The sequence below is a fragment of the Sabethes cyaneus genome, chromosome 1, assembly GCF_943734655.1.
Source record: "Sabethes cyaneus chromosome 1, idSabCyanKW18_F2, whole genome shotgun sequence".
In the NCBI taxonomy this organism is placed as follows: Eukaryota; Metazoa; Arthropoda; class Insecta; order Diptera; family Culicidae; genus Sabethes; species Sabethes cyaneus.
In genome coordinates this window covers 161835403-161891582 of record NC_071353.1, presented here as the reverse complement: position 1 = coordinate 161891582, position 56180 = coordinate 161835403, and the positions used below count along the sequence as shown (strand labels likewise).

General features: G+C 38.1%; 12 protein-coding genes and 1 pseudogene across 12 annotated transcripts; 7 read left to right on the top strand and 6 right to left on the bottom strand.

Moving 5' to 3' along the window:
• Positions 1-11682: 11682 nt before the first annotated feature.
• LOC128739823 (histone H1-like) lies at positions 11683-12368 on the top strand. Its single transcript, XM_053835326.1, has one exon. It carries the CDS (start codon positions 11683-11685, stop codon positions 12331-12333), a length of 651 nt encoding a protein of 216 aa, XP_053691301.1. The 3' UTR covers positions 12334-12368.
• A 1622-nt stretch (positions 12369-13990) lies between these two features.
• Positions 13991-14307, bottom strand: LOC128739876 (histone H4). Its single transcript, XM_053835382.1, has one exon. It carries the CDS (start codon positions 14302-14304, stop codon positions 13993-13995), a length of 312 nt encoding a protein of 103 aa, XP_053691357.1. The 5' UTR covers positions 14305-14307; the 3' UTR covers positions 13991-13992.
• A 224-nt stretch (positions 14308-14531) lies between these two features.
• Positions 14532-14942, top strand: LOC128739834 (histone H3). Its single transcript, XM_053835338.1, has one exon. The coding sequence runs from the start codon at positions 14532-14534 to the stop codon at positions 14940-14942; it is 411 nt and encodes a 136-aa protein (XP_053691313.1).
• A 3004-nt stretch (positions 14943-17946) lies between these two features.
• LOC128732774 (histone H2A-like) lies at positions 17947-19001 on the bottom strand. The gene is made up of 2 exons (XM_053826141.1): positions 18990-19001; positions 17947-18337 (listed from the first exon to the last, which is right to left on the bottom strand). Exon 2 carries the CDS (start codon positions 18335-18337, stop codon positions 17963-17965), a length of 375 nt encoding a protein of 124 aa, XP_053682116.1. The 5' UTR covers positions 18990-19001; the 3' UTR covers positions 17947-17962.
• LOC128732775 (histone H2B) lies at positions 18593-18991 on the top strand. Its single transcript, XM_053826142.1, has one exon. It carries the CDS (start codon positions 18596-18598, stop codon positions 18968-18970), a length of 375 nt encoding a protein of 124 aa, XP_053682117.1. The 5' UTR covers positions 18593-18595; the 3' UTR covers positions 18971-18991.
• Positions 19002-24432: 5431 nt separating the features above from the next.
• Positions 24433-25118, top strand: LOC128736037 (histone H1-like). Its single transcript, XM_053830524.1, has one exon. It carries the CDS (start codon positions 24433-24435, stop codon positions 25084-25086), a length of 654 nt encoding a protein of 217 aa, XP_053686499.1. The 3' UTR covers positions 25087-25118.
• Positions 25119-27553: 2435 nt separating this feature from the next.
• On the bottom strand, positions 27554-28026 carry LOC128736054 (histone H4-like; annotated as a pseudogene).
• A 1660-nt stretch (positions 28027-29686) lies between these two features.
• On the bottom strand, positions 29687-30093 carry LOC128736075 (histone H2A-like). Its single transcript, XM_053830561.1, has one exon. The coding sequence runs from the start codon at positions 30082-30084 to the stop codon at positions 29710-29712; it is 375 nt and encodes a 124-aa protein (XP_053686536.1). The 5' UTR covers positions 30085-30093; the 3' UTR covers positions 29687-29709.
• A 253-nt stretch (positions 30094-30346) lies between these two features.
• LOC128736064 (histone H2B) lies at positions 30347-30783 on the top strand. Its single transcript, XM_053830550.1, has one exon. The coding sequence runs from the start codon at positions 30347-30349 to the stop codon at positions 30719-30721; it is 375 nt and encodes a 124-aa protein (XP_053686525.1). The 3' UTR covers positions 30722-30783.
• Positions 30784-45814: 15031 nt separating this feature from the next.
• On the top strand, positions 45815-46465 carry LOC128736047 (histone H1-like). The gene has a single exon (XM_053830533.1). The coding sequence runs from the start codon at positions 45815-45817 to the stop codon at positions 46463-46465; it is 651 nt and encodes a 216-aa protein (XP_053686508.1).
• A 1421-nt stretch (positions 46466-47886) lies between these two features.
• Positions 47887-48201, bottom strand: LOC128736085 (histone H4). The gene has a single exon (XM_053830571.1). The coding sequence runs from the start codon at positions 48196-48198 to the stop codon at positions 47887-47889; it is 312 nt and encodes a 103-aa protein (XP_053686546.1). The 5' UTR covers positions 48199-48201.
• A 3518-nt stretch (positions 48202-51719) lies between these two features.
• On the bottom strand, positions 51720-52106 carry LOC128732977 (histone H2A-like). Its single transcript, XM_053826484.1, has one exon. The coding sequence runs from the start codon at positions 52092-52094 to the stop codon at positions 51720-51722; it is 375 nt and encodes a 124-aa protein (XP_053682459.1). The 5' UTR covers positions 52095-52106.
• Positions 52107-52354: 248 nt separating this feature from the next.
• LOC128735760 (histone H2B) lies at positions 52355-52732 on the top strand. Its single transcript, XM_053830251.1, has one exon. It carries the CDS (start codon positions 52358-52360, stop codon positions 52730-52732), a length of 375 nt encoding a protein of 124 aa, XP_053686226.1. The 5' UTR covers positions 52355-52357.
• Positions 52733-56180: the final 3448 nt, after the last annotated feature.

The following is a 56180-nucleotide window of genomic DNA, read 5'->3' as shown; positions in this document are numbered from 1 at the left end:
TAATATATGTATGACCTCATTCCAAGGTCAAGACTAAAATCTTGAGATTAGTCTATTACATAGGAACGGGGCCTTCCCTCGAAAACCCGCGCCGAGAAACGCGGCTAACATACGCTGACGGACGAACAGCGTCACGTGCAGTACCTTGCAAGTCGTAAGGGCCGGCACAGTGTCGTCGTCCTGAAAGTAAATAGTAGTTAGATTAAAACTTCTCGCTCGGTGGTAATCTGCAATTGATGCAGGAAGCGGCACAATATGTGTCGATAACACAACCAACACGCGTAGCTATCCTTGAGAAGTGGATTTTGCGGTCTCCTTTTGTCCAGCGCCTCTATGGTTCAAAGGTACAAGTACCAGCGAACCACATGCCCTGGAGGGTGTTGTGGGTTCGAATCCGGTTATAATCTCAGATTACAGCTTGGTTCGACTCATGCACCTTCCAGCATTGGACAAAAGGTAGGAGTCAAAATGACTACTTGTCAAGCATAGCTACCAATACCCCCCCCCCCTTCCTTTCCGCTCCTCCCCCTCCTTCACCAAAAAAAAAAAATTTTCATTTCTTTCCCCTACCGTCCCTTCATCAATTGTAGAACCATCGTTTCAAAAAAATATTAATAATAAGGTGATCCAATAAAGATAATTGAAGCTTCGTTGTACATTTCGTATAACCTGTGCAGCATATACGTTAAAAACCCGGTTTAATCCACCTGATGATGGTTATACCTTTGTTATACCATCTCACTTGTTATTTGATATAGAAATCGTCACGTCTTCGGAACATAATTCAACTGTTAATTGATGCTGTGCAATTAGATTCATATAACCTCGATTGACAGTTAATCAATGTGAAGAATTACAAAATCTTTAAAATCGCGTTTGTTGTTAAAAAGTTAATTTATAAAAAAGTTTGGCAAAATGACGATTTTTGGGCCCACTTTATCTCGAGAAAGTTTACAAAATTTTAGCAAAATCGGAGCACTTTTAAATTTTGAGATCCTTTTTTCATGAAATCACTGAATAAGTATAAGTAAGTTGTGATTTATTTGAGTAAGTACAAGTATATAAAGTAACTAAAAAGCATCAATAACACTTCCACAATGTACACAAATCGCAGCCGGTATCGATTATGTTGCATCATACGCCCATTGGGGAACATCTCAGATGTTTTGAGCTGTATTGGGACTATCTGGGAATGCTCCGGATTAAGTTACCGTCGGGGGAATGACTACTTTTCTTTACGACCTGAACCGAAACACATGATGCGTGACCTCAAATCACACTAGATCAATGGAAGCTAAGTTAGGTAGCTTGAGCCACGATGGTCATATCTGGATATGTTCCTGGGAATCTTCACGCAAGTGGCCCATTTGACGGGAAACTAGCAGTCATTAGCTTTTCGTCGGAGAGGCCAATTTCGGAAGCAGATTTTGGGCCCAAAAGCGGGGTTCTGGTTATAGAAATGTATTTACTGCATTCTTCTTGCCAATCTGAACATAGCGAATATATTTTCATGATCAAAATTTTTGTTTCAAAGAAAAAAACTGCTTTCGAAATTTGCAGAATTGATGATGACTAATTTCACCTTAAAACAAACCAAAACTCATCGTGAGACACCATAAGTCACACTAGGATTTGAAAACTAGATTAATAGAAGCTAAAGTTACTATCTAAGGTTAGATTGCTCATGTTTGGTCATGTTCGGAAGACTCCGGTAATCTCCAAGAAAATACAATAACACAATATGATAGTATTTTTTTGAAACGATGGTTCTACAATTGATGAAGGGACGGTAGGGGAAAGAAATGAAAATTTTGGTGAAGGAGGGGGAAGAGCGGAAAGGAAGGGGGGGAGGGTATTGGTAGCTATGCTTGACAAGTAGTCATTTTGACTCCTACCTTTTGTCCAATACTGGAAGGACAAAAGGTAGGAGTCAAAATGACTACTTGTCAAGCATAGCTACCAATACCCCCCCCCCTTCCTTTCCGCTCTTCCCCCTCCTTCACCAAAATTTTCATTTCTTTCCCCTACCGTCCCTTCATCAATTGTAGAACCATCGTTTCAAAAAAATATTAAATATATGTATGACCTCATTCCAAGGTCAAGACTAAAATCTTGAGATTAGTCTACAATATGATAGGGTAATGCCGTTATCGTCGGGCCACTGTTATGGTCGGGCCACCACGATTTTTTCAGTTTTAGTAACTCGTGATACGTATATACAAGTATAGTAACACTTCTTACTGTGACAGCTAACTTTTCACAATATTGTGAGTTTCAATCGTGTATTCAAAACACGCGTACTGAATTCACTGATTGAAGCAATACAAAAAAAGTTTTGCAGGTGCAGTTAACTTTTCTTCAAGAAATGATTCATGAAATGCAATTATCGGGATAAATATTGAAAATTTATTAAGTGTGTTGTGCTCTATTCGAAGGATATTGAAAAATCCCGTCCAGTTAGGACGTAAGAGGGTAAGGGGGTAAATGCCACAAAAGCTCTTATTGTAAAGGTCGGGCCACTTGTGTAGTCATGGTTGGGCCACCATAATTTTAAGCACAGAAGCGCAATTTTCGCTAGAGAACGTCAGTCGCGGGAAATGTGATAAAATAAAGCAAAATTAGTATAATAAAAACCTAGATTGTTGTTGATTTTTCATTGCGGTAGTACACTTCGGGAAACGCGATTGTAGTAATTTTGATTTTACAAGATCACCAAAAATTTCGCAAAGATGTTATTAAAAATAGGATATTTATACCTATAAGGGCCGTTGCTCACGAAATTCATTCTTTTGATGTCTCTACATAGAATTTCAATACGTATTTCGTAGATTAAGAGCGGTGGCCCAACCTGTACAACGTGGCCCGAGTCTGACAACATTTTTTGTCTTCACGTAAATGTCTATAACTTTATTATTTTTTAAGCAATCAGTTCAAGATTTTCCAGAAATATTGCTTATTCTTAGACCTTTCCAACGATATATTTAGATTTTAAAAATTTTTTTTGAAACGGAAGTTATGGGCGAATGTCAAAAAGGCGGCCCAATCACGACGACATTCCACTATACTTTTTCATAAGAAAATCACGCCTGGAATCGGCCAATGTGGTCCCAGGTTAATTTGGCTTACATGTACCTATTTTTGGAGGTTTAGTGTGATTTGAAGTGTCGTAAATATTATGATTTTTTGTTAATATTTGAAACTAATCACTTGCCTGCCGGTTCACGAGAATCCCCGGAACTGGTCCGGATTCAACCAACGCGGCCTCAGGTGGTTGGTCTGATTGCCTTTGATCTAATGTTCAAATGGTAGTGTGATTTGGGGTATCACTGATGAGTTGTTGTTCATGTTTGATATTGGCCATTTCCTCCAGCGCAACCTAATTCGGAACATCGGCGGATAATCCTAACCCAAGCAACAATGTGAGTTTTATTGTACTCTTATGGTGGTCTTCAAGACTAATTTTGGTCTTAAATGCCATCGTAAGAGTGTAATAAAACCCAAATTGTTGCTTGGGAATATAGCCTCCTACAATGGTTGCCAATGGAAATATGTTGCAAAAAAGTCAATACCGGATGCGATTTATGTTCATTGTGGAAGTGTTATTGATGACTTATTTATTTTATATAAGAACTCGCCGTTTGAAAATTCTAAAGTCTTAACACAAAAAATTTGTATAACGATTTTTTTAACTGGCTCAAAAATGGCAATACAAATCAATTGGCTTTTACCGTTTTGATGGCTTATTTCTTAGAAACGGCGTGTGAAACACCATGACCATTCTATTTGATTCATATCAATATATTTTTCTTGAATAAATTTTATCAATTATTTAAAAATATCATTTGACCGACCGGTAGAGCCCATTTCCATGAAATTTCGCAGATACATTTGCAGTGTAAGGACTTTCCATTTCATGCTAAAATATTTGAAACTAGATAAATTATCTTGGCTAAAATCGCTATAAATTAATATAAGTTTCAATGTGTTGCACACGATTGCTCAGAACTTTCAAATTAAACGTCCAATCAAAAAACAATTCATTAGTGATGAGGCTATATTACTTTTCAAATGAGACTAATAGCGCAAAAATTGGTTTGGCCATCTCTGCGAAACAGGCGATTATTATTACGTTGTCAAAATACGTTTTTGATGCATAACTACTTGGTTATACCTATAAAAAAGAATTTCTGTCTGTCTGTTTTTTTTACGTGAGGAGAAACGCTCAATGCCAGGAACACTAATGATATATTGCTACATCACGTGGCACAGTGTGGGACTCTAACCCACTAAAAACCTCACGGGCGTCTAACCTTAACCCCCCCGAACCACCGCACATAAGAAGGGCCCCATATAAAGTAGCGGCCAAAATTGCCGAATGTAAAATTTCACATTTTAGCACATGTTTAAACGCGGTTTTGTAGTAAATTATCTATATTTTTATGATTCGTGAATTAAATTTTGATAGAAAAAAAATATCATGTAGAAATAAGCCGTCAAAGTTGCCCATTTCAAAAGTTTGAAAAATAAGTCATTTTAAAAAAGTCAAAAAATTAAATAGTTATCGCGGAAGTAAATATTATTATTATATATCATTTTAAAACTGATATCTTGGCCTATTAAAAACTGAAATGAAAACAAATTTAAACTCAGTGAGGAGCGCCATAGGTTACTTATAATAAAAATTAAATTCTCATAAACTTTAATCAAAAAAACAACTCTTGTCGCCTCTTGTCGCCGCAGTTTCTTAAAGTGCGTCTGAAAGATTGAAGTATGTTTTATCAAAACATGAATTAAAAGTTTGCTATAATTTGACGTTTTCCGAAAAAAAATTATTTTAAAATTGTCATATTTTTAGCAAGTCTTTAAAATTTGAAGTACTCTTTCAACAAATTTGATTACCTTTGTTACTAAATTTATTTAGTACCTGAAGAGAGTTTCAATGAGAGAATGGGAGAATCCCCGAGAGAAAAAAAAAATTTTTGTCAGACACATATTTATATCGAAAACATTTGATCATTTTTCCCCAAATCACCCTAAATATGAGTTCTTATAAGTTTAAATCATTTCTTTTGTAACAAATATAATCTAGAATCAATTTGAAATTAAAAAATAATTTTGGCCAAAAACCGCAATTTTCCGACTATTGTGCACCGTTAAGTATTACTTCGGGGGGAGGCTGTGTCTGTACACCCCGATCCGGAGATGACCGTCATAACGTCCACTCCTTCACAGGCACCCTCGCAGCGGTCTGCCATCCTTGTTGCTACTACATTCTTCTTCACCGTCCACTTTCCTTGCACGTGTCGAGACGTGTACCGATCCAGAGATGTCTGTCTGTCTGTCTCTCTGTCTGTCTGTCTGTCTCTCTGTCTGTCTGTCTCTCTGTCTGTCTGTCTGTCTCTCTGTCTGTCTGTCTGTCTCTCTGTCTGTCTCTCTGTCTGTCTGTCTGTCTGTCTGTCTGTCTGTCTGTCTGTCTCTCTGTCTGTCTGTCTGTCTCTCTGTCTGTCTGTCTGTCTGTCTCTCTGTCTGTCTGTCTGTCTGTCTGTCTGTCTGTCTGTCTGTCTGTCTGTCTGTCTGTCTGTCTGTCTGTCTGTCTGTCTGTCTGTCTGTCTGTCTGTCGGTCTGTCTGTCTGTCTGTCTGTCTGTCTGTCTGTCTGTCTGTCTGTCTGTCTGTCTGTCTGTCTGTCTGTCTGTCTGTCTGTCTGTCTGTCTGTCTGTCTGTCTGTCTGTCTGTCCCCACTTTAGGAGGGGAGGCTCCTGTATCAATAAAATACAAATTTCCTCATAACTCAAGAACTAATAAGCAAATGGAATCAAATTTGGCATGTGGGTGTTTTTGGAGACAAAAATATTTTTTACGATGAATTGTGACCCCTCCCCACTTTAGGAGGGGGGATCCCATACAAATGAAATACAAATTTCCTCATAACTCTAGAGCTAATCAAGCAAATGGAACCAAATTTAGCATGTGGGTGTTTTTGTAGGCAAGAATATTTTCTATGGTGAATTAGGACCCCTTCCCACTTTAGGAGGGGGGCTCCTATACAAATGAAATACAAATTTCCTCATAACTCAAGAACTAATCAAGCAAATGGAACAAAATTTGGCATGTGAAAGTTTTCGAGGGCAACAATATTTTCTATGGTGAATTAGGACCCCTCCTCACTTTAAGAGGGGGGGGGGGGCTCCTATACAAATGAAAAACAAATTTCCTCATAACTCGAGGACTAATCAAGCAAATGGAACCAAATTTGACATATAAGTGGTTTTGGAGGCAAATATGGACTCTCACAAATAAAACAGAATTTTTTGCGAAACTCAAAAACTAATCGAATTCGAGAAATTCGAGACTATTCCATGAAACATTAGTCAATAACAAGACCACAAAAGCTATCTATAGTAACACTAGATCATATACCGGACGAGACGGCCGCGAGTGTTGCCGGCGACCCGCCGTCGGAAGGGCCGCCCACTAGGGGGAGGCAACTCCCCGCAGAAATCACTACTGTCTAGGTTTATTCGTTTTCCTAGGTCTACCTGGGTTTCCTGGAACGAGCGACAGCGAGTAAGCAGAGGATCGCGAAATGGTACTTTCCACAGAATAGTTTTATACTGCACGTTGTTGTATATTAGCCTTTTGACTGCATAGGTGTTGTAAATTGGCATCCAAAATTGTATTCAAATTCTTCGTGTCGGTAATTAGCTGTAAATTAGCATTGTCAGCACTATAAGAAGGTTATCAGTAAAGTAGCTGTATATTTTGCCAAAGTAGCATTTAAGTAGCATTTAAGGCGACTTAAATGCTTATTGACCTACATTTGAATAGCACTGGTGATGCTTATTGGTTACCTGGGATGCTTTCATAGTTACGTAACTGCCAAAATGAATCATCTAAAGTTGAACTCCTCGGATACTTGCAAAACTCGAGATTGTGACAAAGATCTTCCGAGATTTATGATTTATGTACAACACAGGTTAATTTGTGGCAATACGAAGTTTGTCGGGTCAGCTAGTTTTTAATAAAACTTCCTGGAAGTTTTTATGATAACAAGAGCTTTTATTTGGAACTAAGATCATATTGAAATCGGTTGTGTGGTTCCGGAGAAAATCGTGTCGTGAGTAATTTTTACATTTTTGCTTATACAGGGATACCTCGATATAAGACAATTTAATTTCAAAAAGTTGTCTTATATCGAAATTGTCTTATGATTTTTTCAGAAAAAATTGCGGTCGCCAATTTTGCTTTGTGTTGTGTGTTTACGTTTTTTGAGCTATTTAATATTGTTGGAATTATGTATTAGTTTTTACAATTTTTATGGTTATTTTTAAATAATGGACATCTTCATGGCGTCAATTTTGGAATGGAAAATTAGCTCTGGTATCCAGCTATGTCAAAGTAATTTGTTCGATATAAGATAAAAATTGTCTCATATCGAGGTATCCCTGTAACTTTTAAACGAAACATCGGATCGCGAAACACAGTCATTGCTCAGTTCGTCGAGCTCTATCAATTGTTATATGTAATTCGGCCCTCTGGATCAACTTCGTGTTTTTCTACCAATTTCTAAACCTTTGTAAAAGGTAAAACGTGTTTTATTTGTCTTGTTGCAAATAAGGATATACATACATGCGGAACCTTCCTAATCTAGTTTTTGTTTCCGAACCAACAGAGATAAAGCTATACATTCAAGTCGCTTTTTACGCGCGCGTAAATTTTTTTTATATCACTCTTAGCGGAAATAATCAAAATAGCAGATCACCAAAAAAATAGATCTTTTAATTTCCAGAAACTCTTCCAAAATCACCACAAATCATGGTTTCCTACCCTAAAACTCACGATCGCGTTTTTGGACGTATTAACGAAAAGCATTGACGTAAAGTTTTTTTTAGCTTAGTAAAAGTTTCAGAAATTTAGTTGATTTCAAAATTGATTTTTAATGACAGCGAAACTATGACTTACTTCGCTCTTTTAAGAGAGTGACAAAAAGAGGGATAAAGACATGGATGACGATAAAAGAGTGATAAAGTGAAAGAGAGACAAAAAGAAATAACAATAAAGAAAATAACAGAAAAAGCAAAAGAATCATAAAAACCCGATTTAATCCACCTAGTGGTGAAAGGAACCTTTGTTATACGGTCTTACTTGGTATTTGAGATAGAAATCGACACGTTTTCGGAACATCATTCATCTATTGGTTAACGTTGCGTAATGCGTTGGTTTACATAAAATTTTTGAAAATTGAATAAGTTTACAAATTTTGAACAAAATAGGAACACTTTTAAATTTTGATAGATCCTTTTTTCATGTAATTGCTGAGTAAGGATAAGTAAGTTGTTATTAATTTGAGTAAGTGCAAATACAAGTAAGTTGTAAGAGGAAATCTTATTCTTTAACATATACATTGCCTAGTAAAGGTCTAGTTTATAGGTTTTTGAACTATGCATAATTTCCTGTAATGCCATTCTATTTGATTCACGTCAATAGAGTTTTCTTGAATAATTTTAATCAATTTTTATTAACCTTCGGTTACTCACGCTGTTGTATTTTGTACAACACGTGTAGGTTTTTCAACGCCATATTGTTATAAAGTTACAAATCGTTGTTTAACTAACGAATATTCTTCAATAAACTTATTCTGAGCAAAATGTCATAATTATTCAATGCATTAATAATTTAAATTGTTTGAAAAATAGATCAGCATAAACCGCCATCACAGAAACGAAACAATCAGCATGCGAGGTGTACCGCAATTGACCCCAAGTGGAATTTTCTCTCGTTTTTTCATATGGAAAAATGGTGTCTGTATGCAGCAAAACTAGCCAATGTAAAATGTTTAAAATGTATCCGTCTGCTGGTAGTCGAGTAATTCGTAGTCAAAATTAAGGTATTTTTTTTATAATCAAAGTTCTACAGTTCCTAAACAAGCAAACATAGAGGTATACTATATTCAGCAAAGTTGTGTATTTTTATCATTTGTACAATTTTGTAATAGATGAAAAAGTCATACAACAATTACAAAAAGAGTAAAAATATAAAAACTGAGTTTACAAATTCATATACAATAAATAAGATTTTTCTATCTTAGCTGTAGAGATGGAAGGTTACTGTCTCTAGCAAAATTTCTTGTAATAATATGCTCTATAACTTTGCAGAGCACATCAATGTGTTATATTGACACTGAAGAAAAATAATTTTTTTTATTTCACTTTTAGGGGGATTAGTCAAAATTTAGATTCCACCAGACGATAGAGCTTTTAATTTCAAGAAACTATTCTAAAGGTTCGATAAACCTAAAACCAAGTTTTCCCAGTCAAACCTCTAGTGCGCACGTTTTCTTTGGTTTGGGGTTATAGTGCGCGCGAGTAACTGTGTTGCAAAAGTTGGCGCGAGTGTTTGAGGGTTAATATCTTTTGACCGGTACAACCAATTCTTATGAAATTTTGCATATATATTCGTAGTGTCAAAACCTCTCGTTTGATATTAAAATAATTGAAATTAGGTAAATTATCTTGGTTAAAATCATTATAAATTATTGTTAATTTTGGTGTGGTGTATACGGTTGCTCATAACTTTCAAATTAAACGTCCAATCAAAAAACCATTCAATAGTGATCTATTAGCATATATTATCTTTCAAATAAGACTAATAGCGCATAAATCGGTTTGGCCATCTCTAAGAAACAGGCGATAATTATTACCTTGTCAAAACAGGTTTTTTAAGCATAACTTTTAAACTACTTGGTTGTTTTCAATTAAAAATTTCTAAATAATTTAGCTTTAATAAGGGCTTTCATTTGATACTAAGATCGTTGAAATCGGTCATGTAGTTCTAGAGAAACAAGTGTCACGTATTTTTCACATTTTTGTTTATAACTTTTAAACGAAACGTCGTGTCACGAAGCAACTCAATAGTGATCTACTAGACAATAATACCTTTCAAACAAAAGTAATAGCGAACGATTCGGTTCAGCCATCTCTGAGAAACAGGCGATAGAAAAAATCATTACATTACATACACACACACACACACACACACACACACACACACACACACACACACACACACACACACACACACACACACACACAGACATTGCTCAAATCGTCGAACCCTATCGATTGGTATATGTGACTTGGCCCTCCGGGCCTCGGATCAATTTCGTGTTTTTCGACCAATTTTTAAACCTTTGTTATAGTATAACAAAGGTAAAAAGGAAAAGGAAACAAAATAATAAAATGACAAAAAAAGAAAAAAGAAAGAATTGTAAAAAGAAGCCAAAATTTAGCAACAAAAAAGCAAACAGTTAAACAAAGAAAGAGAAATAAAGACAGTAAAAGAGAAATGAAAAAGGTAACAAAAGAAAGAAAAAGAGACAAAGAAAGCAAGAGAGAAAAAGCAAAAAAGAGTAATAATGAAAAAGCAAGAAATAAAGAAAGAAAAACGGAAAATTAAGGAACCAGAGAGAGCGAGATGAGAGTTAAGCAGAAAGGCTTTAGTAATTTCGATTGCTTCAGATGACGTACTGTTTGATATCAAAATAGGTTATCACAAAAAATAGTATTCATTCGTGTCTTGATCCCACTGTGTAACACTAGTCATGGTGCATACTACTAAATGATGTGTTCGTTGCAGTTTGTTAGAAATTTTGCGGGTCTTTTGCAAACAATTGTTAGGTATTATTTTCGATTTATGTAGGTACGACTGTTTTCCAACTTTGATAGTTGGATTAACTTTTTTCTATTGAAAGCAGACTGGGGAGTGTGCAGTAGCCTTTTTAACCCAATGCTCTTCTGGCATACAAAATATGCAATTGTTCTGAGGTACAAACATATGTCCATTTCTGTTGTTTATCATTAGCATACTCCAACAGGCAATAGAAAATCAATTTCATTCGTAAAGTGAATTAAAAATAATACCAAGATTTTACAAATGCAGTTTTTAAGTAGACAACTGTACAACTCAATCCTGTACTGTGATATGATGTTGCTTCCAGTGAGTACGCAGTGATATTTTATTTGAAAGTTATTATGTAAATCTCATGTTAAACATAATTTGTAGGCAAAACATACTAGATATGGTTTTAGGAACTTTGCTCAATTTTCCAACGGTTTCAGATAAATTTTATTATAAAATTCATTTGCCCATATTAACTCTTGAAGCAGCCCAAAGGCACCGTTGTGGAACAGATATTAGCTCAGTTTGTTTGCACTTACAGCTGTAGCGTAATAATGCAGTCGTCATATTTTTAACTAAAAGCAAAGAAAATATATTTGTCTTTGATTTAGCAAATTTATATTTTGCACATTTAACGTCAAAATATAAAAAAATTAGATATTTTCAAACAAGATTGGTGTCGTAACTTCGATGCAACAAACTACAGAGTAAATTTACCTGATAACTTCCACGAAATGTTTGGGTTCTTAATCAGTTTTCGATAGTTTATTTATACTGGATGCTTTAAGCATTAAAGTTTTATCAAATTTAAGCAAAATTCTTAATAATAAAAGGATTTTAAAAAGTTGTGTCAGAAAAGTATGTTCTGCACACTGAACGTTGTTTTACTGCCTCCGTCAATGCTTTCCCAAGCACGGACGATGAAATCCCGTACCAAATGTGAAATGGTGATCGCATCTATTCTACATCGTTATTTTACCGTTTCGAAAACCATTAAGTGAAGTATAATGGCTGATACTGTAGCTCCTGTTGCTGCTCCGGCTGCGGCCTCTCCGGCTAAGGCACCAAAGAAGGCCAAAGCCTCCAAGGGAGACGCCAAGAAACCGAAGAAGCCATCGACTCACCCTCCAGTGAACGACATGGTTTTGGCCGCTATCAAGACCCTGAAGGAACGTAACGGATCCTCGCTGCAGGCCATCAAGAAGTACATTGCTGCCAACTACAAGTGCGACGTTGCTAAGTTGGCTCCGTTCCTCAAGAAGGCCCTGAAATCCGGCGTCGAAAAGGGAAAGCTTGTCCAGACCAAGGGAACTGGCGCTTCCGGTTCGTTCAAGATTAAGGCCGACGCTAAGAAACCAGCAGGCGAGAAAAAGGCCAAGAAGCCAAAGAAGGAGACCAAGGCTAAGAAGCCAGCGGGCGAGAAAAAGGTTGCCAAGAAACCAAAGGCCGCCGCTGCCAAGAAAACTGGCGAAAAGAAGGCTAAGGCGGCTCCTGCAAAAGCTGCCAAGAAGGCTGCTGGAGTGAAGAAGGCCGCTGCCCCCAAGCAGAAAGCCACCAAACCATCGAAGACCGCCGCTAAGAAGCCGAAGACCCCGAAGCCAAAGAAAGCAGCTCCGGCTAAGAAAGCAGCTCCGAAAAAAGCTGCTGCCAAGAAGTAAATTATAGTTGAAGCATTACCATCAAAGCATAGTATTAGAACAAACAGTCCTTATTAGGACTACCACAAACGTTTATGAAGAGAGAATTTATATTTTTCTTGCTTCCGTTTGCAATTAAGTCGCATTATTTTTGAATATTTTTTTATAAGAAAAACTTTCAATGGCTTTAACTGTTTCTAAAGTACAAAAGAGGCGACCGAGCCGTAGGCTGTAAGTCTCTGAAATATTAACATACATACAGTAATGACCCACCCGATTTTGTCACCCCCATGATGAATTTAGGGCTGACAAAATCAGGTATTTTTCAATTTTTATTTGTTATGCAGAGAGGAGACTCAGGAGAATTTCTCATTTGCACATTGGACCTTTTGAAATGTTGGTCGAGATATATTCTTTTCTGATCGCTTTTAGGACATTTCGCACTCCCTTCTACCTCTCTGTGGACATTTGTCACCTTTTCACAGCACAGGTTCCAAAGGTACTGAAACACGCGTATTTTTAATTGCGTCGAAATGGTTGATTATACTGGTTAACTATGTTCAAAGAAATTTCTCAGCGTAAAAAGCTCTTATGGTATGAACGATTCTTTGATTAAGTAAGGTAGAAAATTTATTTTTTAAACAGCAAGAGATAGAGCAAAACAACGTTCTACAAATTTTTTGAGAAGATTATTATAAAGAACTTTGCCAAAGAAAGTAACCCTTCAGCTTTTATAGTTGTGGAGATACGAAATAACTTTCGTGAGAACTCCACAATAATCGACTTTTTGAACACAGTTCTTTCCACAGTGTTTAAACACATTTCCACAGTGTTTTAACACATTTGACAACGATTTTTTCCAAGTCAAATTCATACTATTCTAAAATATAATAACTTGCTATCGTCAATATTTGAGAAAACTAAACTCAAATTTTCTTGTAAAAATCATGTAACTTTCAATAGCAACATCTCAGACTCAATTTATTAGGAATCGTAGGAACAGTAGATATATTGTGCCAATGTAACAAATTAATTATTTTATTTGTTATATTTCTAAGTTTTGCTACATGTTTTCTTAATATCATGCTTCTTCAGAATGTTCTGACCAATAAATATCAGCCAGTTCATGCAGAACTAACAGTTAAGCTGAAATATACGTTTTGTCATACAAACCGGCGTGAATGTTACATATAACAGTCCTAGATCACAATATCTGGATTGGTATTGATAATGAGTTTTTTGGTTGCTTTGTACACTAATGTGTTAAAAATAGTCGCCATTTTGTTTTTCTAGTACTCATCGGAAATAATTTACATAAGTTTTGCACCACAAAACTCAACCATTCGCCGTATCTACTCAATTTTTTTTCGCGATGTGCCCATAGATTATGATAATTCTTCTCCGAAGCATTATTCATACACATATACACTATTGTAGCAGATACTTTATCAAGACTGATTGCAAAAGAGTTACGGCAAAGTGCAGTCAATTTTGCTATTAACGTTGGTGTCACTGTTTATTTCTTTTATTTATGTTTGCTTAATCACTATTGTTTTAATGTTAATATGTAAAAGCAAAGAATATGTCCTTAACAGGAGTAGAGAAGTTTCTATTAATTCTTCATTAATAATATTGTGGCCCTTATAAGGGCCGTTTGTTGCAAGTGGGTCAAATAATCGTTTAGCCTCCGAATCCGTACAATGTGCGTCCCTGACGCTTAAGAGCATAGACAACGTCCATGGCGGTGACGGTCTTTCGCTTGGCGTGTTCGGTATAGGTTACAGCGTCGCGGATGACGTTTTCCAGGAATACCTTCAGCACGCCTCGGGTTTCCTCGTAGATCAGTCCGGAAATACGCTTGACACCACCACGACGAGCCAGACGACGGATAGCGGGCTTGGTAATACCCTGGATGTTATCACGGAGAACCTTGCGATGACGCTTGGCGCCTCCTTTTCCGAGTCCTTTTCCTCCTTTACCGCGACCAGTCATTTTTCTTAGTTAGGTATATTCGATTCAAACTACCGAACGAAATTAATGCTGGATTCGAACAAGAGGGCTGCTTTTATACCTACGAGGGTAGAAAATTTTCCACTGCCCTCTTTCTGATTGGTTGAACAGTGGACGAGTGTGCAGTATAAAAGAGGTCAAAATGTGTTTACCGACCATTATCCGTTTGATCCTGAAATCGCTCACTTCGTTCTGAAACCGAAATCAGCATGGCTCGTACAAAGCAGACTGCTCGTAAATCCACCGGAGGAAAGGCTCCTCGCAAGCAGTTGGCCACAAAGGCGGCTCGCAAAAGCGCCCCGGCCACTGGAGGAGTGAAGAAGCCTCACCGTTATCGTCCAGGAACAGTGGCTCTGCGTGAAATCCGTCGTTACCAGAAGTCCACCGAGCTTCTGATCCGCAAGCTTCCGTTCCAACGTTTGGTTCGTGAAATTGCCCAGGACTTCAAGACCGATCTTCGTTTCCAGAGCTCGGCTGTCATGGCTCTCCAGGAGGCCAGTGAAGCCTATCTAGTCGGTCTGTTCGAAGACACCAATCTGTGTGCCATTCATGCCAAGCGCGTCACCATCATGCCAAAGGACATTCAGCTGGCTCGCCGTATCCGTGGCGAACGTGCTTAAGACAATCGGCTTTCGTTTGATCTCATATTGCAACAAACGGCCCTTATCAGGGCCACACATGTGTTTCATGAAGAATTAAATTAGTTTTCTTTTTTACTAAAACATGGCATAGTATGTTTATCAACACCTATCACAACTTTCAATTTAAATTTTACTCAACGATGAAATAATGTGGCATTAAAATCAACTGAAAGTGGGTTCGATACATTTCTAAATTAGCTTCCATCAGCGTTAGTGAAATGAGTTTCGATTCATTTGGAGTTGACGATAATTTTTGTCGTTTCATTTGTATTTTTATATCAAGTATTGACCTACAACCTTAGTAATCCTGAGTGGAATTTGAAATGTTCGAAATGTTTTGAAATGTTTATTCGACCTTTACTACTAAGCTTGAAAAAATATATTTCTGAATGTCACCCAAAAATATATTTCTGAAAAGTAGACCCTCAAATTTGTAAACTACAATTCAATTTTACTTCCGTTAGAAGATTATTTCATGGATTCGCGTGTTGTGATTGACATTCACAATCTTTCTTTGCATTTACGTAAAGTTAAGTGGTTTTTACCTATCACGATAATACGTTGTTTTTTAATTTAAAACTTGTCGGTTGCTGAAATATGCTTATTAGTCCTGCTTTCAAAATCAGATCTCAAGTCAAAAAACAAAGTCGCTTAAACCGTCATTAGACATTACCCTCCTTTATCGACAGACTTCGCAGCGTTCGTTAGAGTACAGGAAAATTACGGGGTCAGTGTCATGAACCTACAAAATCTATCTAGCAAGCACCGCCTAACCGAGATTCAAACATACGACGACTGGTTTGTTAAGACCAGCAATGCTGGTTCAGCATCGTACCTTGAAGCTAACTGAGCGATTACTGCTAACTGGGGAATCTCAAGCCTAAGTTTTATTAATTGTAAGTAGTAAGGCTTATACAAATTTGGAAAAAAGTTTATGTCCTGGTCTCGAAATATTATTCAAGGGGGGGGCAAGAAAAAAATAATAACATCAAACCTTCAACAACTAAACAAAGGAGAAGAAACCAGTGTTTATTTTTCAAGATTAATATAAGTTTAATACAAAAAAGTTGTACAGTACTTAAATTTTAGTTCAAACCGAAACAACTTTCAAAATTTTTTAATCCAAGCACATAAAGTTATTATCTAGCAGAGATGAATCAACTTGAAAATAGTGGAGTGCTACGGGATCACCTTAGAGAGCCATAAACGCGTAACTTGATCTTCATTTGAATTTTACTTTTTACTTGCATGACACTCGGTTAATTACCTTGTATTTTAGAATAATCCAAATCTGTGTCACTTACTAGTTCAGTACTCGGTAACCACGAAATAGTATCGAAATCTAATCTTCTCGTAAAAATGGCAATTTAGTTCCCTACAACTTTTTTTACTTGGAACGCATGTGCTTTGCTACCGACATTTCTTAAGAAAAAAATCTCTGACACCATTCACGTTTGAAACCACTTGTTTCTTGGTCAACCTTTTAGTCATATGAATATCAGCCCTTTCCTCAGCTGATGCTGGTGCTCAACAATAATGTGTTTAACTTTGATATATTAAGGATGCAAACGCACCACTATAAAAGCGATTGTCATTGTTTGACTAATAGCATTTGTCCATTCCGTTGCTGCACTTCGGATGAAGTGCAGTACTGTGCTGGGAGTTGTTTTCTAAATATCAGGACTTCTAACAGCCCTCTGTCGAAGAACCTTGATCTTTAATGGAAAAATGCCGGACATCGGCATTACAGGTGTTCCGAGTTTTTTTTTCTGTGCCACAGAATCGACATATATCACCTTGCAGTTTCCCCATAAGCTTCAGATGATAGCGGTTTGGACAATGTCCAGTTATGAGATCAGTATAAATGTTTAGATCTTTCTTCGAAATCTCTAGGATTTTGCGTACCATTGAAATGTTTGGAGAGATAAACTGTTTCGACTGCCTAGCAATGAAAGTGTTATTACAATTTAATTCCACTTTCGTACATTTCCATACTAAAGCTCAATAAAAAAGCAATATAACTTAACATTTCGTGATTTCGGGGCCACCGTTAATCCCAATGATAATCACAACATGACAATAGTCAGAAAAGTTTCGAACAGTTCAGTGACATCCTTTCTGCATGCGACCAATGCATGGTAAAATATTTTATCTTTCAGTTTTTTGTCCCTTACATCCAAAATTAGGGTTGGTACATGGACACTACGGAATAAAACGATCAATTAGGATCCCCGAAAGCACCGAAAGCTGATGTTCCGGAGTGTGTAATTTGTTGTATTTCTATTTTAATCTTATCTATTACCTATGACAGCAAAATATAATCCCACAGCAATTCGGAATATCTCCATCATAAGTGGGAGCAAATTTCACTAATACATTGTTTAGTTGATTGATGCCTCAATCCTTTTCGGTTCTTTTGAAACAAGTTGAATTAAAATGGAACAAAATTTAAAGTAAATGGAGTCAAAAGTCTAATTCCAAGCACCCCAATTTTCGGCGTCGAAACTTGAAGGTTAAGCACAATAGTCGCCTGTGACCTGTAGCAGGAATCAGAAAGCTTAGATGGTGTAAAATAATACTTCAACTTTGTACGAATTGGGTAACTTAGAAATGTAAACTCGTTGAATTGTACACATCTGCTCACCATTAGAGAATGCAACATTATTGCACGTTATTTTTTTGCCCCTTCAAATTTCGAAAATTTTTGAAGGGGGGGGAGTGACAAACTTTTTTTCAAATTTGTATAAGCCTAATTGGAGTACAATCTAGTATTATTGTTTGGAGTACTCTGCATGATGTGAAAAACTTACAACCCGAATGTAGTTCAAAACAATTTTGCTATTGCGAAGTGAATTTTAACATTCAAGTGATTAAATGTTAAATTGAGTAGTTAATATAATGTTACCCAGTGTAAAGAAAACAATTTCTAACTCATCATATATGGATTTGTTCGTCCTTATAAGGACGGTTTTTTTTGTGTCGCACTGGTTGAAAAATATTTAGGCCTTCTTTTCGGTCTTCTTGGGTAGAAGGACGGCTTGAATATTTGGCAGGACACCACCCTGAGCAATGGTGACACCAGACAAGAGTTTGTTCAACTCTTCGTCATTGCGGATGGCCAATTGCAGATGACGGGGGATGATTCGGGTCTTCTTATTGTCACGGGCGGCATTTCCTGCCAATTCCAGCACTTCAGCTGCCAAGTATTCCATCACGGCAGCCAGATAGACGGGAGCTCCGGCACCAACGCGCTCGGCATAGTTTCCCTTCCTGAGCAGACGGTGAATACGGCCTACCGGGAATTGGAGACCAGCACGAGTCGAACGGGACTTTGCCTTTCCCTTAACTTTTCCTCCTTTACCGCGTCCAGACATGTTGTAGTTTTAGTTTATGTTGTTACGTTCAAACGAATTAGCGTTAAACTGATACCTCATGCTCGGATCACCCCTTGTTATATACCCAGGCAGATGGCGATTATCGACCAGGGGGTTGAACCTCGTAGGTAACGGAATGACAGAAGTTGAAAAAAGGGACGTGCTTCGGAAGCGGTTCTTTTTCTGTATATAAGGGGCACTACCGATGGCAATCGCTATCAGTTTTTGTTAGGAAAGCTAAGCAAAACATCTGTCGAAATGGCACCGAAAACCAGTGGAAAGGCCGCTAAAAAGTCTGGCAAGGCCCAGAAGAACATCGCGAAAGGAGACAAGAAAAAGAAGAAGCCACGCCGCAAGGAGAGCTACGCCATCTACATCTACAAGGTCCTGAAGCAGGTCCACCCGGATACTGGTATCTCCTCGAAGGCCATGAGCATCATGAACAGCTTCGTCAATGACATCTTCGAGCGTATTGCTGCTGAAGCTTCTCGTCTGGCTCACTACAACAAGCGTTCCACGATCACTTCTCGCGAGGTTCAGACCTCCGTTCGTCTGTTGTTGCCAGGAGAATTGGCCAAGCACGCCGTCTCTGAGGGCACCAAGGCTGTCACCAAGTACACGAGCTCCAAGTAAATGGTTCGGACTATGCTATAATGTATGCACAAACGGCCCTTCTAAGGGCCAACAAATTATAATCGAAGAGTCAAATGATTTTTCTTTCTGCTACTATTATAAATAATAATGCATAACTAATATGGTTAGAACGTTCTGATAAATTTAGCTCGATCTCTGAATAAGTTTTAAAAGGTTGCAAATTTTCTCAATTCATCCATAGATATCATTTTGGAACAGTCCGTAGTTTGTCGAGATACGATTTGTAAACATAATATGTACTCCTAAGAACAAATGCGCACTTTTTCACTTGAGCACGCATTTTCACTTAAATCAAAATGTTGCCACAGCCAATAACTTAGAAAGTGGTCAATTTGACCCCAGGTCACTTTGAGAAGTCAGAACATTTTTTTTTATTTTCCGGCAGTATTACCGGAAATTTTTATTACAGAAGTTTATTTGATCAAAAAATTTTGAAAACTTACGTTTTGCAACAATTAAAAAAAACGTTTTCTGTACATAGCGGTCAATTTGACGCCAAAATTCATACTGCTATACTGCCGTGAATCGCATAACTGTCCCATTTTCTATAGAGTTTCCTATATTTTCGAATTTTTGGATGTTTAATGGCAATTGCAATTTAATAAACTGAATGATAGAAATATGAATAGCGACTTGGCGGGGGACTTTTTATAAGGAGCGGTTTTAGTAAAAATAAAAATGGAAAAAATCGGATTTTTTCATATTTGTAACGTTTATATCACGAAATCCTTACTACCTAGTATACTGCCCATAAATGGAAGACAGTCACCCTAAGTAAGCCCGGCACCCTAAGGAAAATGGTCATTTTGTCAGATTTGAGATCAAATATTGCTAATTTTTCTTCACAGCATCAATGTTTATTCTGTTTTCAATAAGTTATGAGACTGTCAGTGCTTTCGATCGGCTATTTTAAATACAGTTAATTTTTTACACAGCCAAAAAATGGTGTTCATCAAGCAGTGCGGGTGAAAGCGGCACCCCATGGGGGTAAGACCGGCACCTAATTTTGTCAATAAATTTATTCGACAACTACTGAACCGATTTGTAAGCGATCACCGATCACTACCAAATAAAAAGTGATAATGTTCAATACGTTGTTACTGAATTTGGTTGAAATCAGTTAACGAGCCTTGAAGATATAGTGAGGTCGCATGATGGGGTTCGTTTGACTCAGAAGCTGGTCGCTTTCCTGTGTGTCCGGAACACTCCCAGAACGTGTCCGAGTATGACCAATGTGATCCTGGACACTATATGTGACAACAAATGAACTATTTCAAACTAGTTTTGCAATTTCGAGTACCGACTTAGAGATGTCACATGTTTTATTTTAGTTAAATTCAAAAACTGATCCCCGTAGAGGTATCTGGAACATTCACGGACATATTTAAATGTGGCTAATGACGCCTTGAACACTTTATACGACTACCAATAGTCTAGATTTGCAAATCCGTGTATTTATAGGTGTCACATGATGGGTTTGTTGTGATTCAAGGTGCTTCTATGTTCAAGTCTTATATATTCCGGAACTTGTTCCCACTGTAACTTCGGAATCGTACATCCGATCCAAATTCTCCTCAATAGTGTTCTTCTAGGCCATAACATCTTCCGTTAGGCAGTTGTTGCCATCCTCCTTGTAAAAGGTCTCCCCTCGCCAAGTCGGCGTTAATAAATTTATCGTTTAGTCCATTAAATTATCTTTCTGAAATATCTAAAAATTAGTTTTCGCTGGTTTTGCAGACAACGTATTTTTTATACAGACTGGTTATTCAAAAATAGAAGATCACCACAAAATAGATCTTTTAATTTCCAGAAACTTCGGAATTCTCGCGGTTTTTTTACGCGAATTTCGGCATTTACGCGGATGTGCTCAATTAGTCTATTTTTTCACGAAACGTTGAAATCCAGTTTTTTTACACGAAGTTTGGAATTTACGCGGTTTTTTAACGCGAATTTTGGAATTTACGTGGTTTTTTACGCGAATTTTGGTATTTACGCGATTTTAATTTACGCGGATCGTATCCTTCGCGTAAAAAGCGGCTTGAGTGTATAAAAAGAAGCATTAACGGGAAATTAGCAGTCATCAACTTTTCGTCGGAAAGCCCAATTTTGGAGGCAGTTTTTGGGCCCAAAAGCGGAGTTTTGCTCGTAAAATGGTAAATACTGCATTCTTCTTGCGAAGCTGAACACTTCATATATATTTTCATGAACAGAGTTTTTGTTTCAAACAAAAAAACTGCTTTTGAAATTGGCAGAATCGCTGACGACTAATTTCACCTTAGCAAAGCCAGGGGTTTATACCGTCTTTAGACATTACCCTTCTCTATCGACAGACTTCGCAGCCGGCTGTAAGAGTACAGGAAAATTACGGGGCCAGTGCAACGATCCTATTGACTCTAACTAGCAAGCACCGCCTAGCCGAGAGAATTTCACCTTAACGTAAACTTTTTCTTAGCTTAGTAAAAGTTCTAAAAGCTTGTAGTTGATTTAAAAATTGATTTTTAGTGACAGCAAAACTGTGACCCTGACTCGGCCTTTTAAGAGAACGAGAAAAAGAGAAATAAATAGAAAGTCAGATGAAAAAGAGCGATAAAATGAATGACAGAAAGTGAGAAAAAAGTAATAGAGAGCAATTAATAAAAGAAAAGAAATAAAAAACGAAGGAGAAAAAAAGAAATAATAAAGAAAAAGACAAAAGAAATCTAAAGGAAGAAAAATAAACGTTGAAGAAGAAAAGGAGAATGAATAAAAAAAACAAAAGATAACATAAGGAAGAAATAGTTGAAGAAAAAAAGGAGAAAGAATGGAAAAAAAAGCTAGCGAGAAAACAAAGAGATAAAAAATTAAATACGGGTTGAAAAGATAAATCAAGATGGAAAAGAGAAAACCCTACGTATTGTCGTTATCGTCGGGCCACTGTTATGCCACCACGGGCCACAACGATTTTACAGTTTCAGTATACTCATGATATCTATGATACAACCATTGTAAAATTTCTTACTGTGATAGCTAACTTTTCACAATATTGTGAGTTTCAGTCGTGTATTCAAAACACCCGTACTGAATTCAGTGACTAAATCTAACAAAAAAAATTTTCTAGGGGCAATGAACTTTTCTTTAAGAAATGATTCATGAAATGCAATTACCGAGATAAATTTTGAAAATGTATGAAGTGTGTTGTGCTGCACACGAAGACTATAGAAAAATCCCCTCCAGAAATACTAGAAAAGTGCTATTTGTAAAGGTTGGGCCAAGTAGTCATGGTTGGGTCACTATAATTTTAAGCGCAGAAGCGCAATAATCGCTAGAGAATGTCAGTAACGTAAAATGTGATGAAATAAAGCAAAATTAATACGATAAAAACCTATATTTTTGTTATTTTTTCATTGGAGTTGTACACTTCGGAAAAGGCGATTGTAGCAATATTGATTTTACAAGATCGCCAAAATTTCGCAAAAATGCAAGTAAAAATAGGGCATTTTTACCTATATGAGCCGTTGTTCACGGAATTCATTCTTTTCATGTCTCTATAGAATTTCAATGCATATGTCTTAGATTTTCTGCGGAGGCCCAACCTGTACATCATGGTCCGACTGTGACAACATTATTTGTCTTCACGTAAATAACATTTTTATTTTTCAAGCAATCAGTTCAAAACGAAAATTTACCTTATCCTTAGACATTTGCCACGATGTATTTAGATTTCCAAAATTCCTTTTGAAACGAAAGTTATGGGCGAATTCCAAAACGTGGCCCAACCACGACGACACTCCCCTATCCTTCGCGTAAAAAGCGACTTGAGTGTATAAAAAGAAGCTTTAACGTAAACTTTTTCTTTTCTTTTTCTTGATAAAAGTTGTAAAAGTTGTGATTTAAAAATTAATTTTTAATGACAGCAAAACTGTGACCCTGATTCGACCTCTTAAGTGAGCGAGAAAATTAAAAATAAATAGAAAGTCAGATGAAAAAGAACGATAAAATGAAAGAAAGTGAGACCAAAAAGTAATAGAAAGCAATAAAAAAAGAAAAGAGGAATAAAAAACGAAGATTAAAGAAAAATAATAAAGTAAGAAAAAGACAAAACACATCTAAAGGAAAAGAAAAGTTGAAGAAGAAAAGGAGAACGAATGAAAAAAAAAACAAAATAAAAAAGGTAAAAAAAAGAGAGAAAAAAAAAGTTAACGAAAAAATAGATAAAGAAAGAAATAATGGTAGAAATGAGAAATAAAAATGGAAAAGAGAAATAAAATAAAAGAAAGAAAAAGATACATAAAGTAAAAGAGAAAACCAAAACGAAAAAGAAAAAAAAGAAGAATTAAAGAAACAGAGAGAGCAAGAGGACTACTGTTATATGGTAGCAAAATCTCAAAAAATATTCATTCAATATTCATTCGCGCCTTCTGGTGCTCGTTGCAGTTTGTTACAAATTTTGCGGATTTTGTGCAAAAATTTGTTAGGTTTTTACTTTCGATTCATGTAAGCACTACTGTTTTCCAATTTCGATAGGCAAACTAGCTTTTTTCTATCGAACGCAGACTGATGACTGTACAGTAGCCTTTTAAACCAATGTCATCTTGTATACACAAAAGACAATTGTTGTGAGATGCAAGCAGATGTGATTTTTTTATTAGCATACTCTAGCTGGCATTAGTAAACATAATTTAAAATAATTCCAAAATAAACATTTTACAAATGCAGTTTTTAAGAAGACAACTGTACATCTCAATCCTTTACTGTGATATGATGTTGCTTCTAGTGAGTACGCAGTGGTATTTTAATTGAAAGCTATTATGTAAATCTCATGTTAAACATAATTTGTAAGCAGAACATTGTGAATATGGTTTTACAAACTTCACTTAACTTTTCAATTGTTCCATATAATTTTAGTAATAAAATTCATTTGCCCACATTAACTCGTGAAGGTGCTCAGAGGCGCCGTTGTGCATCAGATATGAGTTCAATTTGTTCATATTTATAGCTGTAGCGTAATAATGCAGGCGTCATATTTTTAGAAAAAAGAAAGGAAAATATATTTGACTTTGATTTGGCAAACTTATATTTTGCACATTTAACGTCAAAATTTAAAAAAATTGGATATTTTCACAGAAGATTGCAGTCGTAACATCGATGTAACCAACTACAGAGTAAATTTACCTGACAACTTCTACGAAATGTTTGGGGTTTTAATCAGTTTTCGATAGATCATTTATACTGCATGCTTAAAACATTAAAACTTAATCAATTTTAAACAAAATTCTTAATAATAAAAGGATTTCAAAAAGTTATGTCAGAAAAGTATGTTCTGCACACTGAACGTTGTTTTACTGTCTTCATCCATGCTTTCCCAAGCACGGACGATGCAATCCCGTACCAAATGTGAAACTACGCTCTCATCTATTCTACATCGTTATTTTACCGTTTCGAAAACCATTAAGTGAAGTATAATGGCTGATACTGTAGCTCCTGTTGCTGCTCCGGCTGCGGCCTCTCCGGCTAAGGCACCAAAGAAGGCCAAAGCCTCCAAGGGAGACGCCAAGAAACCGAAAAAGCCATCGACTCACCCTCCAGTGAACGACATGGTTTTGGCCGCTATCAAGACCCTGAAGGAACGTAACGGATCGTCGCTGCAGGCCATCAAGAAGTACATTGCCGCCAACTACAAGTGCGACGTTGCAAAGTTGGCTCCGTTCCTCAAGAAGGCCCTGAAATCGGGCGTCGAAAAGGGAAAGCTGGTCCAAACCAAGGGAACTGGTGCTTCGGGCTCGTTCAAGGTTAAGGCCGACGCTAAGAAACCAGCTGGCGAGAAGAAGGCGGCAAAGAAACCAAAGAAGGAGACCAAGGCTAAGAAGCCAGCTGGCGAGAAAAAGGTTGCCAAGAAACCAAAGGCCGCCGCTGCCAAGAAAACTGGCGAAAAGAAGGCTAAGGCGGCTCCTGCCAAAGCTGCCAAGAAGGCTGCTGGAGTGAAGAAGGCCGCTGCCCCCAAGCAGAAAGCCACCAAACCATCGAAGACCGCCGCCAAGAAACCGAAGACCCCGAAGCCAAAGAAAGCAGCTCCGGCTAAGAAAGCAGCTCCGAAAAAAGCTGCTGCCAAGAAGTAAATTATACTTGAAGCATTACCATCAAAGCATAGTACTAGAACAAACAGTCCTTATTAGGACTACCACAAACGTTTATGAAGAGAGAATTTATATTTTTCTTGCTTCCGTTTGCATTTAACTCGCATTATTTTCGGATCTTTATTTTATTTATATAAAAAGTACTTTCAATGGCTAGAACTATTTCTATGAAAGAGGCGAACTAGCCTTGGCTTTCAATCTCTGAAGTCAGCCTCCCAGTTGCCTCGAGGTAAGACGCTGGTCTAATAAGCCAGTCGTCGTATGTTCGAATCTCGGCTAGGAGAGGCTCTTAGAGTCAATAGGATCATAGCATTGACCCCGCACTGTCCTGTATTCTAACAGCTGGTTGCGAAGTCTGTCGTATAAAAACGGAAGGTCAAATTTCGATAACGGAATTAGCACCCAGACTTTCAGTCTCTGAAAGAGAGAATCTAATTTAATCTAATCTAAAGTAAAACAGACTAGAAAGATATACCAATATGATTTGTAGCTGACGAGAACATGCGTTTCCATGTAGAAGTGGTAAAATTAAATCAAATTATGCAATGTTGATTTTGCTGCTTTTAAATGCCAACTTTTAGCTTTGATATGTAGCTGTATATTTAGCTGCACTACGACTTACTTTAATAGGGTGGCATGCTATGAAAGCAAAGGTAATCGTGACACGACAAAGTGATAGATTTTGAACGCTTTTATAGCTCAGCCAATTCTGCATATATTGTAGCCATTTATTCAAGACAACGTTTATTCGTGAACTGTTCGAATATTAATGATCTATTTGACAGTTAATGTCATTCTTATATATACTAATCCTCTACGCTATACCTACTATATCTCCTACAATATTTTTATGGTTCGCATACCATTCGAACCACAAAAGATGTGTGTAGTTTTCATCAAAAGATTGAATTTTGCAAGTGACTCCCTAGAATTTCCACGTAAAGTTGATCAATTTTTGTGAATTCACTACAGTTTTTTTCAGCACATCATTTCATTATTAGTTTGATTAATATTATTAACCTATAAGTGATTTTGTGTTGTATATTAAAGCTCATAATTGCTTTGTATTATTTTGTAAAATGCTTTATCCTATAAAAAGTCATCTGCAATAGTTTCCCAAAGGTCCCTCACTTCTTATACGTCATTACACTTAAAAAAATACTTGAAAAATGGTTGAAAATTCTCCCCAGCGCAAAGAATATACGTTCTAATACAAAATAAACCTGAAACTACTCTGGCTCAGCATCCCAAAATTACTTAAGAACCACATATTATCCTTGATTTAAAGAGATTTTTTTTTTGCTTGACCAGCATTTGTATGGAGTCGCCCCACAGTGCATCTGTTTCTATGCAGCATGTTGTACGTAAATTGCACCATCATTATAATGACACAACAATTAGTGACAAATTGACCAAGAAGGGCAAGGCAAATGAATAAATCACGCCATAAGGAGAGCTAGAGCAGCGTTTTTCAATAGACAATCAGCAGCATGAACTTGTTTAATCAATGATATCTTCAAATGCACTGCCGCTAGGTTTTCTGGTATGACTCACTACCAGTCCAGAAGTGCTTCCCGATTACCTCTCGCGGGCTTTAGATCTCTATTAGTTTGCAGTCATCTAATGAATTGGGTAAGGTCTATGAATAATCAGTTAGCCTTTTCAAGCGCAATACGGGACTTCAAATTATTTCGTTTCTTCGTTTAGCAAAATAGTTTTTTAGCCAGGATTATTCCTTATTAATCAACGACCAGAAACCCTTTCCCGCAAATAAGGCAAAATGTGATGCAGTTTCTTGGGAGTCCAAAACCCAATGAGATACGTTTTTTGTAAGGCGCTAATACTTATTATTATTAGCTAGGGAATTATCAAATATCTGCTAATTGGCTTGAAGATATTGAGGAATCACAACGGGTGAACAGTACCACAGGTTTTTTGTGATCTGTACCAACATTTTATTGCATCAACTCTACGTCGTCCTACGTTCAACACACGGTTAAGTCTTGAAAACAATCTTCCTTCATACAAGACTAACAATTAATAGAGCTAAAATTCACGTTTTGTCATTTAAACCGGCGTGAATGTTACACATAACAGTCTTAGTTCACAATATTTGGATTAGTATTGATAATGAGTCTTTTGATTGCTTTGTACACTAATGTGTTAAAAAGAGCGGCCATTTTGTTTTTCTGGTACTCATCGGAAATAATTTACATAAGTTTTGCACCACAAAACTGCAGCAGTTTTTTTTAAAGCCACCTTGACCATACGCCGTATCTGATCAATATTTATTTTTGTCGCGATGTGGCCATTGATTCAACAGATATTCTCCGCAGCATTATTCCACACACCTATACACTATTGTTGAAGGTATTTATCAAGACTGATTGCAAAAGGGTTACGGCAAAGTGCAGTCAATTTTGCTATTAACATTGGAGTCACTGTTTATTTCTTTTATTTATTTTTGCTTTATCACTATTGTTTTAATGTTAATATGTAAATGCAAAGAATATGTCCTTAACCAGGAGTAGAGAAGTTTCTATTAATTCTTCATTAATAATATTGTGGCCCCTATAAGGGCCGTTTGTTGCAAATGGGTCAAATAATCGTTTAGCCTCCGAATCCGTACAATGTGCGTCCCTGACGCTTGAGAGCATAGACAACATCCATGGCGGTGACGGTCTTTCGCTTGGCATGTTCGGTGTAGGTTACAGCGTCACGGATGACGTTTTCCAGGAATACCTTCAGCACGCCTCGGGTTTCCTCATAGATCAGACCGGAAATACGCTTGACACCACCACGGCGAGCCAGACGACGGATAGCGGGCTTGGTAATACCCTGGATGTTATCACGGAGAACCTTGCGATGACGCTTGGCGCCTCCTTTTCCGAGTCCTTTTCCTCCTTTACCGCGACCAGTCATTTTTCTTAGATATTCGATTCAAACTACCGAACGAAATTAATGCTGGATTCGAACAAGAGGGCTTCTTTTATACCTACGAGGGTAAAAAATTTCCCACTTCCTTCGTTCTGATTGGTTGAACAGTGGACGAGTGCGCAGTATAAAAGAGGTCAAAATGTGTTTACCGACCATTATCCGTTTGATTTTGAAATCGCTCACTTCGTTCTGAAACCGAAATCAGCATGGCTCGTACCAAGCAGACTGCTCGTAAATCCACCGGAGGAAAGGCTCCTCGCAAGCAGTTGGCCACAAAGGCGGCTCGCAAAAGCGCCCCGGCCACTGGAGGAGTGAAGAAGCCTCACCGTTATCGCCCAGGAACAGTGGCTCTCCGTGAAATCCGTCGTTACCAGAAGTCCACCGAGCTTCTGATCCGCAAGCTTCCGTTCCAACGTTTGGTTCGTGAAATTGCCCAGGACTTCAAGACCGATCTTCGTTTCCAGAGCTCGGCTGTCATGGCCTTGCAGGAAGCCAGTGAAGCCTATCTAGTCGGTCTGTTCGAAGACACCAATCTGTGTGCCATTCATGCCAAGCGCGTCACCATCATGCCAAAGGACATCCAACTGGCTCGCCGTATCCGTGGCGAACGTGCTTAAGGCAATCGGCTTTCGTTTGATCTCATATTGCAACAAACGGCCCTTATCAGGGCCACACATGTGTTTCATGAAGAGTTAAATTAGTTTTCTTTTTTACAAAACATGGCATAGTTTGTTTATCAACACCTATCACAACTTTAAATTTAAAATTTACTCAACGATGAAATAATGTGGCATTATAATCAACTGAAAGTGGGTTCGATACATTTCTGAATTAGCGCTTCATTCAGTGTAGTGAAGTGAGTTTTAATTCATCTGGAGTTGACGATAATTTTTGTCTTTCCATTTATATTTTTATATCAAGTATTGGCCTACAACCTTAGTAAACCTGAGCGGAATTTGAAATGTTCGTTATACAAATTCACCTTTCATTGATTTCGGCGATATCGGGCAATCATAAATTCGCTTTATTCGACCTTTACTACAAAGTTTGAAAAATATATTTCTCAAATTTATAAAATACAATTCAATTCTACACCATTAGAAACTTATTTCCATGCATTCGCGTGTTGTGATTGATATTCACAATCTTTCTTTTCATTTTCGTAAAGTTAAATGGTTAAAGTTATTAATTATAAAAATATAAAAATCGCAAGAGGTTTTTCGTAAACGATTCGTCACGTAAACGATTTCGTCACGATAAATGCACATTGCTTTTAATATAAAACTTGTCGGCTATGTAAAATTAATTGTTCACGTCAAATGGAAAATATGAAATTTAAAATATTGAACTGATCTCAATTTTGGCCCGAAAGCTGCTGAAATATGCTTATTAGTCCTTGAGAGCAACTAAACCTCAAACTAACGTTTATGAAGTAGTAATTGGAGTACAATCTAGTACCATTTTTTTGGAATATTCTGCATGATGTGGAAACCTAATTTGTACAAAACAATTTTGCGAAGTGAATTTTAACATTCAAACAATTAAATATTAGATTAAGTAGTTAATATATTGTTACTCAGTGTAAAGAAAACAATTTCTAACTCCTCATGTAAGAATTTGTTCGTCCTTATAAGGACGGTTTTTTTGTGTTCATTGCGCGGAAATTATTTAGGCCTTTTTCTCGGTCTTCTTGGGCAGAAGGACGGCTTGGATGTTTGGCAGGACACCTCCCTGAGCAATGGTGACACCAGACAAGAGTTTGTTCAACTCTTCGTCATTGCGGATGGCCAATTGCAGATGACGGGGGATGATTCTGGTCTTCTTATTGTCACGGGCGGCATTTCCTGCCAATTCCAACACTTCAGCTGCCAAGTATTCCATCACGGCAGCCAGATAGACGGGAGCTCCGGCACCAACGCGCTCGGCATAGTTTCCCTTCCTGAGCAGACGGTGAATACGGCCTACCGGGAATTGGAGACCAGCACGAGTCGAACGGGACTTTGCTTTTCCCTTAACTTTTCCTCCTTTGCCGCGTCCAGACATGTTATTAGAAAATTGTAGTTAACGGTGTTACGTTCAAACGAAATAGCGTTAAACTGATGCCTGATGCTGGAAACACTCCTTATTATATACTCAGGCAGATGGCGATTATCGACCAGGGGGTTGAACCTCGTAGGTAACGGAATGGCAGAAGTTGAAAAAAGGGACGTGCTTCGGAAGCGGTTCCTTTTCTGTATATAAGGGGCACTACCGATGGCAATCGCTATCAGTTTTTGTTAGGAAAGCTAAGCAAAACATTGTCGAAATGGCACCGAAAACCAGTGGAAAGGCCGCTAAGAAGTCTGGCAAGGCCCAGAAGAATATCGCGAAGGGAGACAAGAAAAAGAAGAAGCCACGCCGCAAGGAGAGCTACGCCATCTACATCTACAAGGTCCTGAAGCAGGTCCACCCGGATACCGGTATCTCCTCGAAGGCCATGAGCATCATGAACAGCTTCGTCAATGACATCTTCGAACGCATTGCTGCTGAAGCTTCTCGTCTGGCTCACTACAACAAGCGTTCCACGATCACTTCTCGCGAGGTTCAGACCTCCGTTCGTCTGTTGTTGCCAGGAGAATTGGCCAAGCACGCCGTCTCTGAGGGCACCAAGGCTGTCACCAAGTACACGAGCTCCAAGTAAATGGTTCGGACTCTGCTATAATTTACGCACAAACGGCCCTTCTAAGGGCCAACAAATTATAATCGAAGAGTCAAATGATTTTTCTTTCTGCTACTATTATAAATAAAAATGCGTAACTGATAGGGTTAAAAAGTTCTGATAAATCTTAAATGATTCTACCTGGAAATAGGCCGGATTTAGTTAAAGCTAGGTTGGAACTACTTCAAATTTCAACTAATTTTGGCTGCTTTGTACCAATAATTGAATTATTCTCTGTGACAAATAACGCACTTTTAACTTCCTACTACAAATTTTTTATTTGAAAAATTACTCAAAACCTGAGTTTGTACACTTTAAGGGCATTTTGAGTAGTTTCAACCTAGCTTTAACTAAAGCCGACCTATTTACAGGTAGGACAATTTTAGAGTGTAGCGCGTAAGCTATTAATTTACTTGACAAAATAAACGGCATTTGCCCTCGCGACACTTTCGTCCACGACGGTTATAATTCATCGCGTTCGAAACGGTGGGAAATTAGCAACACTGCTAAGAACAAATGCGCACTTTTTCATTTGAGTCAAAATGCTGCCGATAAGGCCATTGCAAGTTATTTTTAACAATTTTTCCACCCCTACCCCCCCCCCCTCCCTTGGAAATTAGAAATTGGCTTGAAAAATCGAGGGGCAAAAAAATAGTTTGTTGATATACGTCAAATTCTTTTATAAAATCAATTGCACTCGACAAATGAGTGTACGTGTAGAATTAACGCTCTAACACGAAACAGAAAGCGGTAATTGGTGGTAGACCAAACAACTCACACATAAAAGTACAACAAAAAACTTGTAAAAGCAGTTGTCTGTATCTGCTTGTATTCTAAAAAAATACAGTTATTTTAATAAGTGCTTTTTAAGTGCTTCTTACAAACAAATCATTATATTTCGACAGCCATAAGAGATAGATAGTTAATATAATCGACAAAGGTGCTTATTTTAGTATGTTCTACAACTTTTATAAAGACATCGTAGTTTTGGTGCGCCGATGGGCAATCCATTATCACCGTTTCTGTGCGAAATACTCTTGACTAACCTGAAAGCAAGCTGGAACAAAACCTGGTACTACCAACAAGATGGTGGCGATACGTCGACGACGTTTTCAGCATCATCAAAAAAGGAGAACTGGAAACCATTCTAGTAGCCATGAATGGTACACACAGAAACATACACTTCACTTACGAAATGGAGAAAGACGGAAAACTTCCTTTCTTGTATATCGTAGTAATCAGACAAATAGAAAGCAGAGAAACCGAAATTGAAATTTACAGGAAACTAACGAACACCAAACGAGTTATACCCAGTTCATCTAACCACACCCACCAACACAAAATGGCAGCTTCACATGATCACATAGGATGGAAACATTACCGTTAAGTGAGCTAGAGAAACGAAAAGAATGAACACACATTCTTGAAATTGCAAAACTGAACGCATATAAAGAAATGACAATCCAAAACATTATTTCCAAAAAAAAAAGAAGAGACGCATACAAAAAATCACTCACAACAGTTACACCAATAACACCAAAACTCAAACGAGTGGCAGTAGAATACGACGGAAACATTACACGCCCTCTCCGTCGAAAAATGAGGAAATTTGGAATTGACTTAGTCTACACGAGCCGAAACAACCAGCTCAACACAGGGTGGCCACCCAAGCGGGAAAAAGCCGGGAATTTCAAATCACCGGGAAAAAAGTGGGAAAAACCCAACTCTTAACGTTTATCATTAACGTTTTCATGTTTGTGGTTATTTACAATAGATCAACTGTACTGGTCGCAGTAATGAGTCCACACATGAAAAAAACCCGAATCAATCCACCTAGCGGTGTGACCTAGCCTTTCTACTGCCGCAATAATTATTTTTTATTTTCTCAGGAACATTTATAATTAACTAAACTATATTTTTAAATATCCGTTGCTTATTTTTCAAAATCCTTATCCAAAAAGGTTAATATCTGAATTTGAAAAAATAACTGAGTACTAGACTAAAAATAACTAGATATGAAAAACGAAAAAGAGAAATCGGACTTTTTCTTAGTTCGCGCTCTTTCAGTTAATTATTTTTGCATGAAAATCAAAACTTGACCTTCTTTTGAATGAACTTTAATGAAAAAATAGTCATTAGCTTGATCGTACCGTCATCCGGGGATACTTGCAATACTTTTGAACTTTGACTTAGTATAATTTTCGAAGTATATCGTTTAGGTCCAAATGTAAGTAGCCAAAACTTGTATAGTGGTCAGTACTTTTGATTTATGATTTTGATAAAAAATATAAACTAAATGAATCTGTAGAATGAATTGAAAATAGTAGTGTTGCAAGTTACCCAGTAAACGGGGTTACTTGCAACACTTTTCTGATTTTGCGTTTCTTATAATTTCATATCTGATTTCAAACCGCGAATGGCTATTTTTAGATATTTTGAATGTATTTGTAGTAAAACAAGAGATACTGGAGGCGTTTTTTGTTTCCCAATTTTGTCTATCGCCTTTTTAAAGTTATTCGGTGAAAATGCAGCATGTCGGTGAACTCCAAATTGCCGTTTCAAGGCACGTGGAATTTTTCACAATTTTAATTTTTCTGGAGATGGTGGTAGACAAATTAACATCGTACAGATGCAAACTTACTTTGTACATACTGTCTATTACAATAATTTCTCTTTTTACAAGTGCTACAAGCCGCGCCATATTGGAAGTAACAACATGAATTCATCGTTCCTTGTCTAAGTTCAAAATATAAACAAAGCTCAAGGTTGCTATTTGTTAGCTTATATGATGCACTTATTGTGTAGAGGAACCAAACAATAAAAAATAATTCCATGTCAATGAACTGACGCAACTTTACACATCCATTTTTCCTACTCTGAAAGTGAAATTTCTTTCCAATCGTATAAAAACTAGCAAAACAATGATGTAATGGATTAAACTTGACGAAACAATAGGCAAACGTCCCTTCTTTAAAATGGCATTGGGTACAAATGGTTATGTTAACAAACAAATGCGTTACAGCTGTCAAAAGCGCGATGCGCCGAAGTGTTGCAAGTAACCCCGGTGTTGCAAGTATCCCCGGATGACGACGGTATCGTTTATACGATACTAGCTGACCCGACAAACTTCGTATTGCCACAAATTAACCTGTGTTGTACATAAATCATGAATCTCGGATGATCTTTGTCACAATCTCGAGTTTTGCAAGCCCCCCAGTGGGCGGCGCTTCCGACGGCGGGTCACCGGCAACACTCGCGACCGTCTCGTCCTGAATGATCTAGTGTTACTATAGATAGTTTTTGTGGTCTTGTATTGACTAATGTTTTATGGAAGAGTCGAATTTCTCGAGTTCGATTAGTTTTTGAGTTTCGCAAAAATTTCTGTTTTATTTGTATGAGAGTCCATATCCCCCTACCACAGGGGTGAGAGGTCTCTAACTATCGTAAAATAAATTCAAAACTCCAAAATCTCCCACATGCCCAATTTGGTTCCATTTGCTTGATAAGTTCTAGAGTTATGAGGAAATTTGTATTTCGTTTGTATGAGAGCCCCCCCTCTTAAAAAGGTAAGGGGTCCTAATTCATCATAGAAAAAATGGTTGCCTCCAAAAACACCCACATGCCAAATATGGTTCCATTTGCTTGATTAGTTCTCGAATTATGAGGAAATTTGTATTTCATTTGTGTAGAAGCACCCCCTCTTAAAGTTGGGAGGGGTCCTAATTCACCTTCTTCTTCTTCTTCAGCAGCATAGAGCCGGGGTGGCTCGTGCTGTTTCAAGCACTCGTCTCCATTCAACTCGGTCTTGGGCCACTCGTCGCCAATTTCCTAGTCGTCTCAGAAGTCGCAAATCGCTTTCGACCTGGTCGAGCCATCGTGCACGTTGGGCCCCCCTGTTCCTGGTGCCGGTGGGGTTGTTGAAGAGGACCGTTTTCGTCGCACTGTCGTCCGGCATCCTTACGACGTGTCCGGCCCACCGTAGCCTGCTAACTTTCGCTAGATGTACGATGGGAGTCTCCCCAAGCAGTGCCTGTAGCTCGTGATTCATACGCCTCCGCCACTCTCCGCTTTCAGTTTGTACTCCGCCAAATATCGTCCGCAGCACTTTCCGCTCAAACACGGCAAGGGCGCGTATGTCCTCCGTAAGCAGCGTCACGGCTTCAAGTCCATAAAGAACTACCGGTCTAATAATGGTTTTGTACATTGTTAGCTTCGTGCGGCGGCGTATGCTTCCTGATCGTAGCGTTTTACGAAGGGCAAAGTAGGCCCGATTTCCCGCTTGGATGCGCCGCTGGATCTCCTTACTAGTGTTGTTGTCCGCGGTCACCAGCGATCCCAAATACACGAACTCTTCTACCACTTCTAGTTCGTCGCCGTCAACGGTTACCGTCCGTGGGAGGCGCGCATTTGTTTCCTTTGAGCCTCTTCCTTTCATGTATTTGGTCTTCGACGCATTTATTTTTAGCCCAATTCTCCTAGACTCCGCTTTCAGTCTGGCGTAGATTGCCTCCGCCGTCGCAAAGTTCCTGGCTATGATATCGAAGTCATCTGCAAAGCCTAGAAGTTGGCTACTCTTGGTAAAAATCGTGCCTCTCGTTTCAATGCCCGCTCGTCGGATCACCCCCTCAAGAGCGATGTTGAACAGCATGCAGGATAGACCGTCACCTTGTCTCAACCCTCGTCGCGTCTCGAAGGGACTCGAGAGTGTCCCAGAGATGCGTACGAAACACATCACTCGATCCAATGTAGCTCTGATCAGTCGCGTCAGTTTGTCCGGAAAACCGTATTCGTGCATTATCTGCCATAGCTTGTCTCGATCGACTGTATCGTATGCTGCTTTGAAATCGATAAAGATGTGATGCGTGGGCACGTTGTACTCCCGACATTTCTGCAAGATCTGTCGGATAGTAAACATTTGGTCCGTAGTTGCGCGAGCCCCCATGAAACCCGCCTGATAATTCCCTACGAAACCTTGTGCTATCGGTGACAGCCGGCGTAACAGGATCTGGGAGAGTACCTTGTAGGCGGCGTTTACCAACGTAATACCACGATAGTTGCAGCAGTCTAGCCGATCACCCTTTTTGTAGATGGGACAAACCACTCCTTCCATCCATTCCTCCGGTAGCTTTTCCTCCTCCCAAATCCTCGAAATAACCCAGTGTAGAGCCTTTGCTAGCGTTTCCCCGCCATGTTTATAAAGCTCTGCCGGTAGGCGGTCCTTCCCAGCGGCTTTATTGGTCTTCAGCAACTTGATTTCTCGTTTGACTTCTTGGAGATCAGGTGCTAGGACATCACTATCTTCCATGGGCGCTCCTAGGTTAATTTCCGTTCCGCCTCCTTCTGCGACTTCGCCATTGAGGTGTTCATCGAAGAACTGCTTCCACCTGTCGACCACCTCGCGCTCGTTTGTAATTAGATTCCCTCCCTCGTCCCTACACATGTCAGGTTTCGGTGTGTAGCCCTTCCGAGTTTGGTTCACCTTCTCATAAAACTTGCGCGTGTCATTAGCTCGGAATAGTTGTTCTAATTCTTCACGATCTCTGTCCTCCTTTTGGCGCTTTTTTCTCCTCAGGATCGTGGTCAACTGGTTCCTAGCTCGTCGGTACTTGGCCAGGTTCTCTCTAGTGGCAATACTTAGATAATTTTTCCAAGCGTTTTTTTTCTCCTCCACCGCTTGTTGGCATTCCCCATCAAACCAATCATTTTGTGTACTCCGAGGCTCAATACCTAGTGCCGCGGTAGCGGCCTCTCCGATGGCCGAGCGTATTCTGCCCCAACCGTCTTCGAGGTTTGAAGCACCTAACTCCTCGGAAGAAGGCAGTGCCTCATTCAGTACTCGCGCGTAGTTCTCGGCAGCTTGTGGGTTATCTAGCTGCCTGATGTTCAGCCGAGGAGGGCGGCTTTGACGTGTCCGGTATACAGTGGACAGCTTTGAGCGCACATGTACTGCTACTAGGTAATGGTCAGAATCAATATCCGCACCCCGACGGGAGCGTACGTTCGTGATGTTAGAGAAGAACCGGCCCTCTATGAGAACGTGGTCAATTTGGTTCATTGTACGTTGGTCAGGTGATCTCCAGGTGGCTTTGTGGATATCCTTGCGCGGGAAAAAGGTACTTCGGATCACCAGGCCTCGGGAAGCTGCGAAGTTTATACATCGTTGGCCGTTATCGTTTGTGTCGGTGTGCAGGCTATGGGGTCCTACCACCGGTCTATACATTTCTTCCCTACCGACCTGGGCGTTCATATCCCCGATGACGATCTTGATGTCCCGTGACGAGCAGCTGTCGTACGTAGCCTCCAGCCTCGCGTAGAACGCTTCTTTCTCATCGTCGGGTCTACCTTCGTGCGGGCAGTGCACGTTAATGATGCTATAATTGAAGAAACGGCCCTTTATCCTCAATACACACATTCTCTCGTTGATCGCCTTCCAATCTATCACGCGATCCTGCATTCCGCCCAGCACTACAAAGCCCGTTCCCAGTTCGTTGGTAGCGCCACCGCTCTGGTAAAACTGGGCCTTTCCGCCACGTATCTTCCATACCTTCTCTCCTTTGCGACAGATTTCCTGCAGAGCTACGATGCCGAGTTTGCGGGGTTCCAGCTGTTCAATCAGCACCCGCTCGCAACCTGCGAAATTTAGCGATCTGCAGTTCCAAGTCCCGAGTCTCCATTCGTCGTCCTTATTTCGTCGCCTAGGTCGATGCCGAATATTCCGCTCCGAATATGCTTGAATGTTGTTAGTTTGTGTTGTTTAGGTGTGTAGCCGTACTGGGGCAACACAACCGAGTCTCGTGATGGGGCTGCCATCTTATAGTGCCGAGACTCACTACCTCCTTCCCGGTTAGTATACGACCTTAGTTTCCACCGGGGTTGGTTACCCGATCTCCGCTAAGGTTGCTCGTATTCCGGCTGGTACCACGAGGAGGTCGGGATCGGAGTTGCTAGATAAGAGGCTAAAGACCACTATGGGGTCTATATTCCGCATTATCTAGCCGTTTACCAACCTAATTCACCATAGAAAATATTTTTGCCTCCAGAAACCTCCACATGCCAAATTTGGTTCTATTTGCTTGATTAGTTTTCGAGTTTTGAGGAAATTTGAATTTCATTTGTATAGGAGCCCCCCCTCCTAAAGTGGGTAGGGGTCCCAATTCACCATAGAAAAAATTTTTGTCTCCGAAAACACCCACGTGCCAAATTTGGTTCCTTTGCTTGATTAGTTCTCGAGTTATGAGGCAATTTGTATTTCGTTTGTATAGGAGCCCCCCTTCCTAAAGTGGGGAGGGGTCCCAATTCATCATAGAAAAAAAATTGTCTCCAAAAACACCCACGTGCCAAATTTCGTTCCATTTGCTTGATTAGTTCTCAAGTTATGAGGAAATTTGTATTTCGTTTGTATAGGAGCCCCCCTTCCTAAAGTGGGGAGGGGTCCCAATTCATCATAGAAAAAAAATTGTCTCCAAAAACACCCACGTGCCAAATTTCGTTCCATTTGCTTGATTAGTTCTCAAGTTATGAGGAAATTTGTATTTCGTTTGTATAGGAGCCCCCCTTCCTAAAGTGGGGAGGGGTCCCAATTCATCATAGAAAAAAAATTGTCTCCAAAAACACCCACGTGCCAAATTTCGTTCCATTTGCTTGATTAGTTCTCAAGTTATGAGGAAATTTGTATTTCGTTTGTATAGGAGCCCCCCTCTTAAAGTGGGGAGGGGTCCTTATTCACCTTGATTCACCTTATCAAGAGGGGAGGGGTCTCAATTTACCATAGAATAAATTCTTGTCACCGAAAACACCCACATGCCAAATTTTGTTCTATTTGCTTGATTAGTTGTCGAGTTATGCAGAAATTTGTGTTTCATTTGTATGGGAGCCCCCCCTCTTAGTGGGGGGAGGGGTTTCTTACCATCACTAAAACCTTTCCTGGCCCCAAAAAACCTCTACATGCATACTTTCATGCCGATTGGTTCAGTAGTTTTCGATTCTATAAGGAACATACGGACAGACAGACAGACAGAAATCCTTCTTTATAGGTATAGATTGCCTGTTAGATGTTTTAGGAAATGATGAGTTCAATGAAACAAAAGCAGCGCCATAAACATGCTTGAGGATGGCCATATGATAGATATATTTTCCGGCGCTTGTTATTTTTGCTGGTATGAGTGAACCCATATTTATTTATTTATTAAAACATGATACATGACGTTTTATATTATCTTTTAAAGTGTCACTAGCGAAAACAAACCGTACAGAATTATTAGTAACCTTTCTTCCTCTTTTTCATATAAAATTTCTAAACTCTAGCATCTTTTGATTGGAAAAGCATCTATTAATGCGCAAAATTTGTTTGAAATTGGTATAAATTTATTTGGGAAAATCAACTCAGTATTTTCAATACTATACACCACTATACCTATATGATTAAATCAAATACTTTTCTTCGCTTTTTGCTTTGCTCGTCCGATTGCGAGTAACAGCAAGTAAAGAAAATGACAATTGAAGTGTTTCTCACTCTTTATTTCTATGCAAATTTTAAAATTGCAATCGCATACATACATACGTACATACATACGTACATACATCCTTACATACATACATACATACACGCATGCATACATACATACACATACATACACATACATCACATACATTGAATACAATCGACCCTTGATTAATTTATTTCGATTTTATTCGTTTTAACGGTTTAATATACGACACTGAAGAGTTATAGTTTGAATAACTTTTAAATCAATCGTCCGATTTTCAGTAACTTGGTTTCGTTTTATAAATCTCAACAGTAACTTTCAAATGATAATAAATTGTAGAATGTTTTCTATTGAATTAATGCTTATATGCAACATATAGCAGTTTTAAATACATGTTTTCCACATTTCTTTATGTAACTTTCAAACCACAAGCCCATTCATCATGAAATACTGAAGTTAAGGTTTTGAAAGACTCACCTTTCATATGCAATCAATTTTGTTCAAATCGGTTAGGGGCCTATGAGATAATAAAGTCCCATATTTTTCGTATTTTCAGACATAACTTTTGAACTAAAAGTCCGATCAGTATGAAATTAAATAGCGAACAATGGGACACCTAGACCTTTCATTTGACACCAGGGTCATTAAAATTGGTCCAGCCATCTCCGAGAAATGTTGGCTCAATCAAAAGCGTTCCACATACACACACACACACACACACACACACACACACACACACACACACACACACACACACACACACACAGAAAATGCTCAGTTTTCGAAACTGAGTCGAATGGTATATGACATTCGTCCCGCTAGGCTTTCTTTCGATTTTCGGTTTTTCGAGTGATTCCTATACCATTACACTACTTCTCCAGTAAACTTGTTATGAGCAAAATGTCATAATTATTCTATGCATTAATACTTTAAATTGTTGAGAAAATAGATCAGCATTAACCGACATCACAAAAACGAAGCAAGCAGCATATGAGGTATACCACAATTGATCCCAACTAGAATTTTCTCGTTTCTTCAAATGGGAAACTGGTATCTGTATGCAGTAAAATCATTTCCGGAACTAGGTAGGGGGGGGGGGGCTAGCAGAGATCAAGCCCCCTCTTGAAAATTCGAATCTATTTTTTTTAAACTTAAAGAAACTAGCTTCTAGTATAGTTATAGAAGCTAGAGAGAGGTAATAAAAGCTTAAGAGTAATTTTCATTTGCATCACTTTTATAAGACTCCGTCCATTAATGTGCATTTCAATTGAATATATAGACAAATTTCAAAAGTATCCGTCTGTTGGTAATCGAGTAATTTGGGGTCAAAATTAGGATATTTTTTATATCAAAAGTTCTACAGTTCCTAAACAAGCAAACATAGAGGTATACTATATTCAGTAATGTTGTTTATTTTACCTGTTTGTACAATGTTGTAAAACAGAAAAAAAACATACAACAATTATACTGCCTGCCTGCCTACTGCTAACAACTTGTAAAATGTTGTAAAACAGAAAAAAAAAACGTACAACAACTATTCTGCCGCTGGAAGTATATCTGTCCCATGTTACAAAACACGAAAATGAGAAAATTGCACTCAAAGTTGAAAAACGGATTTTTCTAAAATTATTTAGTTTAGATGTTATTATTTGTCGCTCTTTGAGATAATATTAAAAAATTTCATTCAATTTTGTATACAACTTGAAAACCATTTTATATGAAAAGATATATGCAGCGAGACAAATATGCGTCCATTTTTCTAGTGGGACAAATTGTCTTCAAATTTTTTCGAGGTTTTCTAATATAAACACCATGCTTTCAATTCATATTATAAAAATACATAACGTTTGACAACAAAATGTCGAAAATGACATAATGTAACATGGGACAGTTATGCTTCCACCGGCAGTATAACAACAGCTAAAATAGAAAAACTGACGTATACTTTTTCTTAGATTGGTAAAAGCTTCAGAAATTTGGTTGATTTACATAGGGTTTATTTATAATCCCCGTCGTAGTAAGTAAAGCCATTCTAATTTTCATCATTTGCTATATGGATCTAATGAATACTCCAAAAGTTCTTGTGCTGATTTGACTAAAACACACTTACCTTCCGATCCGTGATCTTTGAAATCACTGAAAAACGATTATTTAAGCATATTAGGCCATTACAAATATTTTAAAAGGTTTTTGTCCCTCCGGTGTTGGGTCACTAAAGGGAGGGGGGAGGGCAAAAAAACAAAGAATTTTTTAATCGAGCAAAAAAATATGACTTAGGCATTTTTATTTTAAGTTTAAACGTGAAAACCATTTCTATTCTTGCTTTTAATATATACGTTGTCAATTTCCATGCAAAAGTCTACGAAAAAAATTTTTTTGACCGATTTTGAATTTGAATTTCCATTTCTATTTCATGATAGAAGCGTTAACTCCACTCGTACACTCATTTTTCAAGTTTTTCGGGCTGTAGAGCCCACAGACAATTGATTTTATAAAAAAATTAACTCATCCTGCAAATTATTTTTTTGCCCCCTGATTTCCAATTTCCATGGGGGGGGGGGGTGACAAAAACTTTTAAAATGATTTGCAATGGCCTTATTGAAATTACACAACTGACTTTACTTCTTAAATTCGTTGTACCGTTTTAAAATCCGTCCATTAAAATTTTTCATCGTCCGAACTAAAAATCACAACAATGTTTACGAAGCTAACGCGCATGTATTTGTGCAGGCCTGCATGACAAATGTCATTCTGCAAAATTTCTGCAGGTCAGGCAAGTTTTCCTGGCTGTAGAATAACGATAATGCCTTGCGTGAGTTATTTTCATTTATGAATGACGGAAATTAAAACGGTTAGTCGACATTTTCTTCGTCGCACGAAAAAACATAAGATACAGTAATGACCCGATTTTGTCACCCCCATGATGAATTTAGGGGTGACAAAAACGGGGCAGTGACAAAATCGGGTACTTTTTCAATTTTTATTTTTTTGCAGATAACTTAGAACGAACTACATATACTTCATTTTGATCACTTTTAGGACATGTCGCACTTCCTTCTACCTCTCTGTGGACATTTGTCACCTGTTCACAGCAGCCCCACAGGTATGAAAACACGCGTTTTTTAATTTCGCCGAAATGGTTGATTATACTGGTTAACTATGTTCACAGAAATTTCATAGCGTAAAAAGCTCTTTCTTATGGTGTGAAAGATTCTTTGATTAACCCCCCTAAAAGTAAGATAGAAAATTTATTTTTCAAGCAGTAAGAGATAGAGCAAAACAATGTTCTACAACATTTTTGAGAAGATTATTATAAAGAACTTTGCCAAAGAAAGTGACCTTCTAGCTATTATAGTTGTGGAGATAAGAAACAACTTTTGTGAAAACTCCACGATAATCAACACAGTTCTTTTCACAGTGTTTTAACACATTTGGCAAGTTTCAAAATGATTTTCAAACCAAGTTTTTGATAAATCAAAAGCGTGACAAAATCGGGTCAAAAACGTGACAAAATCGGGGGTGACGAAATCGGGGAGTGATAAAATCGGGGAGTGACAAAATCGGGTTACCACTGTATTTGGTTGGTAGGACTTCTTTAATGTTAAAAAGCATTTCAATAGATCTCAGCTTACTTTGATTGATCGCGTATGATAGACAACAAACTAAAATATTAGGTTTTGATTAAGGCCATTACAAATATTTTATAAAGTTTTTGTCCTTCCGGTGTTCGGCCACTGAAAGGGGGGTGAAAAAAAAACAAAGTGAATTTTTTAATCGAGCAAAAAAAACATGGATTTTAAGAATTTTTATTTAAGTTTTAAACGTGAAAACCGAATCTATTCTTGCTTATAGTATATACGTTGTTATTTTCTATGCAAAAATATACGAAAAAAGACAAAAACGAAGGAAATTTTTTTTGGACGATTTTCGGAAATTCCATTGTTCGAATTTCCATTTCTGTTTCGTGCTAGAAGCGTTAATTCAACTCATTTTTCGAGTTTTTCAGACTAGAGCCCACAGACAATTGATTTTATAAAAAGAAATTTGACTCATATCCTACAAATTTTTTTTTGCCCTCCGATTTTTCAAGCCGATTTCCAAGGGGGGGGGGGGGGGGGTGACAAAAACTTTAAATAGGATTTGCAATGGCCTAATTTGTGTTGACTAAGACGGGAATATGCAATTACGACGAAGCAGCAACATACCCTAATTGGTTTTTAATGACAGCGAATACATTTCTAAAAACCTCAAAACTGCTTGGGCTTTTAGACGAAAAGTCAATAACTGCTCATTAGAAAGTTAGAGAAAAGAAGAAATAGAGAGAAATAAATAACAGAAAAGGTAAATAAAGAAGAAAAACGAGATAAAGAACGAAAATGAGAAAGGAAAAATAATAGTAAAGTAAAGAAAACGAGACCAAAATTTAACGAAAGAGAAAAATAGCTAAAAAAGAAAAATAAAGATAGAACAAGAGAAATAAAAAAAGAAGTAAAGAGATAAAGAAAGAAAAATAGAAAAAAGACTAAGGTTGTAAAAGAGAAAGAAAGTAATAGACAGAAATAATGAACAAGCGAAAAATAAAGAAAGAAAAACGGACAATTAAAGAAACAGAGAAAGCGAGAGAAGAGTTACGCAGAAAGACTATAGTAATTTCGATTGCATCAGCAGACCTAGTGTTATGAAAACAAAATAGGTTATCACAAAAATTGTATTCATTCGCGCAAGTCTTAATTGCCTTCTGAGAGCTTACTAATCCCATTGTGCATACTACATGCCACTAATGATGTTCGTTGCAGTTTGTTATAATTTTTGCGGATTTTGGGCAAAAAATTGTTAGAAATTACTTTCGATTTATGTAGGTACGACTGTTTTTCAAGTTTGATAGTTGAATAAACATATAGCAGACTGCCATTGTGCGTAGCCTTTTAACCCTATGCTCTTCTGGCATACAAAATAAGTAATTGTTGTGAGGTACAAACATATGTGCTTTTCTGTTGTTAGCAGTAGCATACTCATAGTAGCATAGCGATAGAAAATTAATTTCATTAGTGAAATGAATTTGAAATAATTTCAGCATTTTAGCAATTCAGTTTTAAGATCACAACTGTACAGCCCAATACTTTTCTTTACTCTGATATGATATTGCCTCCAGTAAGTGCACAATGATATTAGAATTGGGAATTATTATGTAAATCCCATGTCAAATATAATTCCTTAGTAAATTACGCTGAATATGGTTTTACGAAACTTCACTTAACTTTCCAACTGTTTCAGACCAATTTTGTAATAAAATTCATTTGCCCATAATAACTCGTGAAGCAGCTCAAAGGGGCACCGTTGTGCAACTGATATGAGCTCAATTCGTTTGCACTTTCAGCTGTAGCGTAATAATGCAGACGTCATATTATTAGATAAAAGAAAGGAAAATATATTTGTTTTTAATTTAGCAAATTTATATTTTGAACATTTAACGTCAAAATATAAAAAAATTGGATATTTTCAAACAAGATTGCTGTCGTAACTTCGATGTAACAAACTACAGAGCAAATTTACATGACAACTTTCACGAAATGTTTGGGTTCTTAATCAGTTTTCGATAGTTTTCGATTTCTTAATAAGGGACTGTCAAACTCTGTCAAACTTGGTCTGTAGACCAAGATAAGATAGTGATGTTGAGAAGGTGTTTTTAATCTGAGAGAGAGGAGCCATCTGGCCCAACATAGCTCTAGCCATCCCAAGCCCCTACCTAGCGCCTCCACGTGGCCATACCTGGAAATACTTCAATTTGTATAATTGAGTAGCCAAGCTAGGAGGTGCGGGGTCGTGCGGTTTTCAGTTCCTAACCTTACAAATGTAGTTTTAGGCAACCATTAAACCACACGACTTTAATTTCAAGTATTATATGATTTATACTAATTTTTTGGTAAACTAATCTATTTTCAGAGAGCGAAATAAGGCGCTATATCCTTGGCCAATTGCAGCCTGGCTTCTGGTCTAAATGCCATTAGTTCATCCCTGAGGGTCCGGAGTATCACTTAACCCTTATTAGCAAAGATACTCCCAACGACTGTAAATAAATCATTATCTATGTATATGGAAAGCGTTTGGTACGGGAGGTCCACGCTTTCTTCCTTCCCTTGATTTCAAGGAGTTTGATGGAATTAGGTATTTTTTCTAGTTCCATTTGATTCCTTGGAATTCTCTCTGCGGTACATGCTGCGCAGTTGGCCTGGCCGTTGACAAGAAAAATGATTGATTCAAGTGATCGTCATTTTCCAGGATGCCTTCCAGAATTGGCTGCGTTAGTGTGAGATTAGATTAGATTAGATTAATCAGTTTTCGATAGTTTATTTATACCGGATGCTTTAAACATTAAAGCTTAATAAATTTTAGGTAAAATTCTTAATAATCAAAGTATTTTAAAAAGTAATGTCAGAAAAGTGTGTTCTGGATACTCAACGTTGTTTTACTGCCTTCATTCATGCTTTCCCAAGCACGGACGATGAAATCCCGTACCAAATATGAAATGATGTTCTCATCTATTCTACATCGTTATTTTACCGTTTCGAAAACCATTAAGTGAAGTATAATGGCTGATACTGTAGCTCCTGTTGCTGCTCCGGCTGCGGCCTCTCCGGCTAAGACACCAAAGAAGGCCAAAGCCTCCAAGGGAGACGCCAAGAAACCAAAGAAGCCATCGACTCACCCTCCAGTGAACGACATGGTTTTGGCCGCTATCAAGACCCTGAAGGAACGTAACGGATCGTCGCTGCAGGCCATCAAGAAGTACATCGCCGCCAACTACAAGTGCGACGTTGCTAAGTTGGCTCCGTTCCTCAAGAAGGCCCTGAAATCGGGCGTCGAAAAGGGAAAGCTTGTCCAGACCAAGGGAACTGGCGCTTCCGGCTCGTTCAAGATTAAGGCCGACGCCAAGAAACCAGCAGGCGAGAAGAAGGCCAAGAAGCCAAAGAAGGAGACCAAGGCTAAGAAGCCAGCTGGCGAGAAAAAGGTTGCCAAGAAACCAAAGGCCGCCGCTGCCAAGAAAACTGGCGAAAAGAAAGCTAAGGCGGCTCCTGCCAAAGCTGCCAAGAAGGCTGCTGGAGTGAAGAAGGCCGCTGCCCCCAAGCAGAAAGCCACCAAACCATCGAAGGCCGCCGCCAAGAAACCGAAGACCCCGAAGCCAAAGAAGGCTGCTCCGGCTAAGAAGGCGGCTCCGAAAAAAGCTGCTGCCAAGAAGTAAATTATAGTTAAAGCATTACCATTAAGCAAGCATGGTACTAGAACAAACAGTCCTTATTAGGACTACCACAAACGTATATGAAGAGAGAATTAATATTTTTCTTGCTGCTATTTGCAAATAACTCGCATTATTCTTGGAAATTTTTGTTATAAAAAGTACTTTCAATGGCTATTTTCTATAGTATGAAAGAGTAAGTCTCTGAAATAGAGAATCTAATTTAATCTGATGCAAAGTACAACAGACTGGAAAGGTTTACCAATATGATTTGTACGATGCAGATGAAAATATTAAAATGCATTTTGCGTGCATGTTATCTTAAATTAAAGTCAAATTAAGCAATCTTGGTTTTACTGACTGCATTAAAATTCGGAATGTTGCTGGATATTTAGCTGCAAATTAACTCAATGAGAAATCGTATAAACAATAGATATATTGTGCCAATATAACAAATTAATTATTTGTTATCGTTTTTAAGTTTTGCTTATGTGTTCATAATATTATGCTTCTTCAGGATGTTTCGACCAATAAATGCCAGCCACTCATACCAGAGCTAACAGTTCGAAGAGCTAAAATCACGTTTGTCATTCAAACCGGCGTGAATATTAAATATAACAGTCCTAGATCACAATATCTGGATTGGTATTGATTGTGAGCCTTTTGGTTGATTTGGACACTGTACTCGCATAATAGTCCCATTCGTATAAGAAAATCAATACTAATTAGTTTAAGAAAGAGACCACTTTGTTAACCCTCTAACGGGCAGCATCGTGAAAACGATGCAATCAAGCTGATAACTATATTATCATGAAAGTACACTCAAAAGAACCTCAAGTTCGGATTTCCTGCAAAAATAATTATCTGAAGGTGCGCTAGGTTACAAAAAGTCCAATTTCTCGTTTTCGTTTTTCATGTCTAACGCTCTACCCAGATATTTTTTCAATTAAAATACATTACAAAATTGAAATAAAGCATGAGACTTACGCATAGAAAAATTTTAAGGTCAATAATTTTGTTTTAGATATCCTTTTTTTCCAAAAGTAAAAAAGAGAATATTCGCTCATTATTTTCGAAATTTTTGTTTTTGAAAGATGATAACTTTTAAATGCATAGTCAGAATGTTGTGAATTTAATATCAAAATGTCAAGAAATCTATTCTGAACACATTTTACCTATTGTCAATTCAAAACGAATTTCGTATGCCACTCTGGAGTACCAAAAGCGGAAGCTACAGACGGCGTTACCCGTTAGAGGTGCAAAGCAAAGCAATGTTAGAAAAGCAATGTGAAGAACTGCAATAAATGTTAATATGTAAAAGTAAAGAATATGTCCTAAACGGAAGTAGAGAATTTTCTAATAATTCTTCGTTAATAATATTGTGGCCCTTATAAGGGCCGTTTGTTGCAAATGGGTCAAATAATCGTTTAGCCTCCGAATCCGTACAATGTGCGTCCCTGACGCTTAAGAGCATAGACAACGTCCATGGCGGTGACGGTCTTTCGCTTGGCGTGTTCGGTATAAGTCACAGCGTCACGGATGACGTTTTCCAGGAATACCTTCAGCACGCCTCGGGTTTCCTCGTAGATCAGTCCGGAAATACGCTTGACACCACCACGGCGAGCCAGACGACGGATAGCGGGCTTGGTAATACCCTGGATGTTATCACGGAGAACCTTGCGATGACGCTTGGCGCCTCCTTTTCCGAGTCCTTTTCCTCCTTTACCGCGACCAGTCATTTTCCTTAGTTAGGTATATTCGATTCAAACTACCGAACGAAATTAATGCTGAATTCGAACAAGAGGGCTTCTTTTATACCTACGAGGGTAGAAAATTTTCTACTTCCCTCTTTCTGATTGGTTGAACAGTGGACGAGTGTGCAGTATAAAAGAGGTCAAAATGTGTTTACCGACCATTATCCGTTTGATCCCGAAATCGCTCACTTCGTTCTGAAACCGAAATCAGCATGGCTCGTACAAAGCAGACTGCTCGTAAATCCACCGGAGGAAAGGCTCCTCGCAAGCAGTTGGCCACAAAGGCGGCTCGCAAAAGCGCCCCGGCAACTGGAGGAGTGAAGAAGCCTCACCGTTATCGCCCAGGAACAGTGGCTCTCCGTGAAATCCGTCGTTACCAGAAGTCCACCGAGCTTCTGATCCGCAAGCTTCCGTTCCAACGTTTGGTTCGTGAAATTGCCCAGGACTTCAAGACCGATCTTCGTTTCCAGAGCTCGGCTGTCATGGCTCTCCAGGAGGCCAGTGAAGCCTATCTAGTCGGTCTGTTCGAAGACACCAATCTGTGTGCCATTCATGCCAAGCGCGTCACAATCATGCCAAAGGACATCCAACTGGCTCGCCGTATCCGTGGCGAACGTGCTTAAGGCAATCGGCTTTCGTTTGATCTCATATTGCAACAAACGGCCCTTATCAGGGCCACACATGTGTTTCATGAAGAGTTAAATTAGTTTTCTTTTTTACTAAAACAAAACATGGCAGTTTGTTTATTTATCAACACCTATCACAACTTTCAAGTTAAAATTCACTCAACGATGAAATAATGTGGCATTAAAATCAACTGAGTAAGATCGATACATTTCTGAATTAGCTTCCCTCAGTGTTAGTGAAGTGAGTTTTAATTTCTCTGGAGTTGACGATAATTTTTGTCGTTACATTTATATTTTTACCTTTGTTATACTATAACAAAGGTTTAAAAATTGGTCGAAAAATACGAAATTGATCCGAGGCCCAGAGGGCCAAGTCACATATACCAATCGATAGGGTTCGACGATTTGAGCAATGTCTGTGTGTGTGTGTGTGTGTGTGTATGTATGTAATGATTTTTTCTATCGCCTGTTTCTCAGAGATGGCTGAACCGAATCGTTCGCTATTACTTTTGTTTGAAAGGTATTATTGTCTAGTAGATCACTATTGAGTTGTTTCGTGATACGACGTTTCGTTTAAAAGTTATAAGCAAAAATGTGAAAAATACGTGACATGGGTTTCTCCGGAACTACATGACCGATTTCAACGATCTTAGTATCAAATGAAAGCCCTTATTAAAGCTAAATTGTTCAGGAATTTGTTATTGAAAACAAACAAGTAGTTTAAAAGTTAGCCTTAAAAAACCTGTTTTGACAAGGTAATAATTATCGCCTGTTTCTTAGAGATGGCCAAACCGATTTATGCGCTATTAGTCTCATTTGAAAGATAATATATCCTAATTGATCACTATCGAATGTTTTTTTGATTGGACGTTTAATTTGAAAGTTATGAGCAACCGTGTACACCACACCAAAATAAACAATAATTTATAATGATTTCAACCAAGAAAATTTACCTAATTTCAATTATTTTAATATCAATCGAGAGGTTTTGACACTACGAATATATATGCAAAATTTCATAAGAATTGGTTTTACCGGTCAAAAGATATTAACCCTCGAACACTCGCGCCAACTTTTGTAACACAATTACTCGCGCGCAAAATAGTCCTAAACCAAAGAAAACGTGTGCAAGGGAGTTTTGACTGGGAAAACTTGGTTTTAAGTTTATCAAACCTTTGGAAGAGTTTCTTGAAATTGAAAGCTCTATCGTCTGGTAGAATTTAAATTTTGATTAATCCCCCTAAAAGTGAAATAAAAAATTTATTTTTCTTCAGTGTCAATATATTGATGTGTTCTGCAAAGTTATAGAGCATATTATTACAAGAAATTTTGCTGAAGACAGTAACCTTCTATCTCTGCAGCAAAGATAGAAAATAGCAAAGATAGAATATGAATTTGTAAAATCAGTTTTTCTATTTTTGTTCTTTTTGTAATTGTTGTGTAACTTTTTTATGTACTACAAAATTGTACAAATAATAAAAATACACAACTTTGCTGAAAATAGTGTACCTGTATGTTTGCTTGTTTAGGAACTGTAGAACTTTGAGTATAAAGAATACCCTAATTTTGACTCCGAATTACTCGACTACCAGCAGACGGATGCATTTTAAACTTTATAACAAAATTGAGTTGGAAAACCTACACGTGTTGTATCAAATACAATTGCGTGAGTAACCGAAGGTTAATAAAAATTGATGAAAATTATTCAAGAAAACTCTATTGATGTGATTCAAATAGAATAGCATTACAGGAAACTATGCATAGTTCAAAAACCTATAAACTAGACCTTTACTAGACAATGTATATGTTAAAGAATAAGATTTCCTCTTACAACTTACTTTTATTTGCACTTACTCAGATTAATAACAGCTTACTTATCCTTACTCAGCAATTTCATGAATAAAGGATCTATCAAAATTTAAGTGTTCCTATTTGGTTCAAATTTTGTAAACTTATTCAATTTTCAAAAATTTTATGTAAACCAACGCACTACGTAACGATAACCAATAGATGAATTATGTTCCGAGGCCGTGTCGATTTCTATCTCAAATAGCAAGCAACACCGTATAACAAAGGTTCCTTTCACCACAAGGTGGATTAAATCGGGTTTTATATCAAGTATTGGCCTACAACCTTAGTAATTCTACCTGGAATTTGAAATGTTCGTTGTAGTAATTCACCTTTCATTGATTTCGGCGGTAAGGGGCAATAATAAATTCGCTTTATTCGAACTATACTACAAAGTTTAAAAAATATATTTCTGAACGTCTCAGTAGATCCTCAAATTTATAAAATACAATTCAATTCTACACCATTAGAAAATTATTTCCATGGATTCGCGTGTTTTGATTGATGTTCACAATCTTTCTTTTCATTTTCGTGAAGTTAAATGGTTAAAGTTATTAATTATAAAGAATATAAAAATCGCAAGAGGTTTTTCGTAAACGATACGTCACGTAAACGATTTTGTCACGATAAATGCACATTGCTTTTAAAATAAAACTTGTCGGCTGTGTAAAATTAATAATTGTTCACGTTGGTGAATGGAAAATGTTGAACTAATCCCAATTTCGGCCCGAAAGCTGCCGAAATATACTTATTAGTTCTTGAGAGCAACTAAACCTCAAACTAACGTTTATGAAGTAGTAATTGGAGTACAATCTAGTACCATTTTTTGGAATATTCTGCATGATGTGGAAACCTAATTTGTACAAAACAATTTTGCGAAGCGAATTTTAACATTCAAAAAATTAAATATTAGATTAAGTACCTAGTTAATATAATGCTACCCAGTGTAAAGAAAACAATTTCAAACTCCTCATGTAAGAATTTGTTCGTCCTTATAAGGACGGTTTTTTGTGTTCATCGTGCGGAAATTATTTAGGCCTTTTTCTCGGTCTTCTTGGGCAGAAGGACGGCTTGGATGTTTGGCAGGACACCTCCCTGAGCAATGGTGACACCAGACAAGAGTTTGTTCAACTCTTCGTCATTGCGGATGGCCAATTGCAAATGACGCGGGATGATTCTGGTCTTCTTATTGTCACGGGCGGCATTTCCTGCCAATTCTAGAACTTCAGCTGCCAAGTATTCCATCACGGCAGCCAGATAGACGGGAGCTCCAGCACCAACGCGCTCGGCATAGTTTCCCTTCCTGAGCAGACGGTGAATACGGCCTACCGGGAATTGGAGACCAGCACGAGTCGAACGGGACTTTGCCTTTCCCTTAACTTTTCCTCCTTTGCCGCGTCCAGACATGTTGTAAGAGAGTTGTAGTTTACGTTGTTACGTTCAAACGAAATAGCGTTAAACTGATACCACATGCCAGGATCACCCCTTATTATATACTCAGGCAGATGGCAATTACCGACCAGGGGGTTGAACCTCGTAGGTAACGGAATGGCAAAAGTTGAAAAAAGGGAGGAACTTCGGAACCGGTCCTTTTTCTGTATATAAGTGGCACTACCGATGGCAAATGCTATCAGTTTTTGTTAGGAAAGCTAAGCAAAACATCTGTCGAAATGGCACCGAAAACCAGTGGAAAGGCCGCTAAGAAGTCTGGCAAGGCCCAGAAGAATATCGCGAAGGGAGACAAGAAAAAGAAGAAGCCACGCCGCAAGGAGAGCTACGCCATCTACATCTACAAGGTCCTGAAGCAGGTCCACCCGGATACTGGTATCTCCTCGAAGGCCATGAGCATCATGAACAGCTTCGTCAATGACATCTTCGAGCGCATCGCCGCTGAGGCTTCCCGTCTGGCTCACTACAACAAGCGTTCCACGATCACTTCTCGTGAGGTTCAGACTTCCGTGCGTTTGTTGTTGCCAGGAGAATTGGCCAAGCACGCCGTCTCTGAGGGTACTAAGGCTGTCACCAAGTACACGAGCTCCAAGTAAATTTAAAGTGACGCTTTCAATCATCCGCAAATCGGCCCTTCTAAGGGCCAACAATCGATCATTGAAGAAGTATTTGAACTTTCTCACAACCACCATTAGAACACAATTATCAGGTTGCGGGCCCATATTCCGCCGGTTTTATCTTGAAAATGTGTTAGAAACGAAATATATCAATGTTGTATGTAGGTTCATATACTGTAGGATTGCGAATTTGGCAACAAACGCGTGTCGCCTATGTTGCCAAAATCGAAACCCTGTTTTGATATGAAAAAATTTAATGTAAGTGCGTTAGAAATTGACTAAATGTTATTAATTAACGATTGCATCCTTTTCATGTTTACGAAATCCGCCAAGAGCTATCCGAGCGGCGCAAGTAAATTTTTGGCGACCTGCGGTAAGACGTAGTCCTACGGCAATAAAAATATTGTCCGAAACATTCTATAACTTTTTTTCATGAACACACTTAGGGCGATATATCTTTGTCATTTAAAATATGTATGCGGAAACTGACTGATAATTAAGCATAGGGGATGATGTCCATACAGGAAATAAAGCATAGGGGAACTGTGGTAAAATGAACAGGTAGCCAAATTCCCAGTAAACCGATCAAAATATGTTCCAGATCAATAAGTATCTCCTCTTAGAAGTATTTCAAGCTGTTTGAGACAATATGGGGTGATCCTAAGCTTTCCAATGTGAAAAACATGTTTGCTTATCACTATCCTGCGGATCCGTCGAAAATTCCAAATATTTTCAACTGTATTTTCAAGCCTTTGAAAACAATTGGTACGCGTTGCAGGGCGCTATATCTCTGCATATTAGTATTGATAGGAGGAAATGCTTATCAACTTAGGGACTATATTGGCACACTTCTGCCTTGTTTCGACTACTGGTCGGATTATGGGTTTTTCTTCATTATTAGAAAACCATACTAAGTCGTTGGCTGTTCGAATTGAATTGAATTTTATTTTTCATATTGCTAAGTACAGAGGCCTCACACTTGACAACTTGGGTGGCCTATGTGACACTTTTGCTAACCTCAGCGCGTCATCATTTGCGGGTCCGAGAACGGGCGACTGTTTATGTTATGAATTAAACGACCGTCAGCAATCACACCGTTCAATGACCGGCGCTGGCTCAACATGTGTACGTAGGGTGCATCCACCACATGCCCTATCTTATTAAAATTAAAAATTAATCTATAGTGTAATTTTTAATGGTTGATTCAATTTTATATGAAAATGAAAATGTTGATTTATTTGGTTGTTAAAGTTTTTATTCTTTATACTATGTAACTGACATCCACCACATGTCCTATTTTAAGTATTTCCTTATCCTATCCTTGTGTATGATATCCTCTTTATTTTTAATTTTGATTTTAACATTTTCTCGCATGTCTGCTATGACCTCAAAAGGGCCATTAAATTTGGTTTCTAGTTTTTTACCTGTCTCATTTCTCACCAGTACTAAATCACCTGGTTCTAGTTCTAACTCTTTTGCATTCCTATCATAAATTTTCTTCCTATCTTCTTTTGTCTTTAATAGATTTTCTCTTGCCTCTCGGTGAGCTACTTGTAGTTTTATTTGCAATCTTTTGCAATAGTCTTCTATATTATAAATGCTTGTTTGTTCTAGCTCTGTTAAATTCGAAGGCATATTCGCTAGTCTCCCATATAGAAGCTGAAAAGGCGTAAATCCAGTTGATGAATGTACTGAATTATTGTACGCAAATTCGTAAAATGGTAGCCATTTCGGCCATTCGAATAATTTCCCCTCGCATTGTATGCGTAGATAATTTCCTAATACTTTGTGTGAATTCTCTAGTGCGCCTATTGATTGATGATGATACGCAGTAGAGTTCAATTTTTCTATTTTCAACATTGCTGCCAGATTTACAAAAAGTTCTGACATAAATTCTGTACCTCTATCTGAGGCTATTACCTTTGGTACTCCGTATTTCAAAATTACGTTCTTGATAAATGCCTTCGCTACTGTTTCAGTATTTTTGTTAGATATTGGTGTGGCAGTTATGAACTTTGAGAGTTCACACTGCGTCGTCAGGATATATTCGTAACCATCTGATTTTAATAGTGGTCCAACTAGATCCATATAAATTTTTTCGAACGCGACACTTGCTGTAGTAGTCACCTTCATTGGAATTTTCGTACTTTTCGCTTTGTTCAATTGACAAGTCTTGCATTTTGATACAAATTCTGTCACATCTTTATTCATACTACTCCAATAGTATTTAAGTCGTATGTTTTTTAATGTTCGCTTAATTCCACCATGTCCTGCTGTTGGCAAAACATGATAGTCGTTGATAATTAATAGTTTCTGACTACTGTCCACAATTTCTTTAACTTTTTCCCCTATTATAATGATTTTTGGCATGCCTTTTATTTTCAAATTTTTTACATTCTTTACTACATTTTCTGCGCATTTTGTTCTTCTTATTATGAGGTATACCTTCTTGTTAATATTTTCCTTGCAGTATTCCGCTACTTTTTTCATTATTCCCCGTAGGTGAATTAATGTATCCGTATGCGGCACTGTAATTTTTTCTGGGGTTAGTATTATTTCCTTCACTGTTGGATTAATATCCAGTATTATGTAGTCATTTGTGGGTGTTTCAGGCTGATCAGTTCCTGAACCCTTAACTTCAGATTTTTTAATAATTTCGGCGCTCTTGGACCTAGTCGTCACCAGTGTCGCAAGATGCTTTAAATCGGAACTCGACAAACGCGATAACGCGTCCGCTACCGCATTGTCTGCTCCTTTAGTGTAAATTACTTCGAAATCGTACTCCTCCAGAGCCAACCTGAACTTTGTCAATCGACTTGAAGGGTCGTTTAATGAAAACAAGTAAACCAACGGCCTATGGTCGGTAAACACGACAAACTTTCTGCCATACAAGTACGGTCTAAAGTGTCGCACGCCCCAAACCACGGCCAACAGTTCTTTCTCTATTGTGGGATAATTTCGCTCTGCATTGTTAAGAGCCCTGCTGGCGTACGCGACGGGCCTACCGTTCCCATTTGACAACACGGCCCCTATCGCGTATCCAGACGCGTCTGTGTGTAAAGTAAACTTATTATTTTCGTTGAAATTCGGGTAGTCCAGCACAGGTGGATCTATAAATATTTTCTTTAATGTCTCAAAAGCTGTATCGCTTTCTTTATTCCAATTAAATGTTACACCTTTTCTGGTTAAATAATTCAAAGGCGCGCATAAACTTGCAAAATTTTTTATATGCTTTCTATAGTAATTAGCAAAAGCTACGAATCTCTTTACCTCATCGGCATTTTTCGGAACGGGCCAGTTTTTTACTGCCATTATCTTTGAAGGGTCTGGTTTTATTCCCTCGGCGGAAATTAAATGCCCTAAATAAAGCAATTCTGTCTTGAAAAAGTTGCATTTCTGCGGATTCAATTTTAAATTCACCTTACGC

Excerpts from the sequence above, each read along its gene's own strand:
- LOC128739823 (XM_053835326.1), top strand. The coding sequence starts at position 11,683 with ATGGCTGATACTGTAGCTCCTGTTGCTGCTCCGGCTGCGGCCTCTCCG.
- LOC128739876 (XM_053835382.1), bottom strand. The coding sequence starts at position 14,304 with ATGACTGGTCGCGGTAAAGGAGGAAAAGGACTCGGAAAAGGAGGCGCC.
- LOC128739834 (XM_053835338.1), top strand. The coding sequence starts at position 14,532 with ATGGCTCGTACAAAGCAGACTGCTCGTAAATCCACCGGAGGAAAGGCT.
- LOC128732774 (XM_053826141.1), bottom strand. The coding sequence starts at position 18,337 with ATGTCTGGACGCGGTAAAGGAGGAAAAGTTAAGGGAAAGGCAAAGTCC.
- LOC128732775 (XM_053826142.1), top strand. The coding sequence starts at position 18,596 with ATGGCACCGAAAACCAGTGGAAAGGCCGCTAAAAAGTCTGGCAAGGCC.
- LOC128736037 (XM_053830524.1), top strand. The coding sequence starts at position 24,433 with ATGGCTGATACTGTAGCTCCTGTTGCTGCTCCGGCTGCGGCCTCTCCG.
- LOC128736075 (XM_053830561.1), bottom strand. The coding sequence starts at position 30,084 with ATGTCTGGACGCGGCAAAGGAGGAAAAGTTAAGGGAAAAGCAAAGTCC.
- LOC128736064 (XM_053830550.1), top strand. The coding sequence starts at position 30,347 with ATGGCACCGAAAACCAGTGGAAAGGCCGCTAAGAAGTCTGGCAAGGCC.
- LOC128736047 (XM_053830533.1), top strand. The coding sequence starts at position 45,815 with ATGGCTGATACTGTAGCTCCTGTTGCTGCTCCGGCTGCGGCCTCTCCG.
- LOC128736085 (XM_053830571.1), bottom strand. The coding sequence starts at position 48,198 with ATGACTGGTCGCGGTAAAGGAGGAAAAGGACTCGGAAAAGGAGGCGCC.
- LOC128732977 (XM_053826484.1), bottom strand. The coding sequence starts at position 52,094 with ATGTCTGGACGCGGCAAAGGAGGAAAAGTTAAGGGAAAGGCAAAGTCC.
- LOC128735760 (XM_053830251.1), top strand. The coding sequence starts at position 52,358 with ATGGCACCGAAAACCAGTGGAAAGGCCGCTAAGAAGTCTGGCAAGGCC.